General features: G+C 44.6%; 1 protein-coding gene across 6 annotated transcripts; it reads left to right on the forward strand.

The window, feature by feature from the left end:
* The first annotated feature begins 325 nt into the window (after window positions 1-325).
* Window positions 326-24,885, forward strand: tle3b (TLE family member 3, transcriptional corepressor b). 6 transcript variants are annotated; one of them, XM_047042695.1, is made up of 22 exons: window positions 326-771; window positions 1,216-1,451; window positions 2,143-2,243; window positions 2,474-2,537; window positions 3,846-3,890; window positions 9,444-9,506; window positions 9,716-9,820; window positions 13,051-13,080; window positions 14,713-14,917; window positions 15,239-15,255; window positions 17,923-18,045; window positions 18,196-18,246; window positions 18,818-18,970; window positions 20,075-20,207; window positions 20,363-20,535; window positions 21,199-21,275; window positions 21,383-21,632; window positions 22,843-23,090; window positions 23,357-23,504; window positions 23,593-23,743; window positions 23,910-23,986; window positions 24,324-24,885. In XM_047042695.1, exons 2-22 carry the CDS (start codon window positions 1,428-1,430, stop codon window positions 24,429-24,431), a joined length of 2,346 nt encoding a protein of 781 aa, XP_046898651.1. In that variant the 5' UTR covers window positions 326-771; window positions 1,216-1,427; the 3' UTR covers window positions 24,432-24,885. The 6 variants fall into 6 exon arrangements, with proteins under 6 accessions (XP_046898651.1, XP_046898645.1, XP_046898647.1 ...); XM_047042689.1 differs by lacking the exon at window positions 13,051-13,080; XM_047042691.1 differs by lacking the exon at window positions 13,051-13,080 and having other exon boundaries at window positions 14,716-14,917.
* The last annotated feature ends 47,204 nt before the right edge of the window (window positions 24,886-72,089 follow it).

A 72,089-nucleotide genomic window follows, 5' to 3' on the forward strand; every position in this document is an offset into this window, starting at 1 on the left:
CCTCTAAAACAGATTTGTATTGCCGTCCGGCCAGAAAGATTATTTTTTGTAAAGCCTAACCTCTGATTATATTTAAATGATTAATTTAACAATATCATGTAAGTATCGGTGTGAGTACATTGTTTATTAAAAGTTGTTTGTTGAACGATAGTTCAGATCCAAAATGGCGAACATATGAGGTCATGTATCCCTGTCCAATCGCAGCACAAGTGTATTTTGTACCCCACGTGGGGAAAACTCTCTCCGATTGGACGAAGTTACCATGCTCCTTCGGAGAATCCGATTGGCGTATGAGGAGCCCTCTCGCGGCAGTTGAGTCCTCGTGTCAGTACACAGTCTGTGTGTGGTACAGCAAGTGGTGGAGGAACTGGGTGAATCGAATGAAAGCAATTGGTACCTTTTACAACATCAAACCTTTGTGCGTTTAACCTCCTAACTGAAAGTATTGTTTCTGGACTTACTGGGAAATTAATCGACTATTGCTCGACAGAAGGAACGCTTTCTTGGAAGTTTTAAGCGGCTAACAACTCGTCGTAATCGACGGGTTCCCGACGTCCGATCGGGGAGGTTTTCTCTAGGCAGGTTGCGAGCGGTGCCTCTAGATCATAAGAGTTTCTAAGGACTCGTCTGGGAGATGGATTCCATGTAAACAGCGAATGCTTTTTCGACTAGGCCTATATCTTCTTTCGTGGAGGAAGGTCACGAGCCGATATGAGCATTTGAGAAAATACTGTCGTCGTTGTGAAGAGAGTGGAATCAACCGAGACAAAGGTAAAAGCAGAAGACATGAAGAGCACCAGTCTAACAAGACTGGTGGTGTGGCTCGTGGGCTGCTACGCTGAGAGCCGCAGTGTTTTTTTATTTATTTATTATTGCTGATTCTGCTGACAGACTTTCGCAACAAAGCGATTCTATTTCACAGTCATGATAGCCTGCCATTGAAAAACGTTACATATGCAGTGAAATATAAAATCATAAATGTATCAACTTTGAAGTTAGATTAGCCAATACTATTGAATAGGCACGTTCTACGTGGATGTCCAAGTTCCTTCCTCAGTTTATTGTTATGATTAAATTACCAAGTAGGCCTTATTTTTGGAAAGACAGTCAACTATGATGGTAGTGTGTGCTACAGATGTTTTATGCCTTATTCTGTGCAATTACAAGCGAGTACCCAGCGCTAATATCAGTTCCTCTTTGTTTGTGATGGTACAGCATAAGAAGCAAGCAACCAACTAAAACCGAGAGAGATCCAGGGATTGGGTCGACGTGCACTCTCCATCGCCGTGGACTAGGCTTTGTCTGACTGCTTGGGTTGTACAGGGAGGGGTGGCGGACAACCGCTACTACACTCGGATTACTCAACCCCCCACACCCCCCGTCCCCCGCCCCCCCCCCATTTCCCACTGAAAAAGGATACACACAACATGTATCCACAGGGCCGGCATCCGGTAAGATGAAGCACTTGTTATAATGGTGTTTGTAAGTCGTATGCTAATGAACCGCTTTTAGAGTAATTAGCTTGTCAGCAAGGAGCTCGCGATCTCCTGCACCTTAACCTACTATTTATGGTTCCCATGTCGACTGAACTGGAGATGATGCAAGCAATTGACAAAAGGTTTCGACTGGATAGAAACTGAAAACACCTAGGCTATTCACTTCTTCGGAATTGTGGTAACATATTACAACCCGAGCAGTATAGACATGCTGTAAGAAAATGATCTCCCCTGTCATACATTACTCTCAATTATCAGAGTAGTTTCCGTATAAGCAAGCGGATGTTGTAATAATTGCGGTACATGCATGGAATTCTTCCAAGCGCATGTTGTGACCCCCTCCAACGTGTTCTTTTTAGGATGCATGCAATGATCCGCTTCTGTCAGCGCGCTCAGAGTGATAATGGGTTCTCCCAACAATTATGAAAGCAGCCACCAGGAAGGGCTCAAGGGAACGAAAGCTTGGGCAACGTAGCTGACAAACCAACTTTCAACTAGAGCGAAAATCCTTTTAACATGAAACGGCAACAATAGAAAACGAGATGTCGTATTGTTAGGGATGTTATTCTAGATATGCCACAGATTTAGTTATGGGTGTGGTGGTAGTGCCGTTTTGTCATAGTCTTATTTGGATCTTTGTTCCTAGGCACCTCATCAACCGGGGCAGCCTGGATTCAAGTTTACCGTGGCAGAGTCATGCGACAGGATCAAAGACGAGTTTCAGTTCCTTCAAGCTCAATACCACAGGTAATGACAAGTGCACTACTCTAGCACTAGTTTTTTTCCAGGGTAAACAATTAGTCCATACCGTGTGAATGTGTGTGGTGATACATATGGATGTCTGCTTTGTCCATAACACCTGCTGTATGCAGGTTCCATTGACACACACATTCTGATAACCTATTAAGAGCATCTTGGCATGTTTGGAAAGTGTGTAATTATTGAAATGAAAAACAATGTAAAATAATCTCTCCCAGTTTGAAAGTGGAATATGACAAATTGGCCAATGAGAAGACGGAGATGCAGCGTCACTATGTCATGGTGAGAACACAACCTTCACGCTTCATAACATTTAGTCATTTAGCAGACACTTTTATCCAGAGCGACTTACAGTAAGTACAGGGACATTCTCCCAGAGGAACGTAAGGTGAAGTGCCTTGCCCAAGGACACATGATTCGGCAAAATTTGGCATGGACGGGAATCGAACTGGCAACTGTCCGATTAATAGCCTGACTCCCTAACCGCTCAGCCATCGGACCCCCATAACTAGTCTCATCTTTGTGCTTAAGCACAATAGCAGATTTAGCAGTGTTAGCTGTTGCAATGTTAAACTCCACTCAAGATGGTCAACTTGGTGCAAGTGATTAGATGAGGACAAGTCTGACTAACAAGGTGATTGGAGAAAATGGTGTGTGATGTAGGACTCCAGCAAATGGCTAGTTAATTGCACGGTGTGATGAGGCCCACATTATTGAGAAGGGAGGATGGCTTCAGTGCCAAATTTACGACCCCCACCCTTCCCCCTTACACACACCCTTCCCCTGACCCCCTAGGGGTTAATGACTGAGCTGCTGGCTTTGTGTGTGAATCGTATTATTTAGGGCTGATTTTCCTCTCCTGGGCTGAGCTGCAGTGCTCTCTGGCTCCTCCCTGCTTTATTTAGAGTGAAGTGGGGCGGGTATAGAACACACACACACTTAACATGGTCCCACGACAGGTTCGTAAATACACTACATGGTGTGAAATATTTATTTAACATAATTTATCTAAATTGACTTGCCAGTACAAAGTATTTTAAGTGTACATGTTTACTTTACACCTCAATCTAACAGTGTTGAAGAAAGGGGAGGGGCAAGGGGCAATTGTCTCTTGTTTTGAAAAGCACTGCACATTGTTGTCATACTGACAGTGTTAGCATTTTAATAGAAGTCTTATGTGAGGTCCTACCTTTCTGTCCCCCAACTCTCAAGTCATGTTTCCTGTCTGTGCCTATGCTAGCCCAATACTTTCCATACTTACCTAAAGAGTTTCATATCTTCACATACATGCAGACACATTTTATTTGTGCAAAGTCATTTTAACGACATTTTCAACTGAAAGAGGGAGGAAAAACTGGATGAGAGGTGATGAATGAAGGAGAACTAAAGAGCAGAGTAGAAGATTGTGTCCATCAGTAACATTCCAGCTGAGACAGCCTGCCCCTGTGAACTTGACATCTCTGACATATAGCAAGTCATGAAAGAACTAGGGAGGATGAAAAACCAAAGTTTTTTTTACATCAAATTGGCATATTCCTCTCACTGTTCATATGCTGAATTAACATGTCATATTTGTTCTTTTTTTAATAGTACTACGAGATGTCCTATGGGCTTAACATTGAGATGCATAAACAGGTATGTACTTAAAAGCAAATATTTCTAAATGTTCTTTTTCAAAGCAAGGTTTTGGGACTGGGGTTGTCATCAATGGCCTTGGGGCTCCTTTGTGAATGACGTGTGTTTGACCTGTGTGTCTGTGTTTGTGTGTGCATTCACGTGCGTACATGTGTCTGTCTTTAGGTTAGGACTGGATAGCAGTAGGAAGGACCTTTTGTGTTTGTTCAAGAGAAGGCTTTCTTTCAAACACACGTCTGACCTTAGTCTATAACCACATCCCTAAATGCCTTACACACACACACACACACACACACACACACACACACACACACATGCGACTCCCTCCTGTCTATGAAAACGCTGACAGGCTAAATAGTGTGCAGAGCAGGCAGCTTGATGGGGCTGCTTTGATAAGATTAAAGTGAAGTCTTTGGCAGGGAGTCTGAGGGAATGTGTGCGCGCGCACAAACACCTGACCTGTCTGAGCCGTGCGTGTATACATTCCTGAAATAAGATGCCGCTAGTTTACTAGGCTAACACTTTTGCACAACCACCAGGCCTTGCAGGATGTGTTAATCAGTATTGATAGGTTAGTATTGATAGGCTAATGAGAGGGCCTGTCAAGAGTTCACATCATCCCACCTGTTCTACCAAAGAAGCCATTTTGATAACACATCTGTATACAGGGATACGGTCACAGCAATTTCTTCTGGCTAATCATGTTCTGACTTGGCGAGAGGCACAGAGAGAGGCCATCTCACCCCCTCTTTCATGCTTCCTCATTTCTACATCTTTCTTTCCCACTTCCCCTCAACCCCCCTTTACCCCCTCTCTGACTACGTGATGAGAATGAAAGCCTGCATGTCGTTAGTGGTGTGATGGTGATTCATGGGTGTGCATGAACGATGGGGGGGGTAGTGTGTGTTGGTGAGGACTGGCTGGCCTTATGATTCTCACTCTCAGGGGGGTCCTGCAAGGTTAATGGCATCTGTTGGTAGATAGAGAATTGGAATAGCGACTGCCCGATTTACTAGATGAGGACTGTGTGCGGTGCTGAGTGTGATTTTGCGAATGTGTGTACATCCAAACTAGCATCTCCACTTCCCACAGTAAGGGATTCTTTCACCTTTTATCGGGTGTACAGAGTACGGTGTGGGGGGTGGGAGGGAAGGAAGGAGAAGGGAAGGAGAACAGGTTAATCGACTGGCTGGGTCCCAAGCTTTGCCTTTTGTTTATCAATAAGCCCCACGGAGTGGAGTGAGCCATCTGAATAATGCATGATCCCACTCCTTCCCCTTCATCCCTCCAGCCTAGTGTTTGTGATGACATCAGCGAGGGGTAAACAGACAAGCCCTCGACTCTCCCTATTATCTCGGGCTGCTGAGGAGGAAAGGGGGGAAGGGAGGCTAGGAGGAAGGGATAAAGAGGAGGGAAGGGGGTCGGATTATTGGATGCAGGCAGGCATATTATTTCCCAGCTAGAGGGATTTAGTTTGTAAAGGAGAAAACATGGCTATCCATCAACACCCCCCCCCCCCCCCTCCCTATCCAAACCTCCATGCTCATTTCCTTTGAGATTTGAGTGGAGCTGTGTAGAAGCTATGTAGTGCAGGTGTTAATAGTGCGCTAACAAACACACTTTGACAGATGTGTGTGGATATGTACAATGCTGCATATCCCTTGCCACCACTGATCAGATAGCTTACCCCCCCTTCCCCATGCATTGTCTTTTACACACTCCCAGCTCCACCTTAGCACCCTCCGTGCGGCTGGTAGCAGAGCACAGGGCTCTATGGAAGCCAGGGGGGTGATTTGTTTTGACAGCGTCTTGTATTATGCTGGAGCATCAGGCGGAGGTAATCACCCTCGCTCGCTGTCAATAAATGATTTTAATTAGCGCAGCTCATTAGGCTTCTCCTGTAACGTGCCCTGTGTGTGCAAGTGTACAGCTGTTTTTTTTTTCTCTCTCTCCAGTTATGTGCGTTTTCTTTAATTTTTTTTGCTCTTCATTAATCCAGTTGTGTCTCAGCCAGTTTGGGTCCAGTTCATTGAGAACCTGGGCCTTTCTCATCATAAGACAGCCATTTTTTTTGTGTATGTTTGCTCATTTCCTTCCTCTGCCAGTCAATAAACTAGGTTTTCCGAAGCTCAGAGTGCTTATTAAGGGAAGTCCTGTCTGTGTCCGTCCTGGTGGTGGGGGAGTGGGGGGTGGGTGAGCAGATATAGATGGAAGGAGAGAGGTGTGTGAGGGTATGTGTGTAAGAGAGAGATGGGGGAGGCTTGTTCAAATGAATAATTTATACAGGATTCCAGGAATTGTTTGCCAAGGTGATGATGGTTGACTTGTCAGTAAGCCAAAACAAACTTACTGGGTGAACACACATTCCCCAGTCTAGCTACAAGGGGTGTAGAGTGGTTACCAGTGGTTGTGAAACTTCATTAATAGCCAAGAATTATCAGATTGAAGAGTACAATACAATTATAGCATTGTTGAAAATGTGTGTTCTCTCAAGCATTTAGTGCTCTTTGGTGCCTGATGCAGAGCTATGGAAGAAAAGACTGTCTGGTTTCAGAATAATGAAAGAAAAATATTTTCTGGGTCCTATCCTGCCTTAATGGAATTGGAGAGGGATTTTTTAATGACAAGGGGTTCTTTACTTGCTAGAGAAGGGAGGTGTGTGTGTGCATGCACATATGTGTGCTGCCTGTCAGGGCCTGGTAGTGTGACCCAGACCATTAGAAGGTTCTGGTCTTTACCCTGCACAGATCCATAGACTAGGTGAATTCGTATGAATAAATAGGCTACTTTATTCCTGGATCTGCACAATTAGGTTGTCAGCAGAGATGCCAGGTAGCAGATCTGAGTTGATGGTTACTGGCAAGATTTGGCTTCAATAAACAAGAGCAGGTTTTTGACTCCTCTTTGTGTCAAAATATCTGAGCACTTCCTGCAAATACAGAGTGTGTATGCTTTTTCATGCTAAACAGATGTTTCCTCTGCCCCCCTCACTCAGGAGGTGTGAGCTTCTGCTCCCCCAGTATTAACACCAGGTCTCTGGGCAACGATGGGAAAGGGGTAGAGGGTGGGCATCAGAGCAGCCAAAGCCCAGGACCGCCAAAACCTCTGACCCCCACGCCATCAATGCCTTGTTTTCCCGCCAATTGAATCCTCATCAGTCCCACCTCCCTCCTTACCTCCACTTCCCAGTATGCTAATGCCCACAGCGACAAACAGCCAAATGGCTTTCAACACTTGCCACTGACGGGGCTGTGGCATAGAGGGCCTCTCCAAGCGAGCGCTCAGCAGCTCTGAGTACTCTGTAATTATGGAGGCCCGGTGAAAAGCCTCAGACAGCTCAAGGGCTCTGTTTTCATTGGCTTTAAGCGACAACAACCCTATTTTTAGCCGCGGTGGCTAGCAGAGGCTAAAGGCGCCCTTTCTGCCACCGCGTTGTCATCAGGTCTCCTACTAGGGACGCTTACATTGTAAACTGAGAGCCGTTCAGGTGCTCTTTCACACTTTTGGTTCCTATTCCACTTTTTAACGTGTGAAAGGTTTGACTGTTTCCAAAATAAGTCTTTGTCACTTGTCGTGACGTTGCAAGATTACAGTAGAGCTTGATACATACACTTTTGGGGCAAAAAGTTGATGCTCTTTTCCTGTGAAGTCATTCATTCAGTCCCACTAGCAAGCCAAAGTTTTCAGGGAAGCCCTGGGGACCACCGAATGCAACCTCTGGGAAAGGGTCAAAGTCTCGGCTGTCCGAGCACCTGGCGTTCCAGCTCGCCTTTCACAGACAAAGCCGACCAGCCGTGAAGAGCGAGTGGTGTGTATATGCTACTCCTGCCGGGGGCAGGTCTCCTGGCCCCAAACACACTGAGAAACCCACCTGGATTTCATGCATGGCTTTAAACCCTCTCCAAGACCTGTTGATAGGAGCGGGAGTAGCATTTAGTGTCATGGCAAAATAACTGACTGACTGATTTTGAATGTGAAGATTGGAGTGGTCAATGGATTAACAGGGAATTCAAAGCCAACTGTTCAAAACTTCCTAAACAAATAACAAGTGGGGGATGTGTGTGTGTGCGCCGCCTCAAACCCACCCTCCCACCATGTCTAGACATGGAGCCAAGCAGCCTCGCTCCCATGTACCCCCCTTTTAATCCCCCATAAATTTCCTGGGCCGATCTGATCGACAGGCCCAAAATTCAATTTAATGACCTGCCTCTGTGCGCCTAATATGATTTTACAGGCAGTTATGGTCAATCCCAGACCCAATTTACATAATGATCAGCCCCAGATAGGGCCTGCCACTGTTGCCCAGGCAACACGGGGAAAGGGGCTCTGGAATGAGGCATGGGGGGGGGAGAGGGGGGAGTGACCACAAGGAAATAGGGTAGGGGTTATGTGGATGGAAAAGAATCACAGGGTGGATAGGTTAGGAAAGGAGGGAAGAGGTGATGGAGGAGACAGATTTGGCTTCTTGGTTCTATGATCCAATAAGTTTCATATATTATCCCAATAACATAATAAATGTTTTTGATGATTTTTGCGGATTTTCACGATTTGCAGATGTATTTTTTGTTAATTTTGTTTGGAAAGGTTTGTGTATTCATATTATGACACAAGCAAGATCAGAGGTCTTGTCTATTTTTTCCCTTTCCATTCAAATGTTCTCCCTTGTCTTTTGAAACTTGACTAAAACCAGAGGAATGCAAAAGGCTACTAGCCACACCACCATTACTCAGAACACTCACTCTCAAACAAGGTTATTGCCAAACCAAAGAAAAAAAAAGTGCCAACAGGTTAAACCTCCCCTCCCCCAATGTACACCTGTAGGGCCATATTTGCACCCACCATACACACTCACATACATTAAGTACTTCTCACCCCCAGGACAGTCAAATCAGATGACCTTAGTGTCAGATCACGAGAGGGAGCTCTCTTCTCCTCACATCCTTATTTATTCATGTATTTGTTATTCTTTTTTTGTTGTTGTCCTCTTCTCTCTCATTGTCCCTCTTGTCCTGGGATGGTCTGTCTAGGTATCCTGCCTGGGATGGATCATCTTAGTCTTCTGCTAAAATCGCTCCATCCACTCGATACAAATGATGTTCATGATGGATACTAGTAGTCAGCCAGCCATCCTGTCTCTGTCTCCCTCTCTATCTTGGTGCTAATTGTGAAGAATTACCCTCATTTGGCTTCTTCTGCCCAGCTGCTATTAGCATATTTCAGTCTCCTAATGAAATCAGGGGGGGAGCCTAATGGATATCAGGGATGGGGAGGAGGGACCAAATTTGGTTTGTCTTTAGGTGGTGCCCATTTAGCTTGGAAATGGATGGGCCTCCATACAGACTGGAGGGGGGGTCATTACCATTTGAAACATTCAGGTGTTTAAGTGTGAGTTGGATGTGCATGTTGTTGAGTGAATGACACCCTGTTGTGTTTACGTTGGCGGTGAGATGAATACACTGTCTGGTAACAGCGATTTTACAAGGACACCTTGAGAGACAAATCTGCATCTGGAAATCTAAAAGGATTATCGGTCTCTCTTTTTTTCCCTATCAGACTGAGATTGCAAAGCGGCTTAATGCGATACTCGCCCAGATCATGCCTTTCTTGTCACAAGAGGTGAGTGTTTGGAACAACTTTGTAAGACTGCTGGTCAGAGTTCTGTCTGGCCAGCACAGCTAAACTGATATCATTACTATATCCAAGAATATCAACTGTAAAATTAAACTCAAATACACAATCTTCTACAGTGCAGAGTATTGTAAACAAGTGTACACACCCGCCTCTACTCTCTGCTACATTCATTGTGTTTGTTTGTGTTCCCTCAGCACCAACAGCAGGTGGCCCAGGCTGTTGAGCGTGCCAAGCAGGTGACTATGACCGAGTTGAATGCCATCATCGGGGTACGTGGACTTCCAAATCTGCCCCTCACCGTGTGTATACCCCTCTTCTACCTCCATCTGACCTCAGGCCAGGGGCAAACCTGCACGCACAGTGGGAGGTTGTCAGACTACCCCTCATAGAATGTAGACCTGCAAGCTCTAAAGCTGGGGGTAGGCACTTAATAGTGCTAGTCTGTAGTCCTACGTATCATATCTATACACCATGCCGCGGGAAACGGTAAATAGGCATAATTATGTTTGAGGTTCCATTGTTCCTTCTTTAAACTATAGCATACACTCATATCAAAGTTATGTTTTCTAAAAACTCATCTGTTCTTGTGTCGCTTACCCCATCCCGTGTGCAGATTTGCCCTTGCCAGTGATGGTCTTTATGATTTGAGTTTGTGATTTGAGTATGTGATGCATTATTGATAGGATTTATCTACTTTAAAATGTTTTTTTTTTTTTTTTTACATTTGACATTAAGATTACAATAACTACCATGTGATTAGGAATACCTATAAGAGCAACGTTCTAGTTATAGGAAGTGCTGTGTAGGTACACTTGTTTACGATTTAGCAGTAAGTTATGACACAAGTAAAACTTGGTGGGACAGAGATTGGCCTTTTCAGGGAGGGCTTTTCCACTTGACACCCTTACTCCTACCCCATACTGTGCCTGCTTACACTTTTATAACCATCTTGACCGGTAATACATATTTCCATTTTATTACATAGTAAACATTGTAGGTATGTAGAAATTGCTATGTAGTCACATGGTACATAATGTGTCCTAATGTAAAGTGTTGCTGAATATTTTGATCATCATTATTGATGTGACATTGAAAGTGGTAAACATCCAGTCTTTAAGAGGGCCTGAAATGGATGTTATGAACAAAGTGGTTGTAGACAGAAGGGTTAATCCCAAGTAGCCTGGCTCTGCCCTCCTACGTACTTCCGCTGAATTTGGATTTTGCTTCTGTACTAGGTCTGGGATGTCGGTTCTGAAGTCAGTTTCCAGAAACAAATTTTTTGTAGGTCCAATCAGCGAACAGAGGGAGTGGCTGAGAACGATGACGTTAATGTCGTGCACTTGTTTGAGTAGTTCAGTAATGGCGGCGGAGAAAGATGCGAGCGAAACTATTCTGCCGTTGTGGCAATGCTGCCGAATATAGGTTAAAGCCGGAGCAAGAACATTCCTTGCTGAGTTTTGGTGATGGTGATGGCCATTATGTTGTGGCCCTCCTCCCCACAGGGTTCGGGAAAAGTTTGATTTTCCAGCTACGGCAGCTAGCTCCGTTACAGTAGTGGTGAAGGAGTTGGCTAAGGCGAACGCTTGCGATTGGTTATGGCAAATCAGTGTGGCTCTGGGCGGATCCAATAGTTTTAAACTTCAACAGAGGACCCGCCTTCAAGGAAGTTAACGTTTGTCAATCGAGACATCCCAGACCCTCTGTACAAATGAAATGTACGAGGGTCTGGTTAGGACCAGGCTAAATCCCAAGTCCATCAGGCCATTATCAGAACATTGGCTTTTTCGCTCCGATTACACCTAACTTTAATTGTATAAGGTGCTACAGCACGTAGACTAAAACTACTGCCGCTGATCCACATATCATGACAAATATGAGAAAAGCATAAGATATGTGGCCTTGTCTATACTCATTATGTGTGTGTACTGGTCACACATTAAGAAAGGGATGGGCCAGTGAGCTTGCTCATGGCGTGGACACACACACAAACACTACACACCTAGAGAGGTGTGTTTTGTCAAGATGTTGATGAGCGTCTGGCAGGCAGGCTGTGTACACACACACACACACTATGAAAACAAGGTTTTATTTGTTGGCGGGAGCAAGGGCAGGAGATCAATCCCTATGCATCTCCTCTGTAAGGGAGAGAGGGTGAGGGCAGACAGGGAGAGAGGGATGGAGAGATGGCTGCCAGGGGGATCGGTGGAGGAAGGCCAAGGCCAGGGGGGGTTATTATCCAATGATAATCTGAGACAGTCAGTATTTGGCATCCTTCTGCTGTAGTTATAACAGAAGAGATGGATGAGTGTGGGGAATTTGACACACACACACCCCTAAAATAAAAGGGACACATAAAACACCCAAACAAGAACACCAAGAAAAGTACTGACTGTGCCTGATGGCAGGCAGTAAGCACAGTATTACTACAGCAAAAACACTGACTCACTCACTCTCTCTCACACACAGACACACACACCTTGACCTCTGTCCCAAGTCCCAAAGCCCCCTCAGCTGTTTCCAGGTGTTCCTGGAGACCTAATCAGTCTTATCTAGGGATATCTACAACCTGCTAATCTGTCCTTCAGACAGAGGTTATCATTGACCAATAAATACTAAATACTAACTGAGACCAGCGATGTTAATGGCACTGCCAGTCAGTATACTGGACTGTATTTACACTGGGGGCTTTCCACAATGGCTAAGTATGATAAATCTCCAAAAGCAAGTTTATATATGGTGATAAAAACCAGAGCCCAATCCCATTGAGACTATGCACTAAATCAATCTCTTTATTGTGCGATGTGATAAACGCGTTATGGATTTTGACTTAATTTATTTAGAACACACCCAAAATGGTATCTTGAATGTACAAACCCTGTAAGGCCGTCATAGGATGCAATGGGATGCTCTGGAATATGGCGTAAAGTTACTCACTCACTATGTCCAGCCTATGAGTCACAGTGACTAGGTTTCAGCACATGGTTCCTGCTTAGATAATGGTTAACAGACTGCTGGAACGTTACTTATCTAACACAGTAAACTCGTGTTCTTGTTAAACATTAGTGTCTGTTATTGGTCTTCCTCAGACATGTGCTCGATGTCCATTTTGAATTTCTGTTTTAAATTTATAATACTATTCACTGACTGCCATTTGCCTCCCTACTGCGTAGGGGCCTTACAGAAGACAAAGTAACAGTATTGATTTGTTTGCCGCGTTAACGTTATTTACAGCCATTACAGGTCCTCTTTCGTTTTTGTAGGTCTCATTTCTATCCAATAAGTGTTGACTGAGTGAGTACATTTCACTCTGTCATCTGCTGCCATTTGGGTACAGTACTTATTGTTTAGCATTAGTAGTAGCCTACATGTTTTAGCTTAGCATTAGCAGCAAAGTGGTTATCCTATCATAATTATGTGTTTAGCCTAGCTAGCATGACTTTCACTAATAGCCTAGCTATATCAGTACCTGTGGTAGTACCTGTTGAGCTACGTTGGGCTTTTTCTTACCTTCCTCTCTTTAACTCATCAGCAGCAACATGCTGTCTACCCAGCCTTGATGGTCAGTGTTTGGGAGAGGGTGGGAATGTAAAGATGTGTGGATGTGTTGACATGTGTTATAACTGCTGCCTACTAAAGCATGCCAAGGGCTTTGCAACAAGAGATGATATAGTACAGTTGGAGTGAAAGCATGCAATGAATGACACTCAAAACGGGCAACCCCATTTTTGGGGGTTAAGAGGCTGGACTTTGATGAGGTCTGAACGTTCAGTCAAAGCCAATCAAGAAAAAGAGAGGAAGAAAGGTTAAAAGAATTAGGTTGCATCCCAGTCAGTTGTTGCCATGTTTGTTTGGTTGTCTGCCAGTGAGCTTTGCTAGTGTAGTGTACTAGGATGTTAGTTCCACCTGACAGTAATGATGTGTGGGAGCTTAGTTCGCTTTAATGGCCTGTTTTCTGTGGCTCCCACAGCAAGGGGCCACAAGCTTTGGTAGACATTTACACAAATATAAAAAGATAAATGGCAAAGAGAAAATCCAGGAATATTGCATTAGAAGTCATTTATTTTGTTCTTTTTTCGTTAGCCCCCCCCCTCTCCCCTCGGCTTGTTAATGAGGCTTCTTGATGTTCTCTGCATGCTTCCTCATTAGGCATGCTCAACAGGGACATCCATGCTCTATCTATACCCCCCCCCCCCCCCATCTCTCTCATTTCTGTACTCTCCCTATTCTTCCTTATTGCTTTCACTTCACTGCAGTCACATTTGGGTAATTATTTTTTCCCTTCCATCACACAAATGGGCCTTTACTTCACAGAAGACCAGTATAATATTGATTAACGACCCCTTGTCCATGTTGGTTGTGTTTGTTATATGATTTTATTTCCCTGGCTCAAGCTAATGAGCAATACTAGGTAATAGGCTTGTCCTTAATGGCAAAGTTAAATTAACTCTGGTTCTTTAAGGCCTAAGCCCTATGCACCTTACATGTCTGCTTTCCTGATTGGACAAAATGGACAAAGGCAATGCTAGCACAGAGGAGATGGATTTTGGGGGGATTGTGGAGTAGGGTGGCAGTTGATGGATGTGCTAAGTGTTATTTAACCTTGTTTTAAAGCACTTGCTTCCCTTTTGGCTGGAGGCCATTTGACTCCCTCCATAGTCTCTCAGACACTGACAGGCTCCTGGGAGGGCTGAGTGTGTGTGTTTGTGTGGGTATGTGGGGGCTGGGTGCTGCGTTGCATTGTCAGGGTGTTGAATGATTTTCATGCGCCTTTAGAATAGCATATAAATGTGGGGAGCATTTTACAAGAGGCCTTTAACCAAAGTGAGTTTTGTTGTGGTTGCTTTACTAATTATTAATGTGTAGTAGTTAAAAAAGAGAATTCTGCATGAAAGTCATGATACTGCTTCTGAGTTGGTGTCGTTTGTGCCTTTTGAACATACATGTTTTAGTTTTAGGAAGTTTGTATTGCTGTAGTCAAAGGGGTGCAAGTGTGACAGTTGACATACATTCCTCATTAGACATTACATCTTGAATACATGTGTAGAATGCTTCTGATATCAGTACAGATGAATAACAGTTATTCACAATGTTGCACTGAGCTAAATAATAACTCCCCGAAAGTTCTGAAGCCCAATATTAGCCGGTCCTGGATCCTTTTCCCAGCCAACCCACTGTTGTTTTCTCCAAACAGCAGCAGCAGCTCCAGGCACAGCACCTCTCTCACGCTGCCCACGGCCCTCCCATTCAGCTGCCACCCCACCCATCGGGTCTCCAGCCCCCGGGCATTCCCCCAGTACCAGGAGCGGGCGCAGGCCTGTTGGCACTAGGCGCCCTGGGCAGCCAGGCCCACCTCCCTGTGAAAGATGAGAAGAACCACCACGACCTGGAGCACAGAGGTGAGAATGGCATATTGTGTGGTGGCCATTTTGGTTATGCCACATAATGGTAATGTCATGTTGATTCTGCATAAAGGGATATTCTTGTTCACAACTGCCACCACTGTGTCTTTACAGTGGACATAATGTATAGTGGCTTATATGATATGTCTCTTTATGTTCCATAATATGCAGAGTGAACTTATGAAAAATCGAATACATCAGAGTGAATTTCTGCTTTTAAATGAGATATTTAACAAGCTTCCTAATCATCTGTTTTGTCTTTTCTCTCCCATGGCCCATCATCCGTTCCCTCCCTCCTGGATATTCCTCTGGTGACAGAGCGGGAGTCAAGCACGGTAAGTTGCCACCTGACATCTGTCAACCTCCCTTCTTTTCCCAGCAACACATAACTTGACATTGGTTTTGGATCTGTTTGATGATTAGGCACATTTTGCATAGACTTTGAGCTCAGATCCCTTGTTAGCGATTTGCACTCGGTGAGTCAAAAGCACAGTATTTTTTTTTCTTCAGCGTTAAGCCTCCTTGAAATCAACCGATGAATGGAAAATGAAGTCTTGATTTAAGCTGGTGGCGTCTAATCCTGGTGGATAATGACTTGAACCACAGGGTGTGGATTAGTATCTCTCATTTCATCACAATTAAAAAATACTTATTCTTTCCTTCCATCTTAAAGGATTTACTGTAGCCCTGTCTTTTCTTCTACTATTTCAATCACTCCTTATCTTATAACATGCATTTAGTTTTTCCATCTTTACCTTTTAAGTAAATAACAATTTTTTGTTTCCTTGTGCATTCAGCCCATGTTCTCTACGCCTCTTTTATATCTCTTTTTTCATCTCTATCCCCTCTCTCTGCCCCCTTTCCACTACATATTTATGGACGCAGAGAGAAAATCGCCCCTGCTCCCTGCATTGTTAAAGCTCCTGTTTATTAGACTGGCTTAAATCTCTCTGATAGCCCGTAGGCGAGGGGTGTGTGGTGGTGTTGGGAGAAGGGGGTGGGGGTAGCGAGGGGCACGGCTCTGTCCGATTGAGTTCCCATTGACTGGCCAGCCTGAATGGGTGCAGTCATGTCTGAAGGGAACTGAACCCTCCGCCCCACACCCCCAAAGTAACCTAGCGGTTAGCAGCACTAGCACTAACTAGGCCCAGCCAACCTTCACTCCACCCCTGCTTGTCTCGGGTCACCTGATAGGGGCCGTCTGAGGCGAGCGCAGGTTATTGAGTCGCTGGTAAGCACGCCATAAAAGGTCACAGGATTAGACAGGCTGGGCGTTTTTTTGTAGACAAAGGCAACATTAATGTATATATTTAGAGCCCGATTGAGGGAGGGAAAGAAAGAAAAAGGGGAGGTCCGGTTTGGCTTCAAGAGTTAGGAAGACTAGCATTCCACAAGAGGAGGACACACTGAGGAGAATATGCTCGCTCAACCTGACCCAACCACATCCTCCGCTTCCCTATTCCAGATCTTAAGTTCATCCTTCTGTCTCGTTTTTCTTCCTTCCCGTTTATTTGCACTTCCTAATACTCTCCCTCGCTCTCAGCCAAGTGGTTTCTTTCAAGAGGCAAAGGGTTGAGACGGGCCACTCCCTCTCTCTTTCTCCTGCCAATGAAAGCACAGGGCTGTCAAACAGGTTGAAAGCATTGGTCTTGGCACGCATGCGCACACGCGCACACAAACACACCAGCTCTGGCCTCAGGGACTATCAGGCTGGCTCTGCCCAGCCTAAAGCTCCACTGCCTGGCTCTGAAGAGATGCCAATCTGCCAACCCGTCCAGGCATACCCAGAAGTGGGGAACTCTGCTGGGCTCTCATTAGATGCCAGGTTCCTTTCCTCTCTTTCTCTGTTTCTTCTCTCTTGCTGTTTCTCTTTCACCCCTTCCCCCTCTGTAGGCACCTTTTGTATCACCCATCTCTTTCTTTTTCATCCGGTTGTTTTGCTACTTGCCCCCTCTCCCTCTGTGCCCCCTCTCTCAGATTTTCATTTACTCTCTCTTGTCACTCATTCTTTTTTTTTGTCGTTCAGTCACTCTCAGGCCCTTTGTTTATGTAGAACCACAGGGTTGTCCTGGCAGTGTGCCAACCTGTGTGGGGTCAGAACACACACTCACAAACTCCTTGGCAGTCGTCCGTTCAACCACAACAGCCTTTGAGAAAGGGTTAGCTTGTTAGCTTGTGTTCTTTTCTTGTGTGTGTGTGTGTTATATGAGGAAGGAAAATAAATCAGGACATACACTCGCTAGGTTACCATCTGTATATTTCTGTTTGCCATTGTTTTTGTGAGATTGTTTGTGTCTGCTCCAACCATTTAAGTGTGTGGCTTGAAAATAGATTTGGGCCGCCTTAGCTTTTTACTTTCACGCAGAGTGTATCAGACATCATGGTGATTTTTGAAGCGTGTTTTTATTGTCCTCCAAGGTTGGTTTGGACAGTCCAGATCTGTGTATGTGTTTGAACTTGTGTGTGTGTGTGTGTGTGTTCAGATTGTCTCTCACAATTTGCTCAGCTGCCCCGGCTGTTTCATCGCTCCATTGCCTTGGCGACTGAGAGGTCTTCCTAGAATCCCTGCCCTGTCCAACACACCCTCTCTCCCCTCCCTGGGCCAGTTTGATCCTTAGTCAATATTGTGACTATTTCACCCGCCTCAAGATTTGCAGGGCATGTCTGCTCTAAGCTGGCTCTTCCATCTCCGAAAAAAGGGCATGGCGCTCACTGCACTAAGCCCCATGTTGGATTCACTTTACTGGGTCGTTTTTTTTTCTTGAGACAAATCAAGATCTGAAATGACGGGATAGGTGCAAGGCTGCCTGAGAAATCTACACAGCCATTTTATAGGCTTACCCACGCAATCTGGAGTACTCCATCAAATGATGTTACTTTAAAATAATACTGCGATCATTATGCAGATAACCCAAATCATAATAGTGGGATCGTCCACAATTGTGTGAAAGGGTTCAGTCAAACTGTTGGCCTCACCAACCGTTCTGTGTGTGTTGTTGCAGAATAACTCGGTGTCGCCGTCAGACAGCCTGCGGGCGGCCAGCGAGAAGCACCGGGGCTCCTCCGACTACAGCATGGACTCCAAGAAACGCAAGGTGGAGGAGAAGGACAGCATGAGCCGATACGTGAGTGGTAGACACACACACACACAAACACACCGTGCACTTACCTAAGTGTTCACACAGACCTGTACTACACACACTCGCATTGTACACACACAGTTAAACAGTTGGGGGCGCGCACACACAGACTAAATCAACTGTCTGTTTCTATAGGACAGTGACGGGGACAAGAGTGACGACCTGGTCGTGGATGTATCCAATGAGGTGAGAGCAACTGTGTGTGAGTGAGTTTGTCTAGTCTATGAGGATGTGTGCATTTCTCTGTGTGAAAGTGCATGTGTGAGATTTGTCGTTAAAGCTGTGGAGCCACAATCTGAACATTGTGCAGTGAATGAACGCTGCTTTTGTTGTGCAATGAGAACTGACAGAACCGATTTACACCCGCCACACCTGTTATGTCTCAACCACTGAGACACTGGGTGTGTGTGAACCATGTGTAAACCTTTTGTTTTGCAAGTGATTTGTTTAGCATTTTGAACAAACACTTTTGTCTGAGTAAACACCACCAAATAAACACCACCTTTTAAAAGGAACGCTGAAGCAAATGACAGTGGTAGAATTCAAACATGTTATACAAAATAAATACATTGGCACATGGCCCTGGCTTGTTTGACCTATATGTTGCATGTGCTCTCTCTCTCTCTCTCTCTCTCTCTCTCTCTCTCTCTCTCTCTCTCTCTCTCTCACTCACTCACTCACTCACTCACTCACTCACTCACTCACTCACTCACTCACTCACTCACTCACTCACACTCACTCACTCCTCCCTCTTTAGGACCCTGCCACACCTAGAGCCAGCCCTGCCCACTCCCCCCCAGAGAATGGCCTTGACAAATCGCGGACCCTGAAAAAGGACACGCCCAACAGCCCCGCCTCTGTGGCCTCCTCTGGGAGCACACCCTCCTCCAAAGCCAAGGACCATGCCCACGTAAGTGTCTGGTAGGACTGGAGATGACGTGTGTGTGCAGGCTAGTTGGTGCTCTATTGGGTGTGGGTGAAGCTTTGAAGGGAGAAAATTGACAGGCAAAAGGGGGAGGGGGGTTCCTTAGGAAAGTGGGTGTGTGTGTTTGAAGGACTAATACATGGGATTTTTTGCTGTTGACTGCTGAAAGGGGGTTAGAAGCTAGTGGGAAGCAGAGGGGGGCACTGAAGATCCATAACCCTGTCCCGCTTCTCTCAATCTCTTTTTATGAGTTACGAAATAAATGTCAATTGCTTTCCCAGCCAGTGCTGTAAATAAACCAGGGGCTATGACAGGGAGATTGCTCCTGCCCACCAGTGTTCCCCCCCAACCCCCCCACCATCTTTGTCTTCATCCTGTCATCTCTCTCCTTCCATCCTGTCTTGCTGCCCCCAGACAGGCTCAACCCTATCTGGCTGATATGTCGCTGTGCTTAACTACAGACCTAACTAGAGGGATTTGTCACTCCACTCCTTCCCTCCTTTTTTGCCTAGGTCGCTTTAAGCATCAAATTCAGGGAGAAAGCCACGTAAGGCTGCAGTTTTTCCCTGCTCTCTGGCCTGTCCTCACAATCTTGCCTCAATTTCTAACCTGCCTTCCTTCACTTCCTCCCCCCATCCATTCGTTCTGTATCTCCCTCCTTCCCTTGACTTTCCACAATCCCATGCCAGATTTATGCCCCATCTCTTGGCCAGATATGTCAACATGCTTAACTGGACCCGGCTCTGTCTCGAGGTCCTGGAGGCGCCCTGGGATTAAATGCTAGAAAATGAGGGATAAATGCCACCGGGGCGGCCATCTTGCTTTCCAGTTCCAGCCCTGTGATGGGGTTAGCGGATTTTGGCTCAGAGAAAGAGAGGTTTATGTACCAGCCAGGGCCCCGCAGGCTGTAATGAAGTGTCAGTGTTAGATTGGATTACCTTGAGCTCGCCACTCAAATTGTCACACTGGATTTGACCCACCCTCCTTGCATCCTGATAGTTAGAATTTAGCCTCACTTCTGAGTCAGTTTCCCTCTTTCACTACTTCTGCATCACTTCCTCTGTTTTATTTTTGGTGTGTGTCTCCCAGAATGATAAATCGTCAACACCGGGCCTGAAGTCCAACACGCCCACGCCCAGGAACGATGTCCCCACGCCGGGTACCAGCACCACTCCAGGGCTTCGGCCAATAATGGGGAAACCCCCAGGCATGGAGGCACTGAGTAAGTACACACACATGTACCAATACTCTAAATATGTTGGAGAAGATATCATTTGAATGAAATGAACATGTCCTCAAGACTGAGTGTTGCCTCAAGTGTTTGGGAGAAAATACGTTTTCCATCCCAGATTCCTCATTTCTTCCCTCTCCCTCCAGCTGCTCCCGCCCTGCGCACCCCTTTGATCGCCGGCTCCTATGCCACGCCCTTCGCAATGATGGGCCACCATGAGATGAACGGCTCCCTGACCAGCCCGGGTGTCTACGCTGGCCTCCACATCTCCCCCCAGATGAGCGCAGCAGCCGCGGCCGCTTACGGGCGCGGGCCCATGGTACAGCCCCCGAAAGAAACATTAGGCTACCCAGCATACCCTCCCCTCTTGGCTGTAAAGAGGGATCACTATGTGCAGATACATAGACAGATCCAAATGTACATGAACATGAAACTGCTCCGTCACATAATACATCTTTCTATTTGTTTCCTCCCCCCTATCTGTTCCTTGCAAGTATTTGTTGCGTACTGTTGTCAACTGTGTGCTAGTGCTAGTGAATTAATTAACTCTGCTCATGGCTAAAATACTTGCATGTTATATTACTTGCAGCTAGCATTTATTTCCGATTTCAATAATTCACTCATTCAATATTTCGTATTTATATGGCTTTGATGTTGGTTAGCAAGATGGCTGGAAGGGAGAGAAAAAACGCACAGTCCCAGTGTGTTTGAACATGTTTTAGGCTCTCATTTGCATTAGCAAGTGCGATGTTGTTGCTTTATGTAAAGCCACTTTCCATTGCCATTATGCTGACACTACAAACAAAGCAAGGGAATCTGAACCTTTTGAATACATTTACATGATCCACTGCCATGTTATGAAGACGCCAAATGTGTTCTGAATTTAAATGATAGCCAAACCTAGTTTAGCATAGCCACGCAGCTCAGCTTTAAGCCGTTTGTTACTCGACATGCTAACGGCAGGTCCTCCATGTTTCCTCAGGCGGGCTTTGATCCTCACCCTCACATGAGAGCCCCGGGCCTGCCAGCCAGCCTCACATCCATCTCTGGAGGAAAACCGTGAGTTGTGATTCATAGGTGTTTACATGTGGCTCTCTGATTAAAAGGGACATGCCTACTGCATCATCCATGTGGGTTCTGGTTGTTCACCTCTCCATTTCTCGCAGGGCTTATTCTTTTCACGTGAGCGCGGATGGTCAGATGCAGCCGGTGCCCTTTCCACCAGACGCGCTGATTGGACCGGGTATCCCCCGGCACGCCCGCCAGATCAACACGCTGAGCCATGGCGAGGTGGTGTGTGCCGTCACCATCAGTAACCCCACACGCCATGTCTACACTGGCGGCAAGGGCTGCGTCAAGATCTGGGACATCAGTCAGCCAGGCAGCAAGAGCCCTGTGTCTCAGCTGGACTGTCTGGTAGGGAGCCTTCATACACAGCTGCTATTACAACCTAATGAAGTGAACCCAATGAACTCTGTTTTATGACTGTTTTATTGGCTTTATCACCTAGAGATGGCTAATAATTTGCTCATTGGCTTTGTACGACATTGGAGAAATATAGTTGTCAGTTGGTTATATTGCACCAGGGCTACTTCGGATATTTGTGTTTACAATATATGTAACCTCTTTGAGACATTGAAGTGTTGATTGGCTAAGACATACCATCTATCACTATACATTTATTAACCTCATTGAGAGTTTTTCAAGCACTCAGTGGGCTCATTTGAACCCCACATCCACCTCCATGCCCTACTTTAATTCTAAACCATTTCTGTGTGGAGAGGAGTTTGCCAAATAAATAAATCAGTTTGACCGCTGGATCGAACTAATCCCAATGGGAAAAAATCCCTGAAGAACAATCTTCTTCTAGCCCACCCTCTCCCGCCATTATACTGACCAGTGTTTCCCCTATGTTGATTTTACTGTGGCGGCCCGCCATGGTTAAATTTCTGCCGCCACGGTATCAGAATTAGAGCTGTACACAATTTTAGGCCGTCTATCAGCCGTGATTGTTAGAGCGCATGTCGGAGAATAGCACAGACGCGCTTCACAGCGCAGTTGAGATTGCGCATGCGCATAACTTATGTTGTCAGTTCATTTAAGCCTGTTATTGTATTAGTCTATAGTTCTTGCAAATGACCTGACCTGCCCCCACTGCAAAAAAAAATCCTAGGGGAAACACTGCTGACTGTTAGTCATTTGCTTAGTTTTTGATATAAAATGTCACTCGTGACATTTTATACTGTCAAGCTGCTCCTGCCATGCTTCCTAATGGCAGACTAGGAGAGACCTAGACTGGAAGAGTGCTGGTGTTTTGATCTTATATAGCCATCAGAGTGATGTTTAATTCAACTGAGAGCGGCCCGACAGCACTATTGATCTCTCATACACAATCTCAGTCATGGACCAAGGCCAGGCCTGGTCTGTCTTTCCTCCTTCCTTAAGAACAAGCCTCCCTTCACACTCTGAGGAAGCTGCATTCAAACCACTCACTTTGTCAGGGAAAGCCTCTCTAGTCTCCAACAAGAGACTATTTTTTTGCTTAAAAGAAACTCTGTCATGATGATTGTCAACTCGCTGACTGTGAAGCACAGCTAAATCATTTTCTTTTTTGTGTCTGTTCCAGAATCGTGACAATTATATCCGCTCCTGCAAGCTACTGCCGGATGGTCGCACCCTCATCGTGGGCGGTGAGGCCAGCACGCTGACCATCTGGGACCTGGCCTCCCAGACGCCACGCATCAAGGCAGAGCTCACCTCCTCTGCCCCGGCCTGCTACGCCCTGGCCATCAGCCCCGACGCCAAGGTCTGCTTCTCCTGCTGCTCCGACGGCAACATCGCTGTGTGGGACCTGCACAACCAGACGCTGGTTAGGTGAGCAAGCGCATCAGCAAGAGGGGGGGGGGGGGGGGGGGTCTGAGGATCATGTTAATGTTGCCCTGATGACGTGTTTTGCTTGAGGAGCTCAATCTTGCTACAGCTAATCTTGAGGGTGATTTCTATATCTGTGATGCTGAAATAAATACGTCTAATGTATCAGGGGTAGTACATTGGGCATAACTCAGTTGTGCGTAGATTTCATGCACTTTCCAGATTCTCACCAGGCATGACTAACCTATGTCTCCATGGTGGGGGTTTAGGCAGTTCCAGGGCCACACAGATGGCGCCAGCTGCATTGATATCTCCCACGACGGCACCAAGCTGTGGACTGGTGGGCTGGACAACACTGTGCGCTCCTGGGACCTCCGGGAGGGCCGGCAGCTGCAGCAGCACGACTTCACCTCCCAGGTACACACACACACAATCTTTTCATGATTACATCTTACCCCCAAGCAGACTGACATCCATCTTCTTCCTTTTCTTCTCCACCTCTAAGATCTTTTCGCTAGGTTACTGTCCCACTGGTGAGTGGCTGGCAGTGGGCATGGAGAGCAGCAATGTGGAGGTGCTCCACCACACCAAGCCTGACAAGTACCAGCTGCACCTCCACGAGAGTTGCGTCCTCTCCCTCAAGTTTGCCTACTGTGGTAAGACTTTGAAGTAAATTTCAATTGCACCCTTGTAGGTATGTAGTTTTAGCTGAAATCCAACGGGGCAGACCAATCCCGTAAGGATGGCCATGACCCTGTCTTTCCTTTTCACACCATGTCCACTGATTCCTCACGGTCCTTCTCTCATTTCATGTGTCAAAAGGTAAATGGTTTGTGAGCACGGGCAAGGACAACCTCCTCAATGCCTGGAGGACTCCCTACGGCGCCAGCATATTCCAGGTAAAGTCAATCAATATCTCCTCTACTCACCCGGGCAGTAAGTGGAAAGTGTGTGTGTGTGCTCCCAATGTGTTTGGTTTCAAAAGGGCATACACACAAACAATTTTAGGAAAGGCAGATAGGGAAATGTTTGGTAGGGGTTTGCTGTTGGAATTGGTTTAAAATGAAGTATTGATGTTTCTCAAGCGATATGGGAGAAATAACAGAAATATGCATTAGCACTATCTGGCTTTCATCTTTCACATATTCCAGATGATGGGATTAGCTTGAAGGAGCAATGGAGAAACTACGGAACTGAGGTATCTGACACTTTATTTCCTCTCCTTTATCTCTGCAGTCAAAAGAGTCCTCTTCTGTCCTGAGCTGCGACATCTCAGCAGATGACAAGTATATAGTGACGGGCTCTGGAGACAAGAAGGCCACCGTCTACGAGGTCATCTACTAACTAGACAGCCTGCAGGAATAGTTCAGCTTGAGCACTTCTAATGACCAGACAAGGGAGCTGCGAGCCCTCCTGTGTCTCCTCCTGACTAAGCCTTCATTCGGTCCCCCCCCTCCCCCCTGTATAGACTACCCAGGATTGGACTACTACTTCTACTACTATAAACAATGGTCGGATGCTGAGTCATTTTACCCTGCCCTGGATTAGTCAACCCTGGCTATTGCGATTTTGTCACTTTGATTCAGGCTGAATCTGCCCCCGCTGTTCTTTTGTGTCCTTCCTAAATTTGGGTCTGTTGCTGGGCTTGGTTAAGCATATTTTTTTAATTTTTACACTGCAATGAAAATGTGTCCGTAACGTGACAAGATGGAGCGGTGCTTCATCTGAAACTGTTGCTCCCTGGATGACTTGTGAAAAGTGTACATATTGGAGTAAATAAAAACATTTTATAAATATATATTATAAATATATATATTTTTTGTCCTGGTGTACTTGTGATGGATTTTCTTTCACCTTTCCTTCATGCCTGACATTAACAGGAGAAAAGACTAGGGATGTCTGTTGTATATTTTTGCAATTTCGATCCAAATGTTTGGTTTTTTTGCTTTTCACATTCTGCAGAGTTGACCTTTTATGGTAATTGCGACATCTTTCGGAATAAAGAGAAAGAAAAGTTGCAAATGTAACATTTTATGGATATTGTAACGGGAAAAAGTCAGTTTGGGGACTCTTTTTCGGAGGACGAAGTGAGTACCTCCTGCCAAACGGGATACTCCTGGAGAAGTCTTTCCGAGGATGCCATGATGGACTGCAAGAAGGGGAGTTGTAAATCAAAAAAAAAAAAAGTTTACTACTTGTCTGTGCCCTTTTATGCCGTCTCGTAAATTTTGGATTACTGAAGAAGTCTGTTTCTGGACGTCATTTCTATAATTGGACTTAAAGTTCCACACAGTTGGAACTCAGGTGTTGACTGTATGACAGGCTTTTTTGGTCAGCCTGACACAATTTGAATGAGATATTGAGTGCTCTTGATATTAAATTATCTTGATCATAGACTAACATACTTATCTTATTGCTTATCATTATCTTATGATGGAGATCCTGAAATGGCTTGAGAGGGAGTTAACTATTGAACCGCTTGGGCCGCTAACCGGTTGCTCAAACATTATTCAGTGCCTGTGATAAACATTTGGGGGCATGTGGGAGCAATAGGCTAAATCAAATGTAACACAACACACTTTTTTACTATATGGTGTGGCCTGGTGTTGTGGTCACATCATCAGCGTAACACGCAATGTTCAGTTCAAGGCTGGAGTTCACGCAGTTCTCAAATCTCCAGCACCCTTCCTGCCTTTCCTTTTCAGTCAAAACAAGGGGTGGGATGAGAGAATCTCCAATTCACACCAAAGTATGTAGCAAAACTGTGTCAGCACTGAACATAATGTATAGTTGTTAATAATTCAATAAAACTTTTTTTTTTATAGAAAGACTGAGTGGGTTTGAAGTACTATTGTTGAGTTTCCATTTCAGTAATAGGTTATGATGATACAAACATGAATTTCCTCATAATGGTGAATAAGAAATTGTATAATTCATGTGTGTGAGTGAAAAGGGTGTGTGAGTCTATGGGCTGCTGTCCAGACAAGCCTTTGCCTCTTGAAATGACTAATGGTGGGATATGAGACACATACCTTGGGATCAGGAGTGTGTTGCCAACCCTCTGTCCAAACATACTGTCACACACAGAATCTCCACCTTCTCCCCTATAACCAGACCAGTCATGCTGCTATCTTAACTAACACCACCCCAGGCTCCAGCTATGATGCAGGCCTTGTCTGATCCTCATGAACGCCTCAGACCTAATGTGTCAGTAGTGACTCTGAACTCTTAGAGGTTCGCTTTTCTAACAAGACTACTGTATGTATGAAAGTATGAATTATGTGGTAGTGCTGGACGAGTTCTCTCCTTTCATGTAACACTATACTCAATTGAGTCACCTAGCTGTGGATCCATCTGCTGGTGTTTTTTGTCTCTCTCTCTCTCCACCACCTCCATTCCTTCTTTCGGTGCGAGGTTTCCACCACAGGTGGCCGCTGATTTCATTTGCACTTTTGCGGGGGTGCTGGCTGCCAGATCGTGGGTGTGTGAGAGAGAGGGGAAAGAGGACAGACATGGAGTCTTGCCAGAGCATATGATGCCAACATACTGTGTGTTCATGTAGCCACATAATGCATGTTATGGGCAATGTGGTTGTCTCCATCACTACATAACTCCCATTCGCAGGCACACACACCAGTAAATGAGTAGTAAGAGGCTCCAGACAGAAGTCTTCAGGCTACATCCAGCTCACCGGTGACCCATTAAAGAAAACTGAGGCAAGTTAGTCAGTTTGAAGTGGCTGGATTTAGCTTATTGTAATGCAAGAATGTTGCTGCACAATTTGGCTTGAAATATTCTTGGAGAAATTGGAATGGATTAGGCCAAAATCCTATGGAGAACTGCCATTATGATAATGTTAAGATACACATTCATAAAACAGTTGATTCTTAAGTTTAAAACTTACTGGTACTGTTGGTACCAGACCCATAAACTGCATCACAAATCAAAATCTCTGTGTTCACAAATTCCACTAATTAAAAACATTGCGAAGGGCTAAAGTTATTTTCATGGAGAATTATGTTCTTCAATCTTTGGGAGTAAAAACAACACCTTTTAAAACAATGAGCTACTACCTTGCCATACATCTAATATAAACTGATATAGTAGACTTTTCAGATGCGTTTGTGATGTTTTTCTGCCACCAAAGACTGTCATATTTCACCCATCTTCTTTCCAGCTATCAGGGTGTTTGTTGCTTTTGCTGTCTCTCAGTCTAATGTATCTTGGTGCCTCCATGTTATGGTGAAGAAAATATAATGGCAGCTCTGCCCCTCCCTCCTCTACGTTTTTGTTGCGGCTTCCTCATCTCCTCACCTCTCAGTCTGTCAGCTCAAAAGGAAAAGACCTTCCATTCTGCTCCAGTCCTGAAACATCCTCTGCCCCCTCACGCAAGACCACTGGCTCGGAAGATTAAGGGCTGAGCCGTCTACCTTCTTTGCAGTCTTTCTCTCTCCAGTAATACTTTTTTTCTGCACTCCCCACAATATCTTTCACCACCTTTCTCCCTCTCTACCTCCACTTCCCCTATATATTGGAACGGCGTCTTCCTTTCAACCTCCCTCTCGATCCCCCTCTAGTCCTCTCTCAGCCTCCTTCCCCCTCTAGTCCTCTGTCAACCTGACTCTCTTCTTGTCACTCAAGTAGGCAGTTCCTAAGTACCCAGGCTTTGAAGAACTAAGCTTGGGGAGAAACAGAAAGAGTGAAAATAAATCAGAGAAGGGGGTTGTGCGAAAGACGAGGGTGGCATCGCTGGATATCTAGAGAGTGAATGAATGAAAAGGTGGAGGGGGGGGGGGATTCTCTTGCTGGTGGTTGAAGGAGGACAAAAGTTTTACGTGAGCTAGCAAAGGAGAGCGGAAGAGACAGAGAGAGAGAATGTTGCCTAAAGAGATGGATCTCTTTGGTGTCAGAGTGGTATACCGATAACAATTCTGTATTTTCCAAACTCTCCATCATTCCACTATGTTTTGTTTTATTTCTCCATCCTCATTCCACCTTTGTACTCTTTCAACCTCCCTTCATTTTTTCCCTATATCCCTCCATACTCCCCTATCACTTCTCCAACCTGCCTCCCTCCATATTCCCCCTATCATCGCACCATCTCTCCATTTTCTGACCTACCCTTGAGATGATTGGCTTTCATCAGGCCCCAGGAAACACAAGTGGCCACTTTAAAACAGGGTCCCAAATTAGACAGAGAGAGAAGAAGGCTGGAGAGAGGCAGGCTGGAGAGTGGGTTAGAGGGAAGTTGAAATGAAGCATTCTTTGCCTTCTTTCTTTGCAACTGAATGTCACTCTTCCCTTCCTCTATTATCATATCCCTTCCTCTTTCTTGATATCTATGACCATTTTCTCTCAGTAATAGTCCAGATGATAGTAGCACTCCTTCTCACCGCTCCCATCTGAGTGCTTCATCGTCCCACACACGATTCGCCCCGATGAAGCCTTTCCATAGGCATTCAGAAGCAACAGTGTTACTTTCTACCAACACAATTGACCACTAGTTACTATCTGAATGAGACTGTGAATGCATAGACTTCTTGGAACTTGTGTCAGTGTTGTCTAACTTAGAGCATCACATCAAGTTCGCCGACCCAGAGGGAGTATGATTACACACACCAAAACATGCAGCTGTACACACTAGACTATGGCTGTGTTGTTATGGCCCAGCATGCCACTCAAATCAATCAAGAAATCATCTTAATAACTATTTAGCATAGCAAGCTAATCACAGAGGCTACCGCAACAAGCCGAAACACCAAACAAAGACATGGATATTTCCACTCTAATTAATGAGCTTAAGTGCCTCATTTATCTAATAATTGCATTTACTTTAGAAATTGATATTAATAGACAAGGCTGGCACAGGACCAAATTTGAAGGCCTTCCCATACTGTCCCAGTAGCCTACACAAGGTCATAGGTCAGACTCATTGGAAGGAAAAAACAACCCCACTTCTATTACACATAATAAGACGGTCAAGCTGCAGCAGCCAAAGTCCTACACTTTGTCACACAGATCATTAATAACAATATCTATACAAATGCATTAGAGTAGATCTTCCAAACACAACCCAGAGACAATACAAATTCACAACATCCAACAAATACTGGACTTGTAATCAGATCAGACAATGGAATGACAATCTTTTGATCTTGACATTGTGGGCACAGTTGGGAGACGTTTGAGATGGATACTACCATCATTCTGGAGCTGAATAGAGAAGGGGGCTAATGGGTTCAGCAAAGCAAATAATTGCTACAAATAAGTCATTAAGGGACTCTGATTAAATGTGAAGGAGTACTAATTTAACATGATTATCAACTTCTCTCCTTCCTTCTCGATCAAATTGAGCTGTGATGATGGAGCCCTCATTGCTAATTACGGTTAGTGGGATATAGAAATGCTTTCACGACAACCTGAGGTGTGTGTGACTGAGTGGTGAAGTGGAATTCTCAGTTGTCCCTTTAATACTGAGAGCGAAAGCAGAATTCAAAATGTACAAAATAATGAGCAGATAAAATCCTACTCGGTGTGCAATGTGTAACACGTGATGAATGTCAAAAGTGTATCAGCATGGGCAAAGTGTGTATGCCGGAATATTACATATGCATGCACGCATATAGACCATCTGGTGACAATGATTGGAACGGTAATGATGATGACAGTAACGCTCCCTGTCACGTGTGTCAGAGCGTGGAGGGGGATGTGAACAGATGGGGGTCACTGCTGTGTTGAAACCCCGTCTGATGACACTGGAGACCTGTGTGGCTTATTGGACCCCCACCCCCCACGTAGTGGTGTGTTGATGTGTGTGTGTGTGGGTGTGTGTGTGTTTAAGGGGATTCAGCTCAGAAAGCCTTTAGTCTGTTTGTTTGGCCTTTGTGACCATTGATATGTCAAAGCTGGAACTCCCTATTGTTTAAACACTACACACACAGTCATCATTTAAGCAAACAAAACAGAATGCTCGTGTGTACACAACTTGCTCCCGTGTTGTGTACCGTCTGCTATGGAGCAGATGTTGTAATTTGTGTGTGTGTGTTTTCCACATTGTGTCTAGGGGCGGGAGGCCAATCCCCAAAGTCTTGGCTCCCCCTCTCCATAATGTCTACGTCTTGCACCTTCCCCTACTACCTGGCACAGGCATCTTAAACAGCACTTTTGAGGATCCAACTGCACAAACATGCACTCACACAATAACTCCTGAGAATGAGATAATATTTATTTAATATGGTTGTTGGCTTGGTTGTTTATGGCTTGTTAAGGTGTGGAGATACTTATACATGATGAAGTGATGTCAGGTTGGGAATTTATCATAATGATTTACAGTATGTGTAGATGGATCTAAATCATTTCCCCATTGTTCAATTCCATGGATTTAACTTCCGACACTTACCAAGCAAAATTAATTTCACATCCCATCCTCATCATTACACAACGCAAATCTTTAGGATGGATGGAGATGGAATGCGGTAGGATGGAATGAAGGATAAGAAGACAGAGTTGAAAGAAAGAGACGATGAGGGAGTAAAACACCAGCTGGCTGGGAAGGGAAGAAACACTGGGCTGAAACAGCTTGCTTGCATGCATGCAGGTCACGGCAGCAAGATGAATGGTTAATGTGACAGGCAAATCAGGTTGACCGCGTTCACCAAGGACCTCAGCAGTGAATACAAGGAGGGTGGGTGGGAGGGGAAGCCATGGCCCCCTGTGAAGTTGTAACAAGGCATCAGACACCACGACACCAGTGTTCTGGTGTCCGTTCGCTTCGAAATACTGACTGGAAAGCCAAGATGGAGGCCATTTTGTATTGACAATTTTCAGTAACTACTGGGGACATCAAGGTGGATTGACAAATAAGAGAATGGAAATGTACCGTGTTGTCAATACGGCATAACGGTGCCATCGTAGAGTTGCATGTTGGTGGTAGATGTAGAATCACAAGCACAGCTTTTGGGAATGCATTTGCACCCGTAAGCAAACACACCCCGCTGCTCACACATACGCTCTGGAGTCGGCCATGTGTTGTCCATGCATGAGTTCATACACTCACTTAGACACATATTGTGATATGGGGTTGGCCATGCATGAACTCACAAACACACATTCACACACTGGGGCGTTAGTTACATGCCTGTTCGGCATTACTTGTATGCAGCAAAGCAGTATGCTTTCTGCATGACTACAGCATGGGGTAATAATGTCACAATGTCTGTACATACACGCATAAACTGTCTCATCCTGTATGCATGCACTTGTTTATTTTGACAAACACACATTACTAATGTATAATTAGTCCCATCAATAAAGATTTTTGCGTACTATCATTCCACCCTGAAGCATTATAGCATTCACACGTGCAATTTAACCACTCTGAAAATAAGTTGATGTGGACAAATTGTCACACAGCAAAAAAGACACTAGTCTATTCCAGGAACAGTCTGGCCTATGGAAGCCAGCACAAAGCAGTGTGTTCCTTCCTCCCTGTATACAGTTGAACACACACATGCACACACACAGACCCTCAGTCTCAGCCTGTCTCACACACGATTACCTCTGTGAGGAGAGGAGACAACCAGGGCAGGCAGGGTATTGAGAGAGAGAAGGAAGGAGAGAGAAGGCGGGGGGCGGGAGGTAGAATTAGAGGAGGAAAGAAAGAGGATGTTAGAGAAAGGGGATGAGTTGCCAATCAGAGCTAATGTCTGTGGACACATGTCAAAAGTACTGCCTGTGCCCTGAAAAAACTGTATGTGGCCTGACAGCAGTCCGCCTGCCAGTGTCCTTCTCCTGTCCCCAAACACAAAGGGTGCTCTTACAGAGAGAGAGTGAGAGAGAGACAGAGAGACAAAGGGGGGGGGGGACACCAGAGAGACCCTGTTTTAAAGAAAGAGGCTTGGCTGATTTGTGGAGCATCACTGCTAATCTATTGAAATTAGTGCTTTTTCTGTTACTGCCCACCCCTGGAAAAAGTGGAATGTGTGTGTATGGGTACGCAAATGGAGGCGCTACAAATACACAGTACATTATCATATGCAAATCAGCTCCAAATTCAAAACCCACAACCTTGAATTTAATCACCACCTCTACATCATGACACCCTCTCCAAACCCAAACTAGCATTCACACTGCCCCCAAATAGAGCCATGTGCTAATCCATGGTCATTTCGCACATTGTCTCCAGCCCAAACCGAATTATCCCTGGATATTCAATAGCTAAGTACCAACCCCCACAGAGAAAGGCCAGCTAGCTAGCTGAAAAGCTAATATGGCCATTGTGTAAATATGCTGGTTGTTGTGGAAATGAGCTGTGGCATAGGCATGAATTCTCTGTACACAAATCCAGCTGCAAGGCTAATCCACCGTCGCTAGGCTAATAAAGCAATATTGTCTCTTTGCAAGCAGTGACAAATAGTGTTGGATTAACCATAATTCTACTAGAGTCTGATCTCAGATCAGATACAATGAGAGGAGAATTTATGTTCTTATAGGAATGTGTAATGAAGTAGTCTCAAATGTCTCAAATCAGATATTGATATTTAATTTTGCCATAAGAAATGCAACGGAAATTCATTTTTCATGGTGGTTTTCTATGAATCCCATGATCTAATATTTGTCATCTCTACCATGAACATGACTGTAACAATATGTTTTTCACCTATGATACAGCTGAATTTCTCTTATCCTTGACATTCAGGAGTTTCTAAAGATGCAACAAGCATTTCACCAAATGTAAAAAGTATTCTCAAGGAAGAGGGTATTTTTTGTTATATTCTCTGGACAGCCATAGTCCTCCGCCAGCTATTCATTCATATGTTGTTATCACAGTTCCTATGTCAGCTACTGACGGTCACACCGTATACAAGTAAACCATTGCTCTGCCAAATAGATTTATTATTCTAAATGTGTAAGTCTTGCTACTCGGTTGGCCTTACATGGCATTTCACCTGGGAGTTGTGTCACAGGCTCTTTGAGAGTATTCTCGGTACCTGAAAATCTCCCATATTTGACTGTGTAAACACAATGTGCACAGAGATGGAAACACCGCAAGTATGACTGGATGAAAAGTCTGCTGATTTTCATCTTGTTCCAATGTGTATCTATTGTCAGACTCATTTCCCTGGTATGATATGCAAATGAGAGCAAATGCATTCAGATCTGCCATTCAACTCTTGTACAATTATATATTGATATCAGTCATGGAAATAAACCAAAATATTTAAATAGCTTTTTGCTTTTGGTGCATCATTTATGGATTTGTGGACTGGGAAATAGTACTGTTAGACACAAAGGCACACACACAGGCCCACGCACAGAATTTAAATAGGTGGAGCAGTGGAGTGAAAACACACCAATAGTATAAGACTGGATGATAGTCAATAGAAAACATATATGGCCTTTGTATTCATGCTGTTCATTTGCATGAGCCTGTCAGTATTATCAAAGTGGTTAGAGAGGAAAATGGTCTCATCCACTGCAATGCCCTGGATGCTGGCTAATGAGACACACGTTTCCAGGGTGTTTTTTACACTCAATTAGGCCTCTGTGTGTCTGTGTGTGTGTATGTGTACTCGCGATTGTAAGAAGAACCCTGTTCTTGCTGGCCCATTGGGAAAGTCCTGAGGGTAGAGAATCTGGCAGACATGCACTAATTGCTTCTTGGGATGGACTTGGGGAAAAGCACTTTGAACTCAAAAGTTTTACCTTCACACTCACTCATTGACACATACAGATGTACACTCACTCATGTAGTATAAGAAACAGATTGGAATAATCGATGCACGTCACCCTCTCAAACACACTTTTAGATGTAACAGACAAAAGGTTATTCTTTAGGGTCATGGAGACCATGAAATGATAATGTTGACCACTATTAGTGACATTGTGAACATGAGACATAATTTCCTTTTATACTAAATTTACATTTTATGCATTTAGCAGACGCTTTTATCCAAAGCGACTTCCAAGAGAGAGCTTTACAAAAGAGCATAGGTCACTGATCATAACAACAAGGTAGTCCCAAACATTGCAAGTAGCCAAAACATGAAGCATACATTGTGAAAAAACTAAACAAGTGCCAAAAGGGAAGACCCATAAGCAGTTATACAAGTTACAAATTAAAACAACATGAACCACAAAAAGTGAACCACAAAAAGTGCAGGACTGTACCTGTAGAAGAACAATCAACAGTAAAATATTTCACAGCGAGTACAAGACTTACCTTTGTTATAACTAACCTACAAGAGCAACAAGTCACTCTATAAGAGTCATTGTGATCCTGGAGGAAACTAACATCAGGTCCAGCCAAGCATTCCTAAGTGCCGTTGTACTCCCGGAACAAGTGCCTCTTGAGCCTTTTCTTGAAGGTGGGGAGACAGTCGGTGTCCCTGATGGAGGTGGGATGTGGTTCCACCATTGGGGGGCCAGGCAGGAGAAGAGCTTGTGTTGGGATCGGGCGGTCTTGAGCGGTGGGACCACCAGGCGGTTGTCTGAAGAAGAACGTAGGTGACGGGTGGGGGTGTAAGGTTGCAGGAGAGACTTGATGTAGTCGGGTGCAGTCCCGTTCACTGCTCGGAAGGTCAGTACCAGGGTCTTGAATCTGATACGGGCGTTGATGGGTAGCCAGTGGAGAGAGATGAGGAGTGGGGTAACATTGGAGCGTCTGGGTAGATTGTAGACCAGGCAGGCCGCTGCGTTCTGAATCCTCTGAAGAGGGCGGGTTGCACATGCTGGGAGACCAGCGAGCAGCAAGTTGCAGTAGTCCAACTTGGAGAGGACCAGTGCTTGGACTAGCAGCTGGGTGGAGTGCTCAGACAGGTATCTCCTGATCCTCCGGATGTTGTAGAGGGTAAATCTACAAGTCTGGGAGACTGCGGCAATGTGGGCCGTGAGGGAGAGCTCGTCATCCATGGTAACCCCAAGGTTCCTGGCAGAGGATGAAGGGGTCACCGTCGCAGATCCCAGGGTGATTGACAGATCGTGGGAGATGGAGGGTTTAGCCGGGATGATGAGAAGTTCTGTTTTGGCGAGGTTCAGCTGGAGGTGGTGCTCGGTCATCCAGGCGGAGATGTCTGTGAGGCAGGCCTCAATCCTAGCTGAGATCCCCGGATCAGTCGGGCTTCACTGTTGTGAAGTCAAGAGGTACCCAACTGTCATCCTGTGTTCCAACCATTGCTGCAGTGCACCCCATTTACTTGGAAATTGTTGTTAAATGTACTTCATGACAGTGTATTAGTTGTAGCTTGAGCCGCAAGGTTGAAATCCCACTCTTTAATGTTCCTCTTGTTCACAATATGCCTTTTGTGCGGTGTACCTTGAGGCCATGTTGACAACGGCTCTACATGACATACCAATATTGAGTGGCAATTTCATTTTCATCTCCCAGAATAAAGAATATAGATTTCTAAGGCTACTGACACATGGTTGTATGTTATAAACCATGGGAAAGTGAAGTATTTAAGTCAAGACTGTTATGTCCAACTTTTCTTGAGACGTTCTCTGAATGCTCGTCTGTTGTTCAAAAAAATACCAATCTTCTTTGGCCAAGACAACTGCACAATGACCTCCGCTGATGGTGAAAGTGCTAATTCTCTTATTTTCAAAAAAATGTATTCAGAAACATAATGGCTGTTTGCCTTGGATCTGAGTCAAACACTTTGTAGTCTGTAGATGCCTTGTTGGAAGAAAAACTAACGATTTATTTCTAGATAAAGCTGTTGAGGAGTGTAAAACCTTAGCCATTGTGCACTCAATCTCTCAACGTTGAGATTAAAGCCAGAGAACCATTACTACAGACCCAGGTAATTGGCCCCAGAGACTCTAGGACACAAAAGTCAATGTTCTGACAATTCCAAGGGTAAATCGTTGAGAGGTAGTGAAGGATTCTTTGCTGACGCAAATTGTACAGCCTACCTTTTTCAAAGTACCAACCTCAGGATACTATGGGCTTCCTCACACACCCCTGTATATCCCCCTACATAATAGAAAACTGCTGGAACAACATAACAAAAAATTGTTCTCTTTCTTTCTATTCTATTCAAGTACACTTGATTCAAGGACACTTGAATAGAAAATTGATGTCTTGGTTTCTGTTCTTCTATTTCCTTTTTCACCCCCACCCCGCTTGAACATGCAATTTTATTCACGTTGTGCTGTTTTTGTAATGATTATCCATGGTGAAGTGGTGTTTTGTCACTTTGCTTCCAATGATTGTTGCTCTGGGTTATTGCAACCTAAGTCAGTGAAGGGTCCTTGATTTTGGTCTAACAGGGCACCACACGTTTTGTGAGCAATTAAAAGGCTGTATTCCATCCCTCCTGGAAAGGTATGGTGGCTACAAATTATTAGAAGCTTTTTGTCAGGAAGCGCTCTTTCTTTTCTTTCTGAAAAACGTCCACTCTTTACCTCTTTCTTCATTTTTTGTATCTCTTGCTTTCTCATTCCCTCACTCTCCCAGCTTACCGCTATCCCTCTATTGCTCCATTTCTCCCTCACTCTTTGTTCGAGGACACTTTCATTGGCATTTTAATCTATGGCATTGTGATAGGAGGGGAGGATGAGAGGGCGGGTGGGGGAGGACGTGGTGTGTATGTGTTTGTGCATGTGTGACAAGCTTCCAAGGTTGAATCCAAGGGAGAATCGTGTCAGTGCACATGGGGCCCCATCAACCATGTCTGTGTGTTCCAGTGGTCGTCCAGGAACAAAGATAATGTTGCACACACACACACTACGTACATTTTCTTAGGGTGTATTGCAGCACTCCCTCCTCTAAACTAAGCCCTTTCTCCACCACGTCAAACACTATGTTAAGGGACACCATCTAGATTTTTCCCTTAAAATCCCACAGACTAAAACTAACAAGCTGAAAGGAACTGGTCCACGCTGCATAAAGAAACCCTGATGACAATTAGGGCCCCGGAAAAGTGACTGAAAGATGATAAGACAGAATAATGCCCCATTTCACCCTTACCCATCCAGTGACCCATGATATGAGGTCCTTATGCCACTGCAACCACAAAAAGAAAAAAGTCCAAACCAAGTAACTTATTTACATGTGAAAGATGCTTAGGCTTCTGAGTATATCTGACAACCAGAGAGCCGCCAAGCTCTGATTTCAAGGGATATTTAGCCCCTATTCAACTGGCCACAAAGGACGGGCATTCAGTCAGGCAGCCGTGGCTCTTGGCTGATTGAGGCGGAGGGAGGCAGTGTCTGTCGAGCCGTCACAGACCTCATTTGTTCCCTTCTGTTTATTTAAGTGGCCTTTTTTCCTGTTCCCTCCAGAGTGTTCAGGGATGGATAGGTGGTTGATTGGGGGGTTGGGAGGGGTGGGTTGGGTTGGGGGGGGGGTAAATGGGTGGTTGAATGGTGGGCTGTGAAAAGGTTTTGATTTGCATCCGTTAGAGGTCAATCACAGTTGTTAACGTCACTGTAAATGATTGGTGAAGGGGTGTTAATTTCTCAATTTTCTCAGAAAATCTCAGGATTTTCTTAAAAGCGCTTTCACCTTAGTGCACTACGCCTGTGTGTCAGAGTGTGAGAGGAGGGACTATGGTAAGGTGCTTACTTACTAGTATGGCTGTTTGTGCATTCATGTCTCTATGTGCATGCTTGTGTGTTTCTATGTGTGTGCATATGTCATAGCAGTCTTTAACCATTCTTCAAGATCAGATAAGGCAACATTTGATGAAGCTAAGGCCTAATCTGATTTTCGTCTGACTCCTTTATTCCCTCTCTCCCTATCATTGCTTGGAGATTGACCAACTGCCTGCTGTCTGAAGGGGGTAGCTGTAATTATATTGAGGGATTAGAGGCAGTAGGGAGGTGGGGGTGGGGGTCAATTGGACAAGCTTTGCTGTGTCTGAGAAGTCGGGAATATTAGTAATGCGAGTTGGGGGCGGGGTTATGCTAGGACGAGTGGGACTGCTAAAGCTTTAGCCTCAGATTAGCCTTCAATAGAGATGAGGAGGTGAGGAGAGGTGGAGCAAGCTGTCAACACTGGCAGACCAGTGCAGTGTGTGTGTGTGTGTGTGTGTGTGTGTAGGTGAGTCTGTGTCTAAGCTAACATTATTGCTGTTTGGATGAACTGTTGAGTACATAGATTCCTGTTTCCCTGAGTTCAAGTAAAATTGATCAAAATTCAAATGTGTAATGTCTAGCTTTAATCAAGGGGGGTTAATGGAAAACCAAACAGACTATGGGTATCAGTCTTTAGGGTATTCATTTGAAGCCTGGTTTATGCAATCATATGCTGCACTGCTCTGGACAGGAGACCAGTGTAACTGCAATATTCACCCAGAATGTATGTTTTTATATGATTTTGCACCTTTGTATATTTTATATTATATATATTTTGTATTGCCTGTGCTTGTCAATGTGACCAAAACAGTGCAGTTATTGGACCATAGTGTGACAGCCATTGCCATGGTTAACATTGTGTCAGGGGCCCAGAAGGGCTAGTTGAAATCCCTTAACAACAGAGAGCTGAAGTGTCTAGTCCATCGCAGCACCTCCCCCTGAGGTTACTTTATGATCTCTCCTGTGAGTTGTTTGTTTTTAGTTTTCTTTTGAGGGTTTAGATTAGTTACTTAGTTCATCTGTGGCTAACAGTGAAGCATTTTGAAACATCGCCTTTAAAAAGGGCAATACAGATTTGTGTGTATATATGTAATACATTATAAGTGTTTTTTTGCATCATATGCTTTTAAAGCACACACCTGTAGAGATTGAACTCCAATTGCTTTCTCTTCGAGTGTACTTGCTTGTTAATAGCACTTGACCTGATTCAGTTATGAAGTCACATTTACCTTCTTAACCAAGACCCTAAATTGACATGTCCATCTAACATTATTGATCGTTTCTGTGGTGATCATGCCAAGAATATTAGTTGTGAGATCAGTTCTGATAAAATAATTATGTGACAATCCAGAATACTGCCCTGTGTGTTTGTGTCTATAACAAAAGCAAGTCTTACTTTCTCACCCATTTCTCTTTTTCTCTCTCCACTTCCCTCCATCCCTGTTTTCAGTACTAATCTGTGTTGACCTGTCTCTCAGCCTGTCCATGTATATCCCCACAGCAGAGAGTAATCTGGGGAGAAAGGGCAATCCACTGTTGCTGCACAAACAAAGACTTTGGGTTGAAAACCATTCTGGCCAGATCCCTGAACAGGAACCTGTTTGCTCCGCAGCCCATTAACATCTGATAAACTGTTTACAGTATACAAGGTTGAAATAGTTTAGTCAGCTGACCCAAGATGCATTAGCCATGTCTTCAACCAATTCTCAAAGTGTGAGACAGCACTGAAACTCAACGAGGTCTGAGTGACAGAGATTCCAACAAACAGAGTGGGTTCCCAGGAGCAGACTGGAATGTTTCTCTGGAGATTCCTCTTATATATCAAAACCTTATCAGTTCTGTAATTTTGCAATTGGTACAATACTGTTTGTCACAGATGCATTATGCATTTCTCACACTATTGGTCTCTTACCCTAGGGGCTTCAGATTACAGTTACATAGAAAACGCTCCTATTTTTTAGGCTTGCTCTGGCTTTGAAGACCAGCTGCACTAGATTCCTGGGCGTAGGGTCGTAAATCTGTCCCATGATATCTGTGTCTTGTAGTCCATGATATCTGGGCCTCGTAGTTTTCTATGGAAGAACCATATACGCACAGTCTTCAATCGCCCTTAGCCCCTTAAATATCCAGATTTGCACTTTGGGCTTAATATCTTCCACATATTAGTGGCAATACTATTCAGTCAACAGCTTTGCATCTGGTTTTCAGTGATATAGCATATAAAAGTAAAAAGTGATTAAGAGGTTCATTTTCAATCATATAATCCATAATCATTATCCCTCTTCATAATACCAACAGTGTGATGTTTTTTTCTACAACACCTCCTTTGTAAGTGTTTTTTCATTATTTACAGTATAGCTTGGGTTTCATCATCCAAATACAATATACATTTAAAAAAACAAATCAAATGAACCAAATAGATCAAATATTTCTGATCAATTGTTTCACTCTCTGAGCACCCACTTGTTAAATTAAATACCAGACAATACTGTCGTGGTACGGATATTTTGGATTTGCCATTGGGAGTAATCTTTAGAATAAACAAAATCCTGAAACTATCAGATCTCAAACACATTGACTACTTTTAGCTCTTTGGGCACAAGAGTGTACAGGTGTGGATGCAAAATATATATCAGAATTATTATACACAATACACAATCCACATAATTATTTAGAACAGTTTGTTGCTGGCCCACTATTAAGGCCCCACCCTTCATCTCCTGTAGCTCAGCACTGTTGCAACAGCGGGCTGCCTGTATCTAGAACCCAGAACCCCTGAGGTAATCCTGGATTGTGACCCTTCACAATCTGGGATGATGGTCTGGACCTGGTGAGCAGGATTCTGAAATCTCCTCTAAAGCAGGCCCCTTGGTTTGAGGATTATAATCTGACTGCAAAACTGTCTAGCTGGTAAAATGGCATGTGAAGTGACGATATAGCTGAAACAAGGATGAGTTGTTGAATTGAGTCTCGGAAAGTAAATAGTTTATTGTGTTTGAGTGGATCTGAGAGAAATTTAAATGCTGAAGAGTTTAGCTATTTGAGAATTTGGTGCTTGAACAACATGTAGATTGGGAGAGTTCGGGCGAATGCTAAAAAGTTAACAGCAAGTCCTGACATATTCATGTGCTTCCTGCGGCAAGTGCAATTTGAGTTAGGGTGAAACTAGTTCATTTGGTGATGTGGATATTAACTGTGATTGCTGTGGAATGGCTTTCCTTGGATTGAAAATGTCTCACAACAATGCAGCAACAGACTGTTGGGCACTATTGCAAAAAACATGAAAGACTATATATTTTACATAAGCATGTGTATCACACCAAGGTTGGTCTGCCAGGAGATTAAATGTTAATATTTTTTACAACTCAGTGTGTGTGTGCGCATGTATGTGTGTGTGTGTGTGTTAGTGTCTCCATTTGAACAAAACCATCTTTTTCAGACAGAGATAATGACCTCATCCACCTGCACTGGCTTCTGAATGTTGTGAATCACGAGAGTACGTGTGGTAGAGGGGCGTTATGTTCCTCTCCGGGAGTGGGCTGCCGGGAAAACTACATCCCTCAGAATGTACGGTGCAAATGCCTCAGCCCTCTGATTAACGCCAAAGCTTAGATGTGGGATAGAGCGAGAACAAAGGAGTTGACCCACACTCCAAGCACAGGGCATCGTATGTGGCACAAACTTCGTTCGACGTCGAGGGACTTTGATTTTGCAACTACCGTTGGTAGGATTCAAGTTAGGAGCAACTTTGTGAAGCCTATGCTTTGCCTTTGAAAAACTATTGTTTGCTTCATGAAATACTTTTTTTGTTAGTGAATAAACCGGATTCTTTGTTTGAAAGCACTTTTGCCTGCTCTGTCCTGTTGTGATGCACTGCCCTACACCCCGCTTACTGGTAAAACCTCTCTTGATACCACAATGTCCTCTTCAAACTGGCTAATAAAAAGTCACTCTGACCCACTTGCTTTTCAAACAAATCCACAGTCTCTCATTAACATGTAAGCAACTGTCATTCAGCATTTCCAAAGAAAAATACTCCTCCGAACCCACTAATTTAAAATCATTTTAATAAATACTTGATATCACTACTGACAACCGTCCATCAAACTTGTTGCAACATCTGAATGCTTCCTTGATAACTGTCCATGCCTTACACAGTGGCCTCTGTGTGGTAGCTTGGATGATGTTATTATGAAATGGCAGCCACATGAGAGAGAGAGAGGGGGAGGGGGGGGGGTAATTTAGCTATGATTGATGTGCCCCTGAGGGAGCAGTTGGCAACCATGGAAACCAGAGGGGAACGATTGGGTATGATGAGGGGAGGGCTGGCAGGGACTGGAAGACAGAGAGGTGTGTATCTGTGTGCAAGTGATAAATGAGGTTTGTGTGTGTGACAAATACAGTGAGTGTGTAAAGGGAAGTGTGTGTGTGTGTGTGAATGAGCATTAGCTCGTGCTAGCCAGTCTGTACCTGTAACAGTGTCAGATCTCCCATGCTGTTTAGTGGCAGTTTACAGACACCACTCTGTCAACCGCTATCTATGCAAATGCAATTCACCAGCACCTTTTGATTTTGCATTCTCTTTTCCACTAAACAAACACACTACTGGCCATTGTCATAAGGGAATGTCCATGTTACAGCTGGTAATGTCTAAAACATAATCACCTTGTATAAATGTATATTTAAATTAATGTATTAATACGATGCACATATTTAGGTTAGTCCACCTATTATTTAGTCTCATAAGAGGTAGATATTTAGAAGATAAAGAGAAACGTTATTACAAACAGGAAACATTCAACAACCCTCCTTAGTATTAAAACACAGAAGTTGCCAAGGACTGTAACAAACCCTCACATTTACCCAGAAAGGGTTGTAAAACATCACATTGACACAAAGAGATAGGGAGGGGACTGTGAGAATGAGAGGAGAGAGAACGAGAGATGGTGTGATTGTGATGCAAAGATCAGAGAGACCGTTTAGACTGTGTGGGAAGTGAGATAGGAGTAGAGAAGTAAAAACAATGGCACGTTTGTGCTGCGTGTTGATTTGCTATTCTAATGCTCTCAACATGGCTTATCAGTGAAACAAAGGGGAGGTCTGAACTACATTTGAATAAAGGGGAGGTGGTCTGGTAGGGAGTACTGGTGCAAACACATGCCTGAATTTTACTCAATTTCAATTGTATTTTTTCCACTGAATGGTCTGTCTGCCTGTGTGCTGCTGTTGTTTTGGTTTTGCTTCAGTGCCCCTCCTCAGCCCACCCCTATCCTGTCAACATGTTAGAGCTAAGACTGTATGCTGTTGAGATGCACACATGTGCATACTATACACACACTGAGAAACACACAAGCATGTACAAAATGATGTACACACACACACACAAAGTCAAAGGTGAGCCAGTACTTGACCAGTGTTGCTCTGACAGCTTCTCTGAGCTTGAGCATGTCTGTTGTGTGTGTTGATGCCTTTGCCATAGTAGGGAAAATACTGTTCTGAAAACTAGGGGAAACTGAGGCACACTTGCCACAAAGCAATTGCAAATGTGAATGCCTATGTGACTGCCCCTGGCAATGTGTGAGAGCAAGTAGTGTTACAACAGTTTGTGTTGGCGTGTGAAACAGATGAGATGTTCTCTGTCCCAGATCAAGGTAAGGATATCATTGGCATATCTCAAACCACTTTGATAAAGAACTTGATAAAAAGCTAAGCCCATCTACACCAAACCAGGACTTAATATACACCAAAATAATAAGATGACAACTCAGAAAGCAGAGCATTTGGAGAAATAATAAAGAATTAAACTGTCTAGCTACTGCATTCTTAATCCTTAGTTTGTGTGTGTGTGAGAGAGAGATGGAGAAAGATGGTAGAGCTTGTGTGAACAAGTGTGTCCATCAGTCTGTGTGTGCGTGTGTGCATGTGTGCGTGTGTGTGTGTGAGTGTGTGCATGTGTGTGTGATGAGACTCCTTAAACACCTACATATGGCAAGCTCCAAAACAGAAGTCTTCGCCACATCCTCTAGTTAATCAGCTCACTCTTACATCAAACCCCCTGTTGTGAAGCACTTAGGCGATCCCCTTTCTCTCCCCAATGTTCTCGTTTCCAGGCTCCCTCTCGCCTGTCTATTTTTTTTTTGCAAGCGAGTGAGTGAATCATCTTGGAGGATTACCTTTTCTTATTGTCTGTTCAGCTCAGCGTGGTAAATCTCTGAGCTCCACACGCGGTTGCTCTCGGGCTGTCTTGTTCACTGTCAGATACATGTAGGCTGGAATGTAAATGTGACTTTGATATGCACCGACAGTATATTGGTGTGACAGGCTGGGAGGTAATGTCGGGTGCATTGCTGGGGAATGTACATACTATATATAAACAATAACCTTCAACATACCATAGACCTGGTCCTGCTACTGTACACAATCTAGGTTTTACAGAATTGGTGAAATGTTTTGTGTACAGAATGTGTCTCAGTGTGTCCAGGGTTTGTGTGGGATTCACATTTCTTTCAGATTTTCACCTGAAATTGAATGAGCCAACAAATAGGCACTGCTGTTTTTATGCAATCAAGGCCAATAAAATGGTATGTAAAAACACATTTTAGTATTAAACCATACATGAAGCAATCCTAACCTGGTTAAAACATGGTGTAATTCACATGGTATGTCACATTAGATTAAACCCACCAATTATATTGCTCAGAATTACTTGGTGACAAGGTTGTTCACAAGTCCACATGGCCAGACTCTCTTAACCATCAACTCTTGCTAGTGCTAATCTACTTAAACCTAGTCCTGAGATTTAAATCATCCTAAATGTCTCGACAGGGGTCAGGGGAAGACGTAAACAACCTCATGATTCGGTTCACACATTAAGACCATTACTTTAGTTGAGAAGATGACGTGTGTTGAGTTGAGCTTATCCCTGGATAACATGAGGAATGCTAATAATGCTAATGCTTAGAGTTCTGTAACTAAGATTTTGTGTAATGAGCAGCTGGTACATTAGGAGAAGTCTACAGACAGTCCTGCATTCCACCATGTGGCAGAAATATTTACATAATTATGAAGGTGTATAATAGGTTTGAATATCTATATTATAATTAGTAGATTAGTCATATATCTATATTATTTATAATTTAGTAAGAAACAAGGATTTCTAATTATGTTTTGTGGAAGTGTGCCCACGTCTCTGTCTTTATAAATGAGATATTGTCTACTTTGATTTCACCAACAGAAATTATTTAGATTTGTGACACTTCAGTATCAAGAGGAGGAATTCTGATACCAAACGCAGTGCAGGTTTGTGTTTTGGGGAGTGGGTTTTTTCTCTGTCACAATTGCTTGCTGTCACCATCCTTGAGCATGATTCAGTGCTATCAAATAACTAGCTATGAGATTGAGGGGGGGAGTGTACCCTGAATCGTTAAATCCTCAACTCAATATTCTTTATCCTTTAAGGTTTTTTATAATTTAATAAACAGGATTAAAGTTGTTGGGTATAGCGGAGCCAAGTGAGACTCGTTCCAGATATTCTGTTGTACTCTGCACTCCACACAGTTTTATTAAGCCCTTGCAAGATTACAGGGCCTTATTCTTTAGGAACACATGTTGCGAAGAATAAAAGCTATTTTATTTGGGAGACGAGGGTCCAACTTTAGCAGGACATTTTCTTTCTCAATAATATCATCCTTTGATTTTTCATGTAAATGAAAAGTCCAGTTGGAAAATAGAGTCTCTGTTTGTCTGTCTGTGTGTGTGTGCGCGCGCGCGTGTCTGTGTGTGTGACTGTGAGTATTTTTGTGTGTATGTGACTGTGAGTATTCGTGTGTCAGATCGTTGTACAGTGTGTGTCGGAGTCTCTGAATGTATACGCAGTAAATGTGTTATGCTTTTCTGTGTAGTACAGTATGTGTGAACTTGTATTTGAACAGTAGGTGTACAGGCATGTACACACACACACATTCAGTCAGTTTGTTCCTAAATAGCTCAGCAGAAAGCTAGGTTTTACTGGTAGCCTTTGATTTCTCTTGGATGTAAATCCACCTGTGTTTGGAATGACAGGTTTTCAGATGGATGTATTTATTCTCATCTGCCTCCCAACACTATCCATCCTTCCCCTCTTCTACTTACAGTCCACATGCAGCAGATTTATGGCCTGCTTGCTTGCTGCACTTTGCTGAGAAAGAGACCACGGTGTGAAGATGACGATAAGCCAAAGCTTTAAATCCCTGACTTAGCTGTCTTATCGAGAGCTGCAGCAGCGAACAGAGTGCTTTAATGGAGGATGTGTGTGTGTGTCATCTAGGCCTTACCAGCAAATGCATTTGGATTCTTTTTCATTTACGATGGCATATTTTTAAGCTTAAAGTGCTTTGCAGAATTAGACACTTTCAACTCCCAATAAAATTGATTGACGATTCACTGTCAGCATGCTGTCATGGATCATTTTTCAGAATGGTGAAATCCATCATTTTCCATACGTACTGATGTGTTATTTCCCTTGCAGTATTTTAATGCCATATTTTTCTGCTTTAGTGTTCAGATGCTTATTAGTGAAGTCTTTGGAGAAAGAATTTCTTCTAGCCATGCCAAAGCACTCAACAAATCCATTTTAAGGGTACTTTTCCTTTGATAGCTTGGGATGTTCCGTGAACAACAAAGCAGATCTATTTCGTAGCACAGTAGGGAACATGAGCAGCTGTGAAGCAAATCTGCTCCCATAATGCCCTGAGAGCCTGTTTGTTTTCTTGACGGAAATCCGTCCTAACACACCCATATCCAGATTGGGTTAATCGTGTCGGATGGTGAGATGATTTCAATTTAATCTCCGCCAAATGACTTGTTTACACAGATAACATTAAGCCACCAAAACTTAGAGATAGCAAAAGGGAGTGAAATATCAGAAGGCTCTATGCTAGGATTCTAATACAAAATATGAATATCTTGCTATGTTACTACTAATAAATACCAGCACAAAGCGCCTTTCAATCTCTCCCCTCGTCTCTTTTGGTCCATCACCCTGACTGTCCTTCATCAGAAGAAAACTTTTATTGCCAGGCAGATGGATGCTAATAATTTGTTTAGGTGTTACATAATGGCAACAACAACAGATCGACACACAAAATCATATCCCAGAGTTGCATGAATCAACAATTCACATTGAACAAAGTGCTAAGTAAATGTTTATACAATCTGATAGCAATCATTATGATTATATTATTAATTATGAATATGTTATTATTATTGTTATTATTATATGATCAAAAAGTCACAAGAGGTGTTCCATGAGCGCGTATGTCAAGTTTAACTTTTAATTGTGGATGTATCAATCTGCTTTACAGGTGATCTATTAACCATTAATTTAAAACATCAAAAGGTACAATAGCTAATAATATAATATAAATGTTTCAAGTGAAAAAAGTTTGAATACGTTCTGTCCACTGTCCATGCTGTGTAAGTTATTGAGGCCCTCTGAGAGGTGTTTTGCACCACACACAGCTCAGTGCCAGTGCAATTTCAAATTTTTGGAGAAGCCGCTACTTTCCAGCCAATTATATTCAAGCAATTCTGTTCCATACAATCGCCTTTGGCAAGGCAGGCCTTCCTCCTTGGTTTATTTTGTAAACCACTGTCAATCAAACTGAAGCTGGAGGAAAGCATGACATTTCAGACAAAAATTGGGGGCACAGTCACCCATTTTGAAATGTATTTTATAATGTTACCCATTGCTGCTTTAACCATCGTTATCTATCTTAGATTGTCAAAATGTTTCACATCATTTCATGTCAAGACCACATATAAACTAAAGCAGCTGTATCTTGGCAATGTCCAGTCCACTAGGTCCACTTCAGTTAGTCCAACTCTACTTGAACATGACAAACAGACATCACAAGAAAGTTACTTAAACTGATCTATCAGTGCTAAGCACGGGCATACTCAGTAGATGGCAGTGTCCCAGGTTCAGACTGGCAAGCAATATCCTGTCTGAAGCCCTCAAGGAAGCACCTAACGACAGTGCCCTGGGCCCTGTTATCCGTGTTCCCACACACGTTTACCCCTCCAACCCTACCCCTTGCCCCCCACCACTGCCCCGTACCCCGTAACTGTGCGCTCAGGTGCACACATAGCATCGTAATGAAGTCCTAGGTACACTTTAACACTTCACCGGCTCCTCGCAGACAAAATGCCAAAACAAATCTTGTCATAATTACCCGTAATCCAGCTCATTACCAGCTGCTTAATTATCCTATTAATAACACTTCCTGGGAGAGCCTGCTTGCAGCGTGCGGGCAAATGTTTGTTCCTAAATGAGCAAACAGGGAAGACAACAGCATTGTTCAAACACGGGGGCATTGACAATGCAAAACAGGGCAGGATTAATACGCAGTCATTGCTAATGGCTTAGCCATGCTCTGTGGCTTCCCGTTAGTCTGGCGTTGAAAACCCAGGTAATACACCACTCACAGCCTCTTAGTGCAGAGGTTATGATAAGAACAGGCAACACCATCATATATTTATGGACTAAATACCCTCCCCTCCCCCTCAAGCTAGTCATGTGTGATTGATGTGCTTAGGTGTCCACCTGGAATAGGCTAATGATTGTTCCCATTTGTTTTAGGTTGTGGATAAATTGAAGCATTTAAGTGGAAAGTGGAGGTATAATGACCGTGATCTCATTAAAACAACATTATGGTGGTTTGCCCTCTAGGATGCTCGAGTTTTTCTCACCTCTTTTGTGCTTATTTGGCATCCCTTTTTGTGCTACTATACCATGTTCCATTCCCAACATTGTCAAATAGCTGAGGCCCCTGACCACAGCCACAAAGCTCCTCCTTATGCTGTAGGTGGCCAGCCACAAACATCCTCACTTGGCAGTCACCTGTTCAGAGACTCCCCATGTTTCGTATTGGAGAAACCATCATCTGTTCATTCTGTCCCTGTTCTCTTATTTTTTCTGCTCCAGTGACTGAGTAAACAGGTGAATTAGTGCACCTGACACTGTAAATACACTCTCCCTTCCTCTCCTTTTCTTTGCCCCTCTCTGCCCTCAGCCTCCGCTCCATCATTGCTGACCGAGTCCAGACCCAGATCCCCAGAGGCCTTACAGGAGCGGGCCAACAGAAGCAAGTCCTCTCTCCGCAGAGTGGCGCATGCAAGCTGTATAAATAAACCATGGACCCTTACCACTAAGTGAAACCCCAGCCATTGTAAACAGACTCAGCTAGGACTGACACAATCCAGACCCCATCCTACTAACAGTGAGAGCAGGGCTGCTTAGACCAGGCCAGAGCAGGCTAAGCCTTCCTGGACTAAGCCAGAATGTTATATAATTGAAGACCGTGACTTTCTCCGCCTCAGTTTCACCAGCTGCAGGAAAGCATCATGCCATGTGAGGTTGGAAGAAACTGTGCACACCTGTACAGCAACCTCAGGTGTGCCACTGAAGCGTTTCAGGCAGGCACAGATTAGCTAGCTAAGGTGGGTCCTCAGGGGAGGAGACCCCCTGGTGTACTGTCTCTCATGTTTGAAGGAGCAGTAGGGTTTACTGAGTGGATAATCACTGAATGATGGCATTAGTGGCAATAACTACACTAGCACTGGCTGGTAGTTGTTGGTTAGGATGGACTAGTGAAAGTTTTGTAAGTAAGTGAGTGTGCACAGGGATGCATACTCACATGTATAACCACCTTAGTCACAACCACGTGATATATTTTTTGTCATTGTGATTTATTGTCAGTTGAAGAAGCATACCTTCCTTTATAAACCCTAAATCAGCCACCCGAAATCCACATTTTAAACAAGCTGCAGAAGTCATTACAGTTGAGGCCCAAATAATTATTATAATATTGTGGTGGCATTGGCCACCAGCGATAATAAAAAGCAGTTATTGGTGCGGTCAATCAAGTGTAGCTAACAGCCACAGTGTACTGCTGTGTATGCCAGACAACACGCCACAATAACAAATAGACTGCAGTCTTTCTTCATAATGAGCGACATGAACAGAATAAAAGCCCAAAAGTAGCTATAGAGAGGGTACAGGGATGGTGGTGAGGAAGGGAAGGAAGCCTAGCACTGGCACCGGTAATTGCTTTGTTGTTAAAACCCAGTGGATGCATTTGCATGACTGGAATTATGTACACACATTGGACATCTCTTGTCAAAGGAAAATATACAAGCAAATAAGTGGGCAGTCAACTTTACTAACTATATCTGTTTAAAATACAAGACATGTGCCTGACCTTGGCAAAGGTGTCATTCTTGTCCCACCCTCCTCCTACCTTTGACAAATAAACATCCAGCACCCATAATGCACTGGGCTTGGTGGGCAGAAGGCAGATGGGTTGGCTGGCACTCCCGGATGGCAGGGGCCCAAGGGTTGCACCGGTTGTGTTTTTGATGAGCTATGCACATATGAAACCAGCACATCTGGTGCTGCCATGTGGCACCTCCATTTTGGCAATGACCCTACAAACCATCCGTCACAGACACACAGACACACCTTCTGCAGCTGCATCTACAACACTACCATGTGCTTAAGACTATGAATGATGCATGTTGATGGAAAGACGACCCGCCTACTGAGCACTCATTGAAGGGAACCTCTATCAATGACTTTTGAAAAAAAAGTCTAAACAAAAAATCCCCCAAAATGAATGAATATGTATGTTATATCTACTGTATATAAGCTCAGCGGGGAGCGACTGGTTTGTCAGTTGTCCGTGTTTTGCCAAGATGGAGGACAGCACCTCAAGGGTGCTGTAATTGAAAGGCAAAAAAGAGCCCACTTTGACACTGGATTGCTATGTTATCTTAATTAGGCTCTTCTGAACCTTATTAACGCAAGGCAAGGGTTTTGGAGAGAATTATCCATGATTGGCTGTCGAGGTGCGAGTAGAGTGAAGGAGGCATTCTAGAGAGATAGACAGATGGAGACAGAGAGGCTGTAGGCCATTCAACATGGCTGCCACTGACTTGTCTATTAGATTGCTTTAATTAAGCTTAATAAGAGATGCGATTACAATGATGGGTTTGATAATGGGTATTAAATCAATCGTCCATAAATGTTATGTTAAAATGTCAGAGGAAAAAAAAAGGGGGCGGGGGGAGGGTTGGTAAGAAGAGTCTGGCAAACTGCCAGCAATTAAATGAATGTGCTCAATTACAGGAAACCTCTGGTGTTGTGACTAAGGTGTTGGATATGAGTTATTTGTGTCAGGGATGACACACACACACACACACGTACACATGTACACACACTAAGATACAAACACAGCTCCTCTTCCCCAGCTTCCAGGCTCAGATATAAATCAAGAGAGTTTATTGCCTCGGTCGGCAAGAAGATGAAACTAGACACTTTTTTCTCCTCCCCATCTCCTCCTCCTCATCTTCCTCCTATTCTCCTTTATAGCAGTTGTGCAGACAGGCTGACTGGGTCATTTTTAAATGCCCTGTAAATTTGTCAGACACATTAAGTGCTCATTAAAAGGTGCAAATCCAGAGAGATAGAGTGAGTCGGAGAGAGAAAAGAAAGAGGGAGAGGGGTACAGGGGCAAGCTGCTCAGATGGCCCACAAACAATCCCCTCAGAGCTGGCACAGTCTACTCATTTCTCTGGCCTAATGGTCCTCTCTCAGCATGGCATTCTGAGCAGCCACATAAGCTGTGGTGTATAGGTGTGGCATGGACGAGCCCAAATTGGCATGGAGGACATGCCAAGCCGAGCCAAAGGGCCCCAGGTTGCCCCAGTCTGGGAACAGGCCTTGTTTGGTTGGCTGCCGCCGTGCCCTGGCAATACAATCATGACCCTTATGCCAGGCCAGTCAGTCTGTGGGTGTGTGCTCTCATTGGCAGGGGTGGGCCATACGGATTGGAGACTAAATCTAAAGATCTTGTGACATCACCTTTCAGGAATCACTCACATAGAATTGACTGAGTTTATATGGTAACACTGCAATTCCAATACTACAGTATTTACATTCCCAACCTTTATCATGAAAAACAAGCACTTGTGGTCAAACCTCCCAACATAAGATACAAGGGCCTTCATCAAATAGGAACCAAATGTACAGAATCAGTTCAAAGGACAGGGAACATTATGCACCTGCACAAGTAGATTCAATGAGACTAAAAAGGTAAAGATGGCAATAGCTGTATATAATCTGCATAAAACACAAGTGTATTTCATTCAAAAATCACACGCACAACTGAATACATGTTGGACTTTCACGTAAAGGAATGATTTGAATTAATCATTCAGCTGCATAACCCTGTTGAGTTGTGGCTGTGTCAGTGATGTGATATTTTCGATCCAAACCTCAATTGAACACAATATTCAAAATACTGTCGCATTATTATAGAAAAAGACAATTTGGAAACAGCTATAAATAACTAAATGTGTTGAGGTGGTATTACAACGCTAACGCATTTCGGCTCCAATTGCAGTTTAATTTGAGTGTTTTGGGTGTTCTTCAAATGTTTTGTTCCCTTCATGATGAAAGTGTAAGGGGATGAGTGAATAGGTCTGTTTGCAAGCGTCATTGCAAACTGTATGTGAACCTTTCTCGTCTCATCTACATCATTCGTCTGTTATTCACTCCCATGGTTAATGCTAATGAAGCTCTACAGACCAACTCTCCAGACCCCAGATCTTCTCACTGTAGCCCAAGATGTAAAAGTAAGCACATAGGAGAAATCCCCAGCATGGGGGTTCTCTCCCTGGTACTAATGAGTTTACGGTTTAAATGCGCTAATTAGTTCATCCATAACTCTAAGCACTCAATTACTCCCCACCAGAGAGAGCTGAGGAAGCAGATAAGACTTAAACATGCCTGTTCTGCACTGCATCCACAAATCTCTCTTTTGCAGGCACGCACACGTGCACGCACAAGTGCACACACACACACACACACACACACACACACACACACACACACACACACACACGCACACAGCTTAATGATTGAGACACAAAGATCTCCCTCCTACTACTATTTAGACATGAGCCATGCCATCCAGACTAATATATTGATCTTATCCCACTCCTGCTTGATTCTGCCGCTGGCAGACCTGTACAGTGAGGCGGGAGGGCAGGCAGGCAGCTGGCAGCAAGGGAAGCAGGAAGGAAGATGCAGATAAACACACACACACACACTACCTCTGCTACTACAAAGGGCTAAGTTGGATTTTAACGGTTTTACACGATATGGTGCACACAAGGCACACTACAGGACAAACGCCTTATTACAGTGAGACATCCAAAACCAAGTGACTTCACAGTTCATCAAGACTTTATGATCAAAGGCCAAGCATGATGTCAAAGATTTTAATCTGGCTGCGTTCGTTTTTGCCCCTTTTTGTTCTCTATGTTCTGGGTTTGGCCTGGCTCAGAGTGTTTGGGGATGCTACCAAACCACCTCAGGTTGTGAGAGTCGTATTGAGGGGTTAAACAGGCCTACAGTTTCATTTAATATGTTGATTATAGAACTGTACAGTTGATGTACAGATCATCCATATCTATCCATGTGTAGAAGCTTCCCTGAATCTATGCAAATCACCAACAGGTAGAGGTGACCACCTCATTTGCATGTGTGAGATGGTGCCTACAACCAATGTCTGGGCCCTGACCATAACCCTCCACCCACTACCATTTTGTGTGCCGTGTGCTGACATGCAAATTTCAGGCTCCGTTGTCAACGAATAATCCCGTTGGCCTTCAGCCATGTTTAAACATTAATGAATGCACCCTGTGCCCTGTGAGGAGAAAGAGGAAGCAAGTTTATACAGTTGAAATATTTAACCAATCAGAGGAGTGCATAAAGAAGGGTTATGTCAGGCATTTAGCAGGGCAGTAAAGCAGACAGGTGACAATAAAAGATTTACCCAGCTATCTACGACAGGCTCTCACACAGAAATGTATATGCATCAAGAACATGACCACACACACATGCATATGAGAGTACCTTCCCTCAAACACACAAACATCCCCATACACTGTCCCAAAGCCTTCTCTAAGTATCACACACACAGTGACCCGCAGCCAACAAGAACCAAGGCAGAAACAGCTGGTGTTTCCAAGAAACCACTGAGACCCTCCTTCCTCTCTCCAGTCTCCATTTTCACCAATAAGAACCCTTTACCAAAGAGCCCTGATGGGGCTCACCAAAGGTAACCATCAAATTAAAGCCAGTGACAGTCTGTCTCCTTAACCCCAGGCCTGGTGAATGGGTTGGGGGAGGAACTACAAAGAGGCAGTAGGGTTCCCTGTTATTAACTGGGCTGGTTGGGGGTGGGAGTGGTGCTGGAGGTTGTGACCCTGGACACTGGGATACAGGTGATACAGGGTTTGATGTGTGAGTCAATGTTTGTATTCAATATCTTGGTGTGTAGGTGCTTAGTGATGTTGGGGAGGGTCTGGAAATGGATACTAGGAGTGAGGGCATAACAAGACTCACAAGACTCGTAATTCTTTTTTTTACTGTCATCCTTCAAACTCCTGCTAAGCATCTGAATAAAAAAACGAAATTATGCTAATGCTAATCCCTGGTACATTGGAGTAAATAGGCAGAGAGGCTAACCGCTAACTGTTACTTTGATGTGGGCCTGGTTTGGCAGGGCCACTCGAGGAGGCTGACACAGGTCTTACTTTGGACCCCCAATCACCCCTGGGGCTTACGCAAGGAAACAAACTCTGGTTGGCCTGTTCCCTGACTGATTACAAGGGCTTAGGGAACTTCCTTTATCTGGGGTTTTCATTTGCAACCTTCTACCAAAGCCCGCCCACCTTCACTGCCACTGCCATTCACCACGGTTCTGCCCCTTGGCTTGGTGTCGTTTTTGTCCTGGCTAGGTTGTCCCTCCTCAGAGCTTCTTCACCACAGTTTCTCATGACCTCAACCTGATCTTCTCTTTTTGGATGGATGAGTGAGGTCATTACCTTTGTTTATGTCTCTCTTGTTGATTTTCACACTTTCTTTCGGTGCATTTGACTTTACTGTTGTTTCCATTCCAATTTAGACCTTCTGTGGTGATACACGCATAACCAGGCCCAGCTCATTTATGGTCAACAGCACTACCATAGGTCTGCTGTAACCATAAGTAAATGATGCGCTCTCAATTTTGGTAACAAGAGAGGTCGTAAAAGACTTTTGACCTAGCAACCCTCTGAAACAATTAGATTACCGATACTTTCACTTCACAGAGACAAAAACTTGTCATCACAGTCACTGCTCAGTGATACAGAATAAGTGATTACACTGTGCTAATCATATGTGCTGTGTTTTTGGTGTAGTTTGTCCCCTTTTTACTTTCCCCCTCCATTTCCCCAAGGCTTTTTATTAAAAAACAAATCCTGCCATCATGAGAGGAATTAAAGATTATTGGAGCAAATGAGCAAACACTCTGAGAACTATAGAGAGTTTGCGTAACAAAAGAGATTATGAATATTTAGAAGGGATTTGGAGGGGTAGTGTACCAAGGCTTGTTTTCATGTTTGAGGACACCAAGTGTAAAGCGTAGACACAATCTCTGAAGCATTAGACAGAGGACACAAAACTTTAAAGGCATACACAAGGGCCTCACTCACTTCTTTCTGTATTTCACAGATTTTTTGTACAGAAATTGTTTTTATGTGCTGTGAGGTGTCGTTCTTAGCGTTGAATCTAGACAATTGTGCAGCTCAACTCTATTTTACAGTAATCCTTGTTTGTTGTGTCAATTCAAAACCGGCATTGTGGATTACAGTCACTGAAGATGAAAACATTGGAGAAACTATTTGTTGTTTAAGATGCCACTGGATAGAAATCATGTTTGTGGTGATGCTACTACAATTGTTAAATTACTGTGTTTCAAAGACACCTGTGGCAAGACATGTACACAACAAAATGCAATTATACAGGTTTTTTGTTGATTTCTATTCAGGTTGGCTATGACCTTACTGTTTACTGCTGCAGTGAATAAAAATAATCTTAACAGACATTACTGGCATTCTTCTCTGTGTATTTACTGCATACTACCTCCAGCTCACCTTGAAGACAACATGTTCTGACAACATAACAGAGAACGCACACATATTTAGATCTCTCCCCCCCCACACACACACACACCAAAGAAAATACACAGAGAAACACATCTCCCCCACATCATGCAAAGATACAAGATGTCCCATATGAGCTCCTTGCAGCCAACGCCTACAGAGAGAGACAGTATTAATAGGAAACAGTTATGCAAGAAGCATTTGGTGCTCTATACACAGTAAGCACATTGAGCAGACCAGGATGCACGCTCAGGGCAGGGGGGAGAATGGGCCGTAATGCCCAGGTATAATGATTCTAAGTGTTTTTATTACTACTTAGGACTCAAAAACATTCATTTCCATCCTCCACAACACAGCTTGGCTTCCACTTGATCCTTCTTATTTCCTCACATCCCCTCCGTCTCCTCAGCTCATCTAGCCTTCCTGCTCAACTCCCATTTCCTTCCCATTTCATGGTCAGGGATTTTAATGCAACTGAGAAGATGTTGGATAGTTGGGTTCAAGGTCACCGCGTCCTAAAGAATTTTTGTGCTTTTTGGAAAGCTTGAACGAGTATTGTCAGAGGTTCTGTTTGCATGTGTGCCGTTTACTCCCAGAAGTCTGTTCTCTTTCAGGAGACTGTGTGTGTGTGAGAGTTTCCTCACTAGCATGAGTATACATTGAATAAACCATGAGTAGGACTAATGTGACGGAGGGGGGTGGCGGCCATGTTCTGGCAGCATGGGATTGGAGGTGACAGGCCTACACCGCATCTCAATTTCCAGACGAGCAGCAATGACAAACAATTATCCTCGTTGACAGCATCAAGGCATGCAAATTAATTGGAAGTGCTACGCTACAGTGGCAGCAGGTAGCTTGCTAGAAAGCTGGGACATTGTTGTATTTTGTATGTGTGCCTGAGGAGATGAATTCTACGATGCTGTATGCTGAAATAACGCAGTGGAAAATATTTGTCTTCAACAAAGGCATGTCAAAGGACTCACTGAATGCAAAACAGTTCTACAACATAAATCGAGAGAAATATACAAACTCTACTGTTTTAGCAGTGGCTTCTGCTAGTAAGCTAGTTAATCTTGGTAGACAGCCAGACTGGGCATGAAGCAGGTGCCTCTGACGGCATCCTCCCTTCTCCAAATGACAGTTATCTATACTGACAACTTCAGTCTCTCCCTTCCTCATTCCCCCACCCAGCTCTCATGTGTTCCTCCCAGTTCTCTATCACACTCGGCCTGACTCGCCTTCGTCTACCTTTCTTTTGTATTGTGCTGGCTCCCTCCCTTCCTCACTCCCTTTATCATCTCATGTCTTTCTCCCTCTCATCTATCTCTCTACCCACCGGCTACATCCCTGTATCAACCTGCAGTGGGGGAGAGTCAAGCAGAGGGAGATGGAGAGGGAGGAGAGGAGAGTGGGTGAGGATGAGCAGGAGGGCGGGAAACAGTACCTGTGTTAAGTGTCTTATTACGAGAGAGAGAGTGAGAGGAGGCCAGAGTTAAGTAGGGTCCTCACGCCCGTCATGCCGTCAAGTTGTCATTACGATGAGAAGGGAGGCCCTCATCAACGATGCTATCACATTTGAATCCCTGTTACGTTATGACCTTGTCAGGCAGGGTCACCACTCTGCAAGGTGGAGTAGAAAAACCCCCCACACGCAAACACTACTGGGCAGACGCCGACGCCAAAACGGTTCCTCATGGGAGCATGTGTGTGTGCTTCTCCCTTGAGTTTCCCCTGCATGTCTGAGGCAGTTCCTGTGTTGCCCATCTTTTCATCCAGTTCTGCACATGGGTATTGCTCAGACCGTTGTGTGTGTGTGTTTGGGGGACGGGACGTGAGAGCCATACTGTACGTTGTGTTCTCTGGTTGTGTTTTTGTGTGAGGGACTGAGGCAGGGAGATTTGCGTAGCGGTTATTTCTGTAAATACCTGCACACTGGCATGAAATGCAGATTCAGTCCATCACTGATATAAAGCCAGTCGCACGTTCATGCGGGCGCACACGCTGTGCCGAAGACATCGAGTCAATATGGTGTCCGTCGTCTATTCCAGTCCACTGCCGCCTAAATTGAGCTGAGTTGAGCGGATGGGCACTGTGTGATCATTATGGGATGCCACCCACCCTGGCGACTGATGGAAGTTGGAATGAGTTTTACCTTGAGATGACATTGTCCCCCGTGGGGAGGAGACAGGGAAGTGATGGGCCAACCACAGAGCCTCTCACTAACCCCCTCTCTCTTGCTCCAGGTTACTAGGGAAACGGACGCTGTCCGCATTGATCCAAGCGTGTTTGAAGAGGAGACACATCGACCTACCAGCTAATGGACTGTCTGATCTGTCTGCTCCGAGCCATTTTGGAAAATGCTACTATGATGTTGAGCATCCCTGCGGTTCCACTGGGAATAAATTGCACCTCATGAAGCCTTAAAATGAACGTCTCCTAGGAGGCCCACAAGGATGGTTCTCAAATGATTCAAATCACAAACCAGTTGCATTGCTAACAGACAATTGTCACTGAATAGATTAGCCTGCAAAGAATTATGGAAAGTTAATATCGACCATGTCCTAGAACATGTACTGCATAACTTTACATAGATAAACTGATATTCTGAAGCAGCAAGAGGGGTGGGTCGGTCTAGCAGCATTACTGCCAGCTGTGACTGCAATTATGTTTATGTCAGTCTTAAAGTGTGGCATTACTTATACATTTTTGTGTAATTTCTTTTTTACATCGGGTTTAGTGCTGTTATTTATGAACAACTTTTCTCAAATCCCTCATCATGCCACTAGCTGTTATTGCACCCACCCAGCCTGTAAAGACACAAGCTCATGAGTACTGCATAGGCTCGTGTTTTACGTGTGAGATTAGTGCATCAGTTATCGTGCAAGTATACACGTGTGCACACGCACCTTTGCTTGTATGCGTGTGTATGTGAATGTGTTGTGTGTGTGTGCGCCATTAGGGTCTGGCTACACTGGTTAGCATGGCAGTAGGCTGTGGCAGCCTCGCTGCATTTCATCATGTCATTAGCGGTCTAGCGAGCCAAAATGACTTTCTCTACACCTGGGACCAGAGGCGTTTCAAATCAATGCTTGTGGCGGTTCTTAAATCAATGAGCGCGTTGTAACTGGGAGGACTCATCTGTGAAGCGAGCCCTGGAGAGAGAAAGTGGGAGACAGAGAGAGTGTGAGAGAGAGAGCGAGAGAGAGAACGAGAGCGAGAGAGAGAGGGGTGGGGCAGAGAGAGATAGAGACTGGAATGAAGGGAGGGAAATGGAGTAAAGAAGGAAAAATAACTGATTCTGTGAGAGTCTCAGAGAGAGAGAGAGAGTGGGAGCGAGGGAGGACAGACAGATGGAGCGAGAGGGAAGCAGGCGAGGGAGAGAGTGTGTGGCAGACTCATCCACAAGCGCTGACCTCTATAATTATCTTGTCCCGCAGCCCAATTCAAATGTGTTTGAGCTGAAATAATTGCCCATTTGACGGGGCAGGTGAATTTCATAGAGGCATACCCAGCCCCAGTTCCATGGCTCAGTGCTCCGGAAATCAGCACACTGTACTACATTGAGCTGCCTTGAAGCAGTATGAGTTATATTCTGCTATTCAAGCTCAATTGTGTCTTTGTGTGTGTTTGTGTGTGTGTGCTGCAGGTAGACTAAGTGACTGCATAGAGGAATAGGGGGATAGAGGGAAAGGGCAGCAGTCAGACTGAATAAATGGAAAGGGGAGGGGGGGATGAGGGAGGGGAAGAAGAGGCAAAGAGAAGAGCAAAGAAGGAATGGAACAGGTGGAGGAGGGAGGGGAGGGAAGTGGAGGGGAGAGGTGGGGAGCAGAGAGGCCAGATGTATTTATCTGGGTAATGATAGTCATCTGTGGCAGGCGCTCAGCAAGGGAGGTGGGTGTGGGAGTTTGTGTGTGTGTGTGTTTGCGTGTGTGTGTGTGGCGGGGAGGGGGGTTCTATGGAGAGGCCTGACGGGCTGGCTGACTCAGTGACTAGCAGGAGAATATTCTTTTGGTCCCACAGTGCTCATTAAACTACTGTAAATTGTCTTTTGCATTGCCCTTCCTCTCTCACTCTTCTTCTTCCCTCTCTTCTTTCTCTCCTTTCCTAGCTTGCTTATCCCCCCTGCCTACTTTACCTCCCTCCACCAAATGTCCTTTTATTAATTCATAAAAACACATTGCACAAGGGATTGAGTTGGAGAAGCAGTGGAGCAGCAGAGAGAGAAAGAGAGTCAAGGGAGATGAGGGGTGAGGAAGGGCTCTCTGACAATGTGTCATGCATGGTTAACCTAACCCCGCAATCACCACTCAAACACACACCAAGAGATCGACCCCACAAACCGCTCTGTCTCCCTGCAGCAGGGAGAATGGAGGCGGCGATGGTGGTGGCAAGACACAGATGTGCTGTGAAACATTAATAGCTACTGCTGCAGCTCTTTCTGGGCCGGGGAAATGAAGGGCAGCAACAGCCACTGTGTTTCGCTTCCATTTTCCTGCGCTGCTTCGTTTCTCTCTCTCTCTTCCATTCACTCCAGTTCTTTCTATCTCCCTCTCTCACTTGCTTTCACTCAACTTCTTTCTATCTCTCCCTCTCTTTTATAACTCCTTTCTATCTCTTCTCTGTCTCCAGGTCTGCCATTTAATTGTTACACAGATTAAGTTGTATAAACATGTCTTACTATCTTGGCTGAAATATGCATGTGTGTATGTGTCTGAGTGTGTGCGTGTGCGTGAGAGAGTGTGTCAGTGTGTGTGAGTGGGTGTGATTGTGGGTGTGTTTGAGAGTGTGTGTGTGTGTGTGTGTGTGTGAGAGAAAGCGTGTGTGTGGGTGTGTGAGTGGGCTGGCTGGCTGGCTGGGGAGGTGACAGGGGTACCAGGATGCATGGCTGCTCTTATCGAGGCTTGGCAGCCATGCTCCTGTGGGGGTGGTTCTATCTCTTTCTCCCTCCTTACTCGCTCTCACTTTTCCAGAGGATCGGAAGCAAAAGAGAAAATGAAAGAGAGAGGCAGGGTGGCATGTGTGTGGTGGTGCTGGGGGGCAGGGGCAACATATGGATTGCAGTGATTGAATTAAAAACATTTGCTTTGGGGCAAACAAATGAAGCCTGATGATGTGGGTGGCTGGGGAAAATGGGAGAGAATATGCTTGGCTACAAGAGCCTTGAATGCCCTCACTAATGGATTGGTGAAAGGGTTGGGAAGATCTGGAGAGAAAGGGATGGAGGGGAGGAGAGGTAGCATGGTGGAGGAGGGACATTTCAGACAAAGATGAATAGAGAGAGACAGTGAGTGAATTTGTGTGTGGTCAGTGCTCACAAACAACTATGTCTGGGTGTGGACATGCACTTTTATACTTGTGTGTGGTATGCACTGTAGACAGGGGTGTGTGTGTGTAGGTTTGTGTATAAGAGATAAAAACTGAATGAAATGAGTGTAGCTTGGCCAGAAGGCCTCAAATTAGCCATCATTACAGGCAACCCCATGAATGCTACCCTTCTGGTCTGGCAAAGAGAGGTGTGTGTGTGTGTGTGTTTGTAGGTACGAAGGAGAACAGGCTTGTTTCCAAACAAGAGGGTTGCGAGATCTCGGCAGCTGCAGTTGTAAACTTCCTGCAACAATAATAAGTAAGTAACACAACCCAATTCAAATGTTGTTGTTTTTTAAACCTAATTCAACCTTGGGATCTTTTGACAGACACTGTTACAGCTGGGTCAAGGTGAGACGGACACAACACGTTTCACATTGTGCCCCACTTCAGTGTGAGCCAGCACGCTCTTAGAATATAACATTTAAAAATAAAAAGCAGACACTTGGTTTGGCTGGTGGCACTGAACCCCACTTTTAAACATGTTGGCCAAAGCACCGTGTGTCATGGACCTGGGTGGAGTGCTATCAAGGTAGACTAGAGGTTTAAAGAGATGAAAAGAGATAATGTCTGTGTTTCTACCTTTGATTGTGAGGCGACTGTCCCTCCAGCCCTAATGGATACACTGATGAGAGTTGGAGGGAGCGAGAGGGAAAGAGAGGGGACGCGACAGGCAACCAGTAATGAAAACTGTAAAACACAAAACCAAACCAGTCCAACCCAGACGTGAAAGAGAGAGAGAGGGTGAGAAAACGGTAAAATAGAAAAAACAGATTCAAAAGACAACGGTAAACAGACCCAATCTTCTTGCTTTGCTCCCTCTTTCTCCTCTCCCTCAATTTCTCTTTTCCTCTTCCAAACAACTTTCTCCCTACTCTCACTGCTGCCCTCATTACTGGTTGCAGTGCGGCGACAGCAAGATGGCAATCAAAGGGATGCGTGGAGTGGTGCAGAGATGAAAGGTGGAGATGGAGGGAAAGAAGGAGGGCCACTTAGTCCACCTCCATCAGCCTGTCGTTAAGAGGGTAATGAACCTGGCAGCGCAGCCACCATTGAGAGGAGGAATTAGTCACTTTCTCACACTTGCGTACACACTAACATACCCAAACAGAACCATATATGAACTATAATGCACCCACACTCACACAGACATGCGCACATTAAGAAATGAACACAGAAGCAACTGTGCACAAGATCGACAGACACACATAGACACGGACACTCAAACCCACATTCCCTTACAATTACTGCAGTGTATATGCTACATTACACACACACACTCACAATAAATATTCCACGGGCAGTTACAACACTATATTGTTTGTTTCAAACCCCTATATCATCCAGTTTAGCATGCAAACACAACGTCAACTTCAATCACAATCACCACAAGACATGTCCTCTGACTTACCTTAGTGACAGAAACCGAAAAAAACGTACATAATACTTACCTAATGTGTCTGTGTGTGTGAGTGAGAGAATGAATGTATGCGCGTGTGTATTTGATGTGCTATAGTGAGACGGTGAGGAGGAGGTATTACTGTAGGGGCAGTGTTAACTGTCAACGAGTTCACTTCTTATTTCTGTCTGGGCCCCATTTGATTTGACATACCAAGTGTGTCTGTGTGCATTCTGTATGTTAGGTGTGAAGAAAGGAAAGGGTGAGTATGTGTTTTAATGCGAGGGAAGGGGGTGAGAGAAATAAATAGTGGGAGGAATAGAGAGAAATAGAGACTGGAGACAGATAGACAGGACGACTGTGGGCTGGGGGTCTCTGGTACACTGTCCCGTTAAGGAGCACATCAATCTGTTTGAATCGTAGCAACAAACATGTGCCTGTGTGGTCCAGCATGGTGGACATGAGGTCTGCTTCTGACCACATGAGTGGGGGGCTCACCGGATGTCAGACTGGTGGGTGGGCAGGATGCCAGGGGTAGGACTTTACCATAGTGTGGTGACAGAGTCTGAGAGGCTGTGGCCCCTTGGACAGCCATGGGTAGGTAGGGTTATGTACTACAGTGGCACCTCCTTCAAGTAAGGCTAAGACTCAAAGACAGTGTAAGATGAGCCTTCCTTCTTTCAGGCCAACGGTAGCCATTTTGGCTTTTGTTGTGATGATCAGTGGGAGGGGGGGAGGGGGGGATGACAGACAAGGGCCTCGTGTGTCTGTCTCTTTTTGTGAATGTGTGTGTGTGTGTTGGGGAGAATGTTCTTCATCCATGAGAGGAGTCTTTGTGAGGCCAGTCACTCAATCTTGTGTGCTACTTGACATCCCCAGGCAGTGGTAAACAAGTGCACAGTGGGTGTGTTGTGTGCAAGGGGGGTGGGGTGGTGGATGGATGCGGACAAGGGGGTGAAGGGGGCAGAACAGTTGTGAGCGCCATCTTGTGGCGACTTGCGAGTCATTTAGTTTACCTCCAAATAAGCCATCCAATTAGACAATATACCTTATAGATATAATACTATACAATTATATATATATATATATATATACATACAAAGTCTATAAATATAATCTATATATTATTATTACATCTATATAGATATACATCTTGAACTTGTGAAAAACAAAATCTAGGCTGGAAAAGGACACCTGGACATATGCTTGGTTGCCCTGTTTGTACTGCATGGCACTGTACAGTATTATATTATATTACATGTTCATCACATGAACCATATGCATGTATGTGCCGTAGCGGTTAGCCTGTATGTGTGTGTGTGTGTGTGTGTGTGTCATCGGCGGCTCCCAGTCACCTTCTCTACCAGGGATCCCTGAGGATGTGGGTTGCACTGTCAGCCAGAGTCAGAAATCACACACACAGCTTGATGCTCCGTCACCTTCCCCGGAGAGACTAGGAAGCTCACGGCCCGCTGCCTTTCAAATCTCCCTCCGGAGACTGGCTGGCCCAGCCACGAGTGTGTGAGTCTGTGTGTGGGAGTGTGTGTGTGGGAGTGTGTGGGTGGGAGTGTGTGTGTGTGAGTCTGTTTGTGTGTGAACAGTCAGCCAAGCATCAGTCCCTCAAAGCTACTCTTTAAGTTCACAGGCTGCCTGGAGCCCTTGTTAGGGCTACTGAGGCTGTTCTGTGCCAGACTATTTTCCAGACAGGCAAACAATTTAAACTGGTTCTACCTCATACAGTTGCAAAAGAACCCCCCTATTCCCCAGGGATAATACCCAGGAAATACCATAATTAGGATTGTGGTGTGTGTGTTTAAGATAATGCTTATTTGTTTGTGTATGCCTGCATGCATATGTGTGTGTGTTTGGACATGTCAACTGTATGAGAGTGTGTGTGTGTAAGCTTTTGCAAGGGTCATGTGTAGGCCATGTCTGTCTCAGTATTACGACATCCTTCCTTCACATTGGATCAGACTTGATTTGCAGAGATATGGCACCAGCTAGCGCTGCTAAAGAAGATCAGCGCCTTTACACACTGTCAGAACCCTCTGGATAGGCTGTGGAACTCTTCGCAGCACTCACGGCGAAATCCAGATTATCAGACATTTGCTGTACTTATTCTTACCAGTGAGTCAAAGAAGCATGCGGGCATTGCTTTATTTTCTTTTATTCTTTCTGTTCTTCCATTTATTCTCTCCTTGGCTCATTTCTTTTATTATATTCAACATAACAATTTTCTTCGAGTGGCTATGATCCTGAGGAGGAAAGCTTCGAAATCAGGTTGTGATGCTGAAGTGTATTTTTTTTGTAATTGTCATTAGCTTTCGTCTGTCCGTCATTCTTAAGCTGGTGAAGGTTAATATGGAGGCAAAGTGGAGTCTTTAATTGTAGCATATGACAGCCAGTCTCCTTTACGAAAATTGTGTTTTCTGTTCTCGAGGCAACTCGACCAGTCAGGATAGAGTTATGTCAGGAGGCTGGTGGGTGGTGGATGACAGGGTGCATCGGCGCTGCGCCAGGGAAAGGTCACAGCCACAATGCTGCTGGAGTCACAGCCAACAAATGGAGATGTCAGTGTTAGATGAGATGCCTGATATGTGTGTTATTAAGGGATTATTATCTTTAGCAGAGAGTGGGGTCTGTACCAGCTTGCCAAACATGGGGAGAACAGGTACGAGATGGATGGAAATACAGAACTAGAGCTACACAGCGGCCTTCTGTTATATTATTACATTTTAGTGAGAAATATCTAACAACGGTCACTTGAGTTGCTGCCTCCAGCAAATGTAACACAAACCAGCCAACATGATTTCACACTATAACACATATCTGTACCTATCCACAGAACTGTCATTTGCCTAATTCCAATCAAGGGTTTGTTGATGGGGACTTCAGTGGACATCATCAGCAGCGACATTGGGACTGATGAAGGATCATTTGACTACTGCCAAGGTCTTCTACATACAGTTCGTGAAATGTATGATAAGAATAAGCTTTCAGGACCAAACACTGATTTTAAGCTAGTTATTCAAGGATAATATCTAACTTTGTCCATCTATTTATGCATTCACTACAGCATCCATCTATATTTCTACCTGTTTCATCTTCTCTTCCCCTTTATCTACTCTCCATTTATTTTATCTTTCTGTGTTAACTTGTACAGAAACATTTCCATTTCCTACTTCCATGAACAACTTCTTTCAGCCCTCCCAATCTTCTCTCAGTGGTTCATTATTGCATGTCTCCACTCTCTCTCTCTCCATCCCCTTCTCCTTATGTCCTGTCACAAGCAAGAGTGGGAGCCGAGTATGGAAGGAGGGAGTGATTGGAATTCATTATGGTCAAATGATTGCAAACTCTGGCAGCTGAGAGCTTCTCTAATCACAGTCTGAATGGCTGGAGTGTTAATGCGGGCAGGGGGTGAGCGGGAAAGAGAGTCAGTGAGTGGAAGAGAGGGGAGAGGAGAGGAGAAAAGAGGAGAGCTTTGCCGCCAATGTAGCGTTCTCTAGGGCTCTTCAACTGCACTCTAATGCGCGGCTGAATTTTTCTCACACTGAATAGATACACTGACATTGTAGGCTTTTACAGACAGGCTCCCTCACTACAGAATGTAAAACCACGGCTAAAGGATGTTACTGGTGACAAATTAAGGCTTTTATGGGATTTGGGTAATAAGGTATTGAGGGAAAGGAATTTGTGGGAAAGTGTTTTTTAAGGCATGGTTCCTTCTTGTGTAGTACTGTGGTACACTGAATCAAGGGCACTTGCGCTTTGAAAGCTAGCTCAAGCAAGCTCACAGCCCCTATAAGTGAATCGTATTTGCCATTTTTTAACAAGCCCACTAGTAAGAAAATGAAGAGCTTGCTTTGTTTTTGTGATAAACTCCAATGGTGTATCTGTGTACCAGTTCAAAGTGAATGTACATTCTTCAGTAGATGACAGATCTCATCTGTCTCAAAAATCATATCTCAACATTGCAGAAGCTACCAAGATGCTGTGATACTAGAACAGGAAACTAACCAGCGGCTAGTGTGTTGATGACTGACGGTTTGTTAGACCATCGATAAGGCAGTGTGTACTTACACCTTTTCTCTATTCTTGCTCCTCCCTCCCCCTCCTCCCCCCGTGTGTGTGATTGCTCCTCCTCTGCTAGTCTGGGCCATGCTGGCACCCACAACAAAGGCAACAGAATAGTTGGCATGCGATGGACATCCGAGGGCCTGGGGGTAGGGGGGGATCTGATCATCCGTCCTGCCATCCGGTTGTGCCCAGCTAGCACTCACTACAAATTAGCCTGCAGAGCTAACCTGGCACCTCCTTCGCTTGGTTGGCCAAGTGCATCACCAGCGCCTCCCCGAAGGCTCCCTGTGGACTTTAAAGGCATATGCGTGAGCGGCCAATCAAATCAGGATGTTGACACCAAGATTGTTTTATCTTTGTACTTGCCTCCTCTGAAGCGCCACCTGCCCAGTTCCTATATGACTGTGTTAATTTCTGAGTTCTCCTTCAACCCCATATGTCTCTGATAGCCTATATGAATAATGCATATCTGTAATGTTTTGCTCACGATGCATTTAATTTTGTTGTGATATTAACTGGGTCAAACTGTTGCAAGTTTGTGAACTGAACTTTGCTAATCTGGTTGGTGTAAGATTTGTACATGCACATTATATATTTGTGTTGGCAAAATAGGCAACTATTGACATGTTAGAACGAGGCAAAAAAGTCTTGCCATTTGGGTTGTTTGGTGTTCAATCCTTAGGTAATGTATGAGGAAATTGTTCATAGTACATAGTTAAGCAGCTACTTACAACTTGTGATTTCATAGCAAATCAAATAACTGAGGCTACACAACAGAAGTCATGACTAGCATGAATGAAAGAGTAAGATACAGACATTACGTGTCAGGCCAGGACAAGTGGAGATTTATCAGACCGGGAGTGGGATGAGTGCAAAGAGATAGGAGCCAAGGAGCTTTTCTAGAGTGTTTGAGTGAAGCCAAAAGGCTTCCCAGCATGCCTCATTACTCCAGCCCGGGTGTCTGGAGTGACATCAGGCCCAAGATCTTCATTACACTTGAGCTGCACTTTCACAGTGAGAGGGGAAGGGTCAGGATTTCAGTTTGTAGCTCCTCATTGCACACACACACACAACAGGCTGACCTTGATTCCACACTGCAGCACACAGATACCCCCACGTAGGTACCCACACAAACCACCCACCCACACGCACTCACGCAAACCCCACTCTGCTCAAAATAGGCCGGAGGGAGGGGGGGGGGGGGGGGGGGGGGGCAGTTTATGACTTGTTACATACCATATGAATAGCAAGTCAAAAAAAGCCAAGCATAGAAGTGACCCAGGCCAAAGAGCACTGATTTGGTAGGCCAGCAGTCTAGTAAGTGTAAATCTAAATGGTGTTAAACTGGGCTGCAAATATTGAGTCCCCAGCTGCTAATGAGGTGGTTTTAGGTAGGGGAGGCCAGGCATCGGTGGAAAGCCTCTAGCTGGTCCAATGTTAAGAGGCAGTTATTAAAGGGCCTTCAGATCGTATTTTCACACTCCAGGGCAAACACGACCCAACCCCTGTGTGTTGAGGTGTATGTGTGTGTGTGAGCGTGTATATACGGGCGGGAGGAAAGTGGTGTGTGTCAAGGGTGTTCATTCCTTTCAGCTGCTTTTTGGAATCTTGATGGACGTAAGCAGATTTCTGGGAAAGTTATGTGTGTGTGTTTGTGTGCGAGAGTGTGTGTGTGCGTGGTTATGGTTGGTTGGGTGGGTTGGTTGGTGTGGTGTGTTGTCTTGTGACCAGCACCCAGTGTTGGTTGAAGGTTAATTACACACTGTAGACAAGGTAACCATACTGTATTGCCTATTCCTATTCAGCATGTGGAAGGCATCTACAAGGAGTGATTTCTTTTACAGCAACGTGCTGTAAAAAGTATTGGGGTGAGTACAGCCCGGTGGGTGTATTCATAAGAGGGCCAACAATTAACCGTCCACTAATTAAAGACTTCCTCAATAGAAGATGTGGCAGCCCTCCAGGCTAGGGCAATCTTATACAAGGGTTTAATGAGAGCAGCAAAGTAGGAAGGTTATTAAGGACTCCACTCAAGGAGACCTCCACTACAAAATCTCTAAAATCAGCATTCGCAAGGATGTCAGCCATGTTAAATATGCTTGTGTAGACACTTTCAAGCATTTTAAAGTGCGGTACATGGGGGGTAATAAACGAGGTAAACCAAATCATGTTTGCTTGCTAGGGCTGGGTTATATTTAGACTTGCAAATGTTTTGTGTTTGTGTCCCTCTTCTAGCTCCCCCCTCCCACCCAAACATATCTGACAATGCAAATTGAATCCAAGCAAACACAGCTGAGTTATGTGGCGCCTGGTGGTAGGCTTGCCCCAGACCTGGTGGTGCAGGTCTCTCCCCAGAGGCCTCGACTCTACCAGGGATCGGAAGAGAACGAGCAGGCACTGAGGGGTGGCATGTGGGGGGAGGAACACACAGGGGGTGGTGAGAGGGGCGGGTGAGGAGACGCTGAAATCTGTATTACAGAGAAGGGGTGGTGGTGGTGGTGGAGGGAGGTGGATGGGGGGGGGGGCGTGCTCGGCACTCTCAACAGGACTCTCAGCAGAGTCCTGTTGTCACCTCCCCATATTCCCAACACCACCCTCGCCTGCACTCTGACCCGATATCACTCTGCTCACACCCCGCATGACAGCGGAGCCCTGGAGCAGCTGAGACTGGAGGCTTGTCAGCAGGAAGATAGCATGTCCACTGTGTCTGACCATGGACCTGTCTCTCAGCCACACGCGCACTTGCACGCATGCACACACACAAACACACACACACAGCAAGCCCTGACAACTCATCTCAAGGCAGGGCCCAGTGGTAGAAGAGACTGCTGCCCCGCTTTGACGCACACACACACACACACACAAATACATGTGCACATTCACACACACACACACACACACACACACTAAGGCTGGATAATCAGTCCTACTGCCCAGGGACTTACTGTTCATCTCCAACTGGCCTTATGAGTAACCTTAGCGAGATCATTAATGATTCATTCGGGAAGAGCTCAGATGTACTCGGTGTGTCAGTACATGGACAAGTAACCATATTAGCTATTTTAGTTTTCCTTCATCTTTTTTCCTGACAAATCCAGGAGCCCAATTTCTGACTCAAGCAAAACTATCAGCCGAGCCGTCTTGTGGTTTGGAGGAAATGACGACAGTAAAAGAAGATGATCTCAACAGTCAGTGAATGTGGTCTTTAAGGTTAGTATGTCTGTGGTTGTAGTGTCTTCTTCACTGTACTATTCACCACCATCATCTAGCTGGTGTGTATTTTCAGATGCTGTGCAGGCAAGCACCACATACTCCTCTCCAACCCCCTTTTCCAAAGCACAGAGCCAGGACTGGTGTCATATAACAGGGCTGGAAGAAATGTCAACACATTTAGAATGAACAGGGTTTCCATTTCAGAAGTTCTATGGATATTTTATCATATTGCGGGGAGACTGCCATGATCCCTCACACAAATACATACACACTTGTCAGTTTATATAGATGAGCACACAAAGCATGTCCCCAAATTTCAAACTGATATTAAGATTAAAATGTAATTCAATTATTGCTGCTTTGTTGATAGATACAAAATACACCTATTAAATCAGATACCTGCAAATGGCAGAGAATTGCATTGAGGGAGGTTCATTCTGGTCCAAGCTTGGCAGCAGTGACCATGTCAGTATGTGCACCTGAGTGTTAGAGAGTTGCTGTCGTACTGTGTGAATGTGTGTGTTAGACGTCAGAGGCTGACCAAGTCTAACCAACCACTATGAGTCCCACCGAGCGACGCAAGCACCAACATCCCCCACCGCCGACACACACACACCTTCTCTATAATTGCTTCATCTTAAAGCGCAGCTCTCTGCGGGAGACGAGGATCAGAAAACGTGCTCTGGGTCTGCTGCTGTTGTTTTTAATTAGCTTGCGGCAAGACGCAAACCAGACAGTAAGCAAGTCAGTCAACAAGTCAGCCAGCAAGGTAGTTAAGAAGTAACACTGTTGATTTAACTCGCTGTTGTTTGTTGTTATATATTTTCTCCTCTCATCCTCCCTGAACTCCTCTTCCTAAAATACACACCAACACACTGCTCTTCTGCAGCACTTTACAGCTTGTTAGTGGAGTAGGTAGGGTGCTTGGTGCAGCGCCCCAGAGGCCATGGCGTGAAGGTGACATCTATCACTCAGTGCACAATTGCGCTATAAATACCGGCGGCAGGCTCCCCACGGTCCCGTCTTGTGACAGCTACAGGCGAGGAGAGGGAGAAGGAGGAAACAGCTGAGTTGGGGGGGAGAGGGGTGGGTTGGGAGGCAGGGTGTGTGCCTCATGTCTCCTATTTGCACTGTCACTTCCAGTGAGATCTTAATTATAGGGTTTGGATACGGCAAGTGCCGGTTTACAAGGCCTACGAGTTTAGACCACCAGTCATGATCACAGTGCCACACACACTCTAATGTACTAGCATATACTATTTATACAGTATGTACAGAGCAATGCACAGACATATTTGTGCTCAACACACACGGGATGATAATCAATGGCATTACCATTAGGCCCATGGGGCTAATGTCCAAAAGCTAAAAGCACATACAAACACCCAATTGATTCTCATGTTCTGTGCCCTCTTTAAATTATGAAATAAGCTGCACCCTTTACCGTAAGAAAAGTTGTAATATGTGCTTGACTTAAATGCTCACGAAACACATACAAGAGTTCCCGGCCTTTGCCCAAGGTGTGAAGGTGCGAAGACATGAGCGTGCCAACCTTTAAAAGGTTCTAGGAAAAGGGGCCGTTCTAACGTGGTGTGTCTGATCCCTGATAGCCTACCAGAGAGGTCAACAGGCTCCCAGGGGCCCTGCTGGAATTAGCAGGTGTGTTGTTGGCACAGTTCCTAACATAGTGGTGGATCTACAGGGTGTCTGGTTACAAGACAAGGGCTCAGGCTTTGGTGGTTGGATACCGGGGTCAGAGTAACAGGAGGTGAGTGATGTCAAAGGCATGCAAACATGAACCTGTGTTGGTGGTTGAACAATTTAACAGTCTTGTTTCCATTATATTAGAGTGATTATAGATCTGGTTTGGAATTTAACTGTCACCAACATTAATTTGAATGCTGATTTCCATCTTGACAAGGGATATGATTTTGCTTTTTTAAATTGTGTATAAACATGTCCACTTAAATTTCCTCTTTCTAAACTCTCAGTGACTCACAGTTGAAGAATGTTAGGTAACAATCCTAAGACAAGGATAACACCTCATCAGTCTATTGTTAAGTGTACCTACCACATCATGACTAGAAACATTTAGAGTATGCATATTTAATAGCAGCCTCCAGAAACAAAACTGGCAATACAACCTTAAATAGTAACTGAGATTACTGTGTTCACTGCCACAAACAGTCAAGCTGCCAGTGTGTCTGCATTCTCTCATCACTTTCCATGGGCTACATTTTGATTGTTGTATTTCCAGCCCAAGTATTGTGCCTGTCAAACTATAGAGGATCGGAGTCTCAAGCCAATGACGCAAGTCAATGATTGAGACACTGGCAAAA

The sequence above is a fragment of the Hypomesus transpacificus genome, chromosome 19 (genome assembly GCF_021917145.1).
Source record: "Hypomesus transpacificus isolate Combined female chromosome 19, fHypTra1, whole genome shotgun sequence".
In the NCBI taxonomy this organism is placed as follows: domain Eukaryota; kingdom Metazoa; phylum Chordata; class Actinopteri; order Osmeriformes; family Osmeridae; genus Hypomesus; species Hypomesus transpacificus.

Coding starts and splice junctions, on each gene's coding strand:
- tle3b (XM_047042695.1), top strand. CDS start 1,428: ATGTATCCACAGGGCCGGCATCCG. Junction 18,046..18,195: donor AGGACAGCATGAGCCGATAC/GTGAGTGGTAGA, acceptor CTGTTTCTATAG/GACAGTGACGGGGACAAGAG. Junction 20,536..21,198: donor CTTACGGGCGCGGGCCCATG/GTACAGCCCCCG, acceptor ATGTTTCCTCAG/GCGGGCTTTGATCCTCACCC.